This window comes from Dendrobium catenatum, unplaced genomic scaffold (assembly GCF_001605985.2).
Source record: "Dendrobium catenatum unplaced genomic scaffold, ASM160598v2 fragScaff_scaffold_1028, whole genome shotgun sequence".
Lineage (NCBI taxonomy): Eukaryota > Viridiplantae > Streptophyta > Magnoliopsida > Asparagales > Orchidaceae > Dendrobium > Dendrobium catenatum.
In genome coordinates, this window is record NW_021319490.1 from 739840 (window position 1) to 811928 (window position 72089).

Genomic DNA, 72089 nt, shown 5'->3' on the forward strand with positions numbered 1-72089 from the left:
CGTACCCAAGTTTTTTCGGACCTAGCCAAACAGATTCAGGGTAAGTTTTGGAAATGTCATTCTACAAGAAAACGAGCGACTGAAGGACGCGAACCAACAGCTATGGCATTATCGGTGTGAATCGGAGGGCCAAAAATAGACCCCAACCCAAAAATAATTCGAGGAGAAAACAGGTGCGGACGAAGCCCCGAAAATGAAATCCAGACAGGGACAATCGACGACTCCTCCGAAAGGTCAAGGAGAGGCGACCACTTAATCACTTTCATGAAACAACCAAAAATGAAATAGGAACGATGCGCAAAAACCCTCCCATTGTCTAGGTCATTCGAAAGCTTAATCATGACATTAGACTGGTCCAACAAAGTTACAGAGAAATCACCGGATAATTTTAGGTTGAAAAAGAACCTATGTATCGAATCCAAAGCCGACCGCTTAAGCGGAAATTTTCCCACCAAAGCAAACTCAAAAGGTTTTGCAAGATGCAAAAATTCATCATCCAAAAACCACAAAGCCGGCATACCCCGAATCATAGACACACGAAAATCCAGAAAACTTTTCAAAACATCAGAACCAGACAACACCTCTTTGAAGGATTTAGAATGCTTACCCTCAAGAAAGCCAGGATATGACCTTTTAAACGCCATGAGAACGAGAGAGCCAGAGGCGGAGACGAAGGCGGCTGGGGCAAAAGCCCTAGCTAGCAAAGCGGAAAAAACCCTAGCAGACGACTCGCCGGTGGAAGGAGAGATGAAATGATTTAGCTCAAGCTCTAGTGAGTGTTATATGATGGTTGAGAAATCTAGGTTTAAAAATTCAATTCTTTTATTATATTCGAGGGCGAGATAGAGGTGTAGTCACTTATTAGTCAACCAACTAAAAGTGGCAAGCTAACTAGCGTGCTTAGAGGTAAAGTGTAAGGTTTGATCCATATCAAACAAGTCAAGTAACGGGTTAACAACATACACATGTGTGCAATGTTCTAGACTAAATTTTTACTCAAAGTAATTTTAAGCAAATTATATAAAATTAATTTTTAATATTTTAATTTTTTTAAAGTAATTTTAAAATTTTATGAGAATTTTCAAAATTTGGAAATTTTAAAAAATCCAACATATTACAAATACAATGAAGTTCATTAAACTTAAAAGTTCATATTTTAAAATTAAAATTAAATATTTTAAAATATTTTTATACTTATATGTTAAGCTTAAGAATTTTAGATTTTCTTAATAAAATTATATCCTCAGCATATTTTCACTACAGGAAAAACAGCCAATACCAACGGTGTTTTCCGGCGGTTTATAAGGTTACATCGGCGGTTTTCAGTAATACCGGCGGCCTGCGAGTGGTTCGTGCGCCGCCGGAAAAATTGGCGTAGGAAAAAATTCACCGGCGGTCCAATTTTCAGGCGGGTTTCCAGCTGCGTACCCCGCCGGTTAATAGCCCTCTTTGTACCGGCGGTTTGCCAGTGCTTACGCCGCCGTTCATTGTACTGACGGCTCACCGGCAGTGCGTTCACCGACGGCTTGCCGGCGATTACGGCAGCCGGCGAGCGTCAGATAAACTGCCGGCACGCGTCGGTTCACCGCCGGTGCCATACCGGCGGTTTTGACAAAAATACCGGCAGTCATTTAAACCGTCCGATATCGTCGTTTCCGGCTGTTTTTCCTGTAGTGTTTATAATTAATAAGGATATCACTTCAATTATGAAAATTTTCCGAAATTAAAAAAAAAAATTTAGAGTATTTTGAATAAATTAAGATGATTTTTAAAATTGAAAATCTTACATAAAAAGTAAAATCATGCAATGAAATAGATTTTTTAAAAATTAATCCAAATTTTATAGAAACATTAACAGTAAGATTTTAGAGTTGAAAATATGGAAAAAAGTGCTTTTTAATGATAGGAAAAATTTGCCAAAGTATTAATTGATTCAAAATAATGTTTTTGAATAATCCCAAATTTTTATATAATTACTCGAGGTATTTTTTCCAATTTATTAATTAAAATATTTAAATTTTATTTACAAAGTATATTTAAATACCTCCAAATTTTTTAGCAAAATTGGCTATGTTAAATAACATGAAAGTGGCTTTCCAAAATTTTCCCATGGCAACATGCAATAATTAAGCATAAAAAATGATTTTTAAAGAATAGCGTTTAGGCTAAAAACCTTGAACTTGCAAACCAATCACCATCATGCCAAACAAAAATTTTTATAAGCTTGATTTACTGCTTTGAACTTACTCAAGAAATTTCATTTTTTTTTAATACTTTAAGTATTTAAAATAGTTAATTTTGAGAGTATTTAATATTAAATATTTTTAGATAAGAGAATATTTTTCACAAAAAGCTCATTTTAACAAATATTTTGATGAAAATTTCATTTAATTTGGATTTCTAGTTTGATTTAAGCAAAAAATTCAAATAACTTATTTTAACAAGCTGGGTAGATTTGGACTATTAGATCTACCTTAAGAAAGATGGAGGGTTGTTATTTCATACTTAACCTTAAGCTGAGCTAGAAGCCTAGAACTATGGCTTATATATAGCTTGTGAACTTCCAAAGCTTATAAATTATTATCTAGAGCTCAAACTTAGATGATTCAAAAAGAAAATTTTGAATTTTCAAGTTTTATAATATAGTATAAAGAAATTAAAGAGCTATGGACTCTTAATCTATCCGAAAACATAACATGATATGGGGATAAGATTTGATTTTCTCACCTTCGTGGCCAATTTTAGCTTGTAAGATTGATCCCTCAGCTTCGTAAGGTGATTTGGAGAAGTGCCATCCTTCTAATTTGCTTGAGGTGGTTAGAGTTGCTCCATGAACCAAATGACGCTCACACTTAAGAAAATGATTTACAAAGGAAAAAGAAAGATCAAAGATCGGACTAATTATTACTTTAGATGCCAAGGAACTTTCTTACATGTCGAGCATTGCATACTCTCAAATGTCTTCTCTACATCAGAAGTCAATCCTCTGTTGCCTTGGGTTCCACTACATAGTTAAACCTCAGAGGTTTCAACCTCAAAAATATATATAAATGCCTATCAGTATCATTAGATCTAGTAATAGACATCCCGCTCTAGGCCTCACCAATCAATTGTGTTACTAACCTAGCAAATTGAGAAATTATACCAAAACTGACAGCTCCCATTGCACTCGCCGCTAGCAAAGTTTTACTGGAATTCTACCTATCAATCATATATGGTTCTTGAGGAATCATCAAATACAAACACATAATGCACATAACTAAATGATATATTTACATAAAAACAAAACAAAATGAACACATGATACTACCAAAAACTCTCACACTTTAACTATAGATCAAGTCTATGGTTATGTTATAATCATTTCCATGAAACCATTATTTTGATACCAAAAATAGCCAACCTAATATAACCCACATACAGAATGGGTCATACCATGTTGGATCATGGCAGAACAGATTCTACAGGATCAAATTGAAGGGAATTATAGAAATATTAAATATTTTGACATAATGTAGAGCCACTAACACATCATTTAAAACATACAATTACTCTTCATCAAAATATTTTTCATTCATCTCAGAAATGTTTTTAATCAAAATACTTTTTATACAAACAGTGCATGGCACTGATAATATAGGACAAAACAAAAAAAAGTCATTACTTCACAAATCTAACCACACATACCTACCATACTCATATCTCATATCCTATAACCTTCCCTAATTAGCTTGCCTTCTCCCTTATCCTGAATTGAAATAGATATAGAAAGCATGTATGAACAACCACAACTCAGCATGCTATAATCAACCTACCTGAGTTTCCAAAAATGGTTGCCACCATTAATAAAGTAAAAATATTAAGGTAAAGAAAATTCATCCATATAGAGGCAGAATAAGATTGTTTAGAATACATAAATATTGATATAGTGGTAAAAATATATATATTTAATACATAAATTAAATTGTAGAATAATAGAGATACCGAACAGTAAAGAAATATAATAGTAAGCACTTCATATGCATATCTTGGAATAGATAGAACTTCCCTCAAACCCATATACCTTCCAGTATATATCAAAATTCATAATTCAAGTCCTTATGACTCCACACGCTATCATATTAGATAGCAAACTTTTATAACTCCCAAATATATAGCACCACAAATATTCAATGATTTTTGGCTCTTATGACTCCCAATAGATTGCTCATTCGGATTTACTCTAACTATCAAAATTCATCCAAATTCACAAATTTCAAGAATATAAACATAGAAATAATTGTATTTTTAATATAAAACATAATGTCAAAGTCATTGTAGGATTTCACAAGGTGTCTTACTAATAGTTAAACAAATAGAAATTTGGGGAAAACTCATATATAAAATTTAACATTTTCAAAAATATACCAAATTACGATACATTATTCATACCAACATTTTTAAGCTTTTCTTGTATAACGCTATTTATAAGTGTCAAAATATTTCTTTATATCATTAAATGGTGTATTTTCAAAACTAACAAGTGAAAATTTATAATTAAAATATTATAATGTATAGAATATTATCAATTACAACATAATAAAAGTTACATAATGAAAGTTTTTCCAATAAATATATATACCCATCTTTATGTGAAGATTTAAGTTAAAACATCAAGAAAATTCAAAAACTTTGAATTATTAAAAGCATATATAGGCAAAATGTTACCTATCTCGATTCAGATAATTTTGCGAACTGCCCCAATAAATAAAATTGATCTAAACCTTCCCAAAAAAGATTTTCTCTTCATGGATAACCTTCTCTCTCTCTCTCTCTCTCTCTCTCTCTCTCTCTCTCTCTCTCTCCAATTACAAAAGGGAGGAATTGGCTTGACAATTAAAAAAGTTGAGTTGATTTTAAAATTTATAAAATATATGATGCCAGTGCCATAGTGCTCCCTTTAAATTTTTAGCCAAATAGAGAGCATGATGCCTTAGTGCCCAAAACTACTGCTATATCGCCCTAATTAAATGACCAAACTGATAGAGAGCTTGACACCACAATACCACCCCCAATGTCATAATGATCCTAAAGAAAAATTTTAAAATTCAGACTTCATACACATTGAACCTTAGGACACACCCTAATTAAATAATCAGAATGGATTGTCTCTCTCTAAGAATTCTCCTCTCTCTAAATAAATGATTTGTGTAAGAAATGATTTTGGTTTTAATTGATTTAGTGGATTTGGATATTTATATAAAAATCTATCTCACAATGTCATGGCACTTAGACACCTAGGACTGCAACGTAACGCTCTCTTAAAATTCTAGAAAGACAATACACAATGCCACAATGCAGCCAACCAGCACCACTACATTGGCCAAAAACTCCTTTTTATCATTTTTATAATAGAAAATACAGAAAGCTAAGCATCAAAATGCTCCCCAACATAGCACTATTGCCCTCCCAAGAGAAATTTTATACATGTAGATATTAACACACAATACCCTCAAGACACGCTCCAAAATAGAGATGTTTCGTACAAAATCATATAGAGACTTTCAAAGAGAAGATAAATATAGATATACAAACACACAAGACTTATTAGATCATATCTATATTAGTTCAAAATACTATTGCAGTGGATATTACACAGTACCCTGTGGTTTTGGATTTATTATGGCTAGCCAATACTTACTTAGTAGAAATCAACCTATGTGGATCCTTTGAAAAATCACTATACTTATAAAGAGAACACTATAATTTAAGTTTAATCATATGATGATTTTATCAACCTCTTCAAAAAATGGGTCAGTAATAACTGATGTTCTCTTCATATCCACCATATACCTTATCAAGTTTGAGTCAAAATATATTATTAAATCAAAAGAAGTATTGTTCATAGGATATTAAATGCCTAATGTAGCTATACTTATTAAATGCTTCTAATATATAAACTTGCTATTGGGTTCTCTATCTAACCGTGTTTTCTGGCTCATGAGAGTAATCTTTCTTTTATAACCTTTTTTTATCAAATTTTTAACAGTTTCTTTATATAGTTGGTTGGCCAAACAAATATATCATTCTCTTGTTGTTTAACTTAGAAACTATGAAAATATGTCAACTTCCCCATCATACTCATCTTAAATCGATAGCTCATTATTTAACATAATCCTTTATATATAAATATATGTAGCTTGAAATAGCATGTCATTTTGATATATTTGAATAATTTAAATATCATATCCAAATATTTAAATAAATAATATCATATTTATGGTTTTCTTAATGAATTCATTTGTAATCGAATTGTGTTAAGTCTATCATACCATGTTCTATATGCTTGATTTAAACCATATAAGTTTTTTTTTTAACTTATAAACATGATATTGGATAGGTTGTTGAACATAACATCTTGTTTTATCATAACATTAAAAAAAAAAACCATTTTACATCTAAAATAGATTGAAGTCCTTGAAGAATGTAAATGCTATCAGTAAATGAATAGCTTCAAGTATTACTGTTAGTGCTAAATTTTTTTTAATATTCTAGTCCTTTATATTGATTAAAATCTTTTACAACTAACCTTACCTTATTTCTTATAATAATATTAGGATCATGTAGCTTATTCTTAAAGATCCTTTTGGTTCCTATCATACTTTGATCACAAGGTCTTGCCACAAAATCTTATGCATCATTTCTTGCAAATTGATTTAACTTTTAATGTATAATTACTATCCAAATCTTATATGATAGTGCATGATCTATATTAATTTGTTCTATTAAGGAGATGAATCATAAATGGTTTATCTTGTACCTAAGTATAGGTATAATCCTAAATTATGTAGATTGTTCTCCAATGCTCTGATACTAAGGATGACAAGATTCACACCTCTGCTCTCTGATTGTTGTCTATTTCTCCTTTTTATTCAATCCCAATTTTTCAATAATAAGTATGACCTCATCATATGTATCCATTCCTTTTGTTTGACTAGAGTTATTTGATTCATCAATAATAATATTTATAGACTCTTATACAACCAAAGTTCTTTTATTAAACTATCTTTTAATCCCAAATTTGTTTGACTATAGTTATTTTTAAAAATTGATAACTAATGCAAATTAATCTGATCTCCAAATTGGTGATTAAAGGAAATCATATGATATGATCTATATCAAACAACAATATTAGTTATAATCAATTTATATTAATATTTTAAATAATTTTTTAATTTTAGCTTAAACTTTTTATGTGTGTGTGCGTGTTATCTTCAAAATTTAAATGTAAAAACATATAATAAAGCTCAAAGTTTTTGAAGCTTAAGAATATTGATGGCTATGACTAAGCTTATCAAAGATGATAAGATCGTTGCACTTGTTAATTTCATAATACTTTGCCAACCCCAATGAGAGTTAGGAACTTTATCTTCAAATATGACACACAAAGTTATAACACAAAATATTTACAAGAGAGGATTCCAATAGATAATATTATAATCTATCTCTATTTTAACAACTACAATTGAATCAAATGAGTCACTTGTTGGAAAATTTCTCTAAGTGTGACGGGGAGAGTGATTGGCCCTTCCAACCTTACTAGTTAATTATGAAATTCATATCATGTTCATGAAATAGGCCAAACTTTCTCTCTGAATAAGCGAAGGATAAGGAATGTGGAGTATAAAAAAAATATCATTAGAACTTTTGTTAATAATTTGAATTAATAAATATGATTTCCTTAATAAAATAATAATGATTGCTTTTCCCAACATTGATGACAAGCATATCATGATAAAAATTTTGATTCCTTCTAAATTAGAATCATCAAATGGGAGAAAATTATCAATATGACGTTTCTTTGATGCAGGCTCTTTAGGGTTGTGAATTGAACTTAAGGAAAAGATAATGGTCTTCCCATGATTGTCTTATTTACCTCATTTTTGAATGAGGTTGAAAAAAATCTTCATGTGTTTAGCCTTAGCTCACAGTTTTCTTCCTTATTATAAGGCCTTCTCTATAGAATCATATAGGTGGATTTCAAATGACCTTGCATTGATTAGCTATAAAAAATATAAAATTCTATGGTACCCTATATCCAATATTAAACCCTTGAGTTGACCCTTATGTTACGTTAACCTAGTTTTCCTTAGGTGTGTACAAAACCCTTAGGAGTGTATACTAGACCCTCTTAAGGTAATCTAATAACCTTCTCAACCTTTTGTAAATTCACTTGTAATAGTTTGAAGCAAAATCCAAAGCTTAAAATCAAAATTAGTCCTAGGTGAGTAAAACTATTTAATTAAACTATCCATGGTTCACTTAAACTTGTAAAGTAGCTACCTAAGGACCCTAGTAGAGTCTCTAATTTCCGTAGGTAGGTAGTTGGCCCCATAAGATGAATTTTAGTCAATTCCAAAGCTTTAAAATCCTAAGCAAAACCAACTTATCCTAAGTCCTTTCACATATTTACCAAACCTTTCACATCTTTCTTAGGACCTACCCTACCTTATGTTCACTTGAAACAAACCTAACAAATCAAAATTAAAATACTTGAAACATGGCACAAACCTTCGTATGACTAAAAACTAGCTCCATAGGTTACCAAACCCATTTGGGTTAGCCCAAGTGAACCAAACCTTGAAAATTGAGCCGTATGGGCTTTCCAAACTGAGTTCAAGCTAACCAAACCCAACCCAAGATATCCCATTACCTTCCTTAGACTCTCTTTCACCCCATGTGCATTGCCTAGTTAGTATGCCAATTAGCACCATCTTAGGAGGCTCATATCTTGGTGACTAACAACACCATGTGGTCATTCTCTCCTTAACCATTTGCTTAGATTCCTCTAAGCTTTGAGAATGGCTATGAAACTTACATGGACAATACCTAATGGCTTCGACAGCTAGCATCACTAGTGATGGAACAAATTTCATCGAGATGCAAAATTATTCATATCATAAATAGAGTATTCTCACACAACTTAACTTCAGAGGCTAAGTTATAAATCCTAATTCTTAAAAAAAATGCACAGCCTATCTTACATTGCATAGAGACTTTGATATTATGATTTTAAATTGATTATATAGGTTTTGGTAGTAACCTTTTTAGGCAGAGTTGTATGTCTATTATAGTTATTTCTACTTTAACCCTTAGTGGGTTTGTAATTTGTAAGTCCTTTGAATTTCTTTAGACATAGGTTCGAGGTACTACTTGTATAGTATTTCTCACCTTCGTATTATTATATGAGGCTGTTACTTCCTCGTTTGCTACTTCATAAGTTCTCAACTCTTAAACATTTTCTCAATCTTGTGTTGATTAAATGTAAGCACCTAATTTTAATAAAAATATTAACTCAAATAGCAAAATTTAAATTAAAAAATTTAAAGCCCAATTAGATATTTGCTTTTGAGCTTCTCAAGATATAAAGCTTCATACTTTTCATCAATTGACTCTTAAATAAGACTATTTTAAATTTGAATCATTAACATATAATTCTAAAAAGAACATCCTTCTTTATACTCTGAAATCATAAAAACATTTATAATTATTTTAACTAAGGGTATGCTAGTAATGTCACATCTATTGGAATGTAATTAATCATAAAGGCTTTCTTTATGGGGAATCTATACTCCTGAATAAAATAAACTATCTTATCTACAATATATAAGAAAAAGTTTATGGGAACATAATCATTTCTCTGATTTTTTTTCTTTGAATTAATTATTGAGTATCGTTTCTATCTTTTGAGATGATATACTATTCTATATATCATATTTGATCATAAAAATAGAATTTTTAAATATTTTTCTTACGGGTCTCAGTATCCAACCATTTGATGATTTTCTTGCTATTATATTTATTATTGTCGACTCCAATAGGATTAATACTTATTGGAACATGATGATTCTAAATGAAACAATAAAGATAATCTTATTGAATTAATATCATAATTTCTTCTTTCAATTATCAGCATGATTTAAGGCATGTCCATTACTTTAATGGGAATGAATATACTCCTCTTGATTTTTAATTTTTGTCCTCAACAAATTAAGTTAGTTAACATTCTCCTAATCTTGGATGACTATTTTGGCATTAGAAGTGTTTAGTGGGGTATACTCTTTTCATTATCTATATTGATGTTGTTACTAAGAAGGCCGAGCTAGATAAAACTCTTTCTTTGTTATTCATGTTTTCATTGTTATAATTTTTAGGTAGTACCTTCTTGACTATTCATTTACTTGTTGGATGTTCACTCAAACTATTTCCAATATGTGTTGATAATGTCATTAGTAGTAAGTCATGTTTTCACCATACATATAAGATCATCATAAGAGTAAACAGTCTCCCACGTTAATGAGGAGTGAAAAGGTTTAGGGTGAAGACCTCTAAGGAAAAACACCTCACAATAGCTCAAGATACACTCCTAGAATATATTGGATTTTTGGAGCAAAATCTTTTCAATTACTCTTTTAAGGATTATTTTTTTATTTTAGAAAATCTACAAAAGATGGGAGGAATCTTTGTTTAGTTGACAATTGACAATAAATTGTTTAAAGAAAAGTCTAGTAGGATGGAAAAAGTTATGGATATTATTATCAAATATTTAATAAAATTACGTATAAGCTTGACCCTTAGGAGTAACATAGAAGATTCAATAGGGAAGTACATCACAAGCTTATTAAATGTGCATGATAATCTTATTATGATCGACATGCTCGTATGAATCATAAATCCCATCATAGGGATCAATACCATATAATTTGAACTCCACTAGGATGGAATGATGGAGACTTACCTCGATAAAATGTGAAAACACTTTAAAAAGTTTGGTGAGGAGTAATTTGTTTATATACCTCAAGGGAATTCTTTTAGAAGAAAGCATAATATCTCATCTTGCAAGACTTCACTATAGGTGTAGTTGAGCAAAGGTTGGACCAAGTCTATTATGAATGCTTGGGAATTATGAGCTGATTGGCCATCATAAAATAATGATTTGAACTACTTGTATCATGAAGATCTGAAATTGGCTATGTAAGAGGAGAAACATTAAGAGGAAATTTAACATGATGGTTAGGTGGCTTTACAACACTGATGTGGTGCTAATCACAAGTGTGACAAATTTCATCATATTGTGATGGAATTAATTGTCGAATATATTCTTATAAGACTTGAAATTTTTGAGCTTGTTGTTCTTCTATCTTATGAAGATAAATTGTAACCTCCACAATCTAGATTATATTATCCTATATTGAGAGATTGGTTGTCCGTCATTAAAGAAGTATTTGTAGAATAATGAGAATATTTTTCATAGATGAAGCCAAATTATTCTATTAAAAAAAATTGTTGTAGTAGAGTTAGAGTTTTACTTTCTAGCTTTACACAAAATTTCTTACACACACAATTATAAAAAAATATATGAGTCACCAAATTTTTTATGAGGAAAATCTAAAAAGGAAAAAATCATCAGGTTTGACCCAATTGAAATGAACGTCTATACCACCAATGTTACAAAAATATGCTTTTCCTCTTAATTGGAGAAGATGGGATTACGAAATCTATAATATAAGCTTGCCATCTTGAGAATGCGGTGGAGAATACTAGAAACATAGTTGAAGGATGATGACATTGATCAAACAATATTAGTTTGGCGATAGTGACATATAATATTAATTAGGCAATTATAATCAAATAATGATGGTTAGATAATAATGATCGAGTGATGGTGGTTAGATGACAATGGATGGATACTGATGGTTAGGCGATGATAGTTGATCGATAACATATGTGTGATAACAGTTGATATTTGATGTCAAATATCAAACAATGCTCTATAGTTCTTCAAGTGACCTTTTTTTTAACAGTTGTTCAAATGAACTGTTATTCTTCAAGTGTCCATATTCTCTTCTGTTTCCATTAAAGATCTGTTTCTTATGAAGAATGAGGATTAATTTATTTGAGAGTGACATTTTTGTTATTTTGGCCAAAGTCTCGAAACATAATAGAATGATCCATGTCGATTCATTTGCTTATTCCAACTGTTAAGAGCCACAATAACCTCAAAGTTTGATGATCTTAGGCTTGTTAGATTTCTCGCATCTTGACAATCATTTTGAATGTAAGCTCGCGACAATTGGAGATCACTTGTTTCTTCAATTAATGTTAAAAAAAAAACTGTGTTTTAAGTGTTTGATTTGAGCTCATTCAAACTCTCATTTGATCATTGCTGATGTCATTGGGGTTGTCTCGTTGGGATTTTCAGTTAAACTGCAAGGCTTTATTTGGAGGAGCTTTCTGATGGCAATTTTGTTTTGGAAAACAATCAATAATAAAAAAAAGAAAATAATGACCTATATTCATCCATTTCTGAATAAATCGTTCTCTCAACTGTTAAGAGCCTTAGCTTACAGTTTGATGATCTTAGGCTTGTAGGATTTCTTGCTTCTTGACACTCATTTTGAATGTAAGCTCTTGAAATTGGAGATAATTTGTTTCTTCTATTAATGTTACAAAAATTTTAATTAATGCTTGATTTGAGCTCATTCAAACTACAATTAGAACTTGTTGAGGTCATTGGGGTTGTCTCTTTATGATGTTCGGTTTAACTATAAGCTTTATTTGGGGGAGCTATTTGACTGTTTTTATGTTTCGAAAAGTAGTGAACAAAAAATATATGTTTAGATGACAGCTTTTACATTATTCTTTTAATTAAAAAAAATATTTAAAATTGTGGTTGAAAAATAAACTTTAAAAATATAAATAGAAAATATTGAATGCTCCAAATGAAGTCTAAATTTGTTATATTTGGAGTTCAAATGATGCTAAACTGAACCTGCCTCATTAGTAGATTTTTGGATGATATATAAAATTTGGATTCAACTTAATTTGAATAAATTTTGAAGAACTTATTACTTTATTGAACAATTCATAAATATAAGAAATTTTTTATCATTGAAGATATTTTGATTCAAAATGTAATTTGAGAGATATTGAATAAAATAAAATTGAAGGTATATATTTGTTTAAACAACCTCATTCATTAGCATTTCAAGGATAAAAATTCAAATCTCCTTTTTTTTTATTAAGGCTTCATTTGGGACTGCTTTCTTACTGCTTCTTAATGTAGTTTTGTAGTTACAAAATTTTAGGCTTCATTTAGGACAGCTTTTGTACTGAAGAAAGAAAGTCGTCCTAAATGAAGCCTGTTAGCATAAGATTAAAATTTTATTTGATCTAAATGGATATGTTTTTAGGCAAAGTGAATAAAATTATATAATCTTGATTAAAATTTTGTTTGAGATTATTTTATTATTTTTAAGTAATTTTTTAGCATTAATATGTAAAGCTTAAAATTTTTTGAGATTAAAAAATTGCTTCAACAATTATAAGAAAGTTGCTCAAAAGAAGCTTAAGATTGGAATTAGCTAAACTTATAATTCTTTTGGGACGATTTTTTTATTGCTTTCAAAAATAAATTTTTAATAATTAAAACTCTATTTTTGAAAAGCAATAAATTAAAACTCCCAAAGCAATAAAAAAAGCCGTCCAAAACGAGGCCCTCTTATGTAAGAGCACATTGTGCCCGTCACGGAGTCGCATTAGAGTGACGCCGTCGCCTGCAGGTGCTCGTTCTTGTAGGCTAAGCTTCGGTTCTTCAAGTGGTAACCCGCGTCCCTTCTCTTCCCAGATCGCATCCTCGGTGACCTAGGTTTTCTCCTTCTCCGCGACAATATCACACGAGAAGATGGTAAGCTCCATTCGCCTTCTTCGATTTCCAATTTCTGGGTGTTGTTCTATCAACTGATAATTCCCGTCAATTGGGGTCTTCTTTAAAGTATGGTCGATTTTTATAGCCAGTCATTCGCGTCATGCTCAGTCATGTTGGATTTAGGGCTAGGGTTGATCTGCCCTTTTGAGGAGCAAGGATGTGATTATTCTTGAAGATTCCTGATGAGAGTTTGTGTTTGGCGATTTTTGTCTCTTTTGGAATGGGTGCTAATTGTTTGTTAATTTGCAGGAAGAGAATTTGGAGGCCAAGGTAGATGCTCTATTGAATGTGGAGAAGCAGATGAGGCTGGCCGGTGATGTTGCCGGGACAAAGAAGGCAGTTATCGAGATCGTAGAGCTGTGCTACAAGGCTCGAGCATGGAAGACTCTCAATGATCAAATTGTACTCATCGCAAAGAGGAGGGGACAGCTTAAGCAGGTAGCAACTTTTGAAATATCTTGTTGTTTAATTTGTTTTGCCTCTGGGTTTGAATTGCTCTGAATCAGTTGTTCTTGATTAGTTTTTCATGCTAAATTGCTGGACTTTTATCTTGAGAAAACTAATAAAATAGATGGTCAGTAGAAATATTTTTGAGGTGTAAATTTAGGATAGTAGCTTCTCTGAGATTGGAAGCATCAAATTTGTTCTTTTTGAAGTTTCTTCCTAAAAGTATAAATTGCAATATTTCTTTGTAGAAATGTATTGGTTAATTTATGCAAAATTTTTGATGTTGTTATTTGCTAATTCCAGTAATTCTGATGCCCATAAGTGCCATTTGGTTTTATTGCAGGGCATACAACACTTTTTTATGATTAAGTAAAAGTTTTATGTCTGGTTTCATCATAATAAAAAAATGAAGCACTACAAATTACTCAATGCCCTTTCAAGTGTGGCTACAATCAGCTCTTGCTTATTAGTAAAGTGAGTCTCCAATAGTACTAAGAGTACAGGTGTTGTGTGATGCTTGAAGAAATGGTTGCAATATTTAAGAGTTGCTATTTTATGGGACCTACACTTTTTGAGGCATTGACAAGATATTATGTCTTTTGTTGAGCAAACCACCAGGGTTTTTTGAAATTTGTTAATTAGGCATATTGTCACCACCAACATAATAGTTATTTAGCCTGGAAAAAGTTGATATTGAAGGTTTTTTGCATTCAAGTTTTTTCTGTTACTTTTTAGGAAGTTGATATTATAAGCGTCTTAGGGTGAATGTAAGTTTTATTCTCTTCTTAGGATGCATTGCAACAATCCCATTCTTAGAATTTACCAGAAACTTTCTTTTGATGTGCTTTTGTAACAATTTTTATGTTGTTTGTGATTGATAAAAATGTCTTAGCGCTCTGCTAGATTTTTCCTTGTGCTTTTTGTTATTTTATTTGCACACGAGGACTCAAACTGGCACATCCTCTTGTTGTTTCCTCTTAGTAGTAGCCGCTGCTTCTCACGAATTATATTTGTACTTGTGCAATAAGAATAATAATTTGTTTGATAATGCATTGTTTTTCAAAGAAAACTGAAGCATTACGAATTTGATTTATATTGTAAGCACACAGTCCCTACGACATTCCACACACCGCCTCCACGGCTTCACAACCATAATGAACAAACTTGTTGAGCAACTCATGTGTCTTTCGGAGAGTAGAGACAAAATTCTTCCATAGAACAAAAACACAACATTATGAAATAAAGAGCAAGACTTCATTGATAAAAGTTCTTTGATGTTAGAGTAAATGCATCATAAATCGACAATTTCTCTAGATCAATGATTAATATGAAATTACCAGGCAAATATAGTGGTGTTTCTTAATGTGATATGATCTTTTAGGATGCTTATTGCTTGTTTATTATGCTCATGTTATTTTTGCACTTGGCTTACAGGCTGTAACTGCTATGGTACAACAAGCAATGCAATATATTGATGATACACCTGATATTGATACGCGCGTGGAGTTGATCAAGGCATTGAATAATGTCTCAGCTGGAAAGGTTCACCTAATATGATGCGTCTATTGATCATATTTATGTAGCTTAATTATGCCCCATTTAACTTAGTTATGCATGACATTGTTTGATCATTTATGTTAATGTTTCTTTGCACTTTGCAGATATATGTTGAGATAGAGAGGGCACGTTTGATAAAGAAACTTGCAAAGATAAAAGAGGAACAAGGCCTCATTGCTGAAGCTGCAGAGTTGATGCAAGAAATAGCAGTAAGATATGATTGTTTTTTTTAATATCGTTGTACTTTGAAGAGTTTATTCCAATTACTTAATCTTCTTTTCTAGTTTTTTATTTGTTGAATATATGATTCTTCAGGTGGAAACTTTTGGAGCAATGGCGAAAACTGAAAAAATAGCATTCATACTTGAGCAAGTATGACAGACTTCATCTTCGAACAGAGTACTTCATTGATATCTTTCTTTTTTTTCTTTCTAAAATAACTGTTGTAAAAAAAATGCAGGTGCGATTATGCCTAGATCGTGAGGATTATGTGCGCGCACAGATTTTATCAAGGAAAATTAGTCCTCGAGTTTTTGATGTAGATCCTTCCAAAGAAAAGAAAAAGCCCAAGGAAGGAGATAATATGGTTCAAGAGGCTCCTGGTGATATACCCTCGCTCCAAGAGTTGAAACGCATTTATTATGAGCTAATGATTCGGTATGCAATCCTTTTGTTCTCTGCATGGAATTATTATTCTTGTTGATGGAGGCTTTTCAATTGTTAAATTTATATTCCTTAGTGCTGCACGTGCATCATGAACTTTTATTGTTTTGGGCTTCAATCTTGCATACCATGGAGGGTTGTTTAGAATGGAAACCAATTTTGAGGTGTTTTCATAAGACTCTTTGGTTATAGGAAACATGCACTTGTTATTTGTGCAATGGATTTATGCATTCAAGCTGTGCAAAAATATTAACATAATTTTTATCATGTTTGTTGCATTCGTCGCATATGACTTAGTTGATAGTTTCATCTCAATAAAATAATAATGATATTATTTTCTTATCTTTTTTTCAATTGTCCGGGTGATTTCATTCACTATTCAAACAAAGCGGCAATTATTCTTTTAAAACTTTCCTAGCTCTTTTCTACAAGAACACCCAATCTCTTTTATCTGCATTCTATCATGAGCTTCTTTCATTGCAAATGCTTTCTAATCCTTTTCAAAAAGTCAGCATTTGAAGTTATGCCGTCATTCCACAAATGGACGAGTTTAGTTTCTCATCTTGTGCATTGCATTATTTGTCTAATTCATTTTTGTTCCTTTTTTCAACATGGCTAATCAATGTTCTTCTATAAATACTTATTCTTGCAGTATTTATTTCTTTCTTTTATGGATTTTTGTTCCTAGTTGCATATGTCAGACTTTTCAACTTATTTTGCATTTAAGAATAAAGCATCTTATTCTCCTTTATTCCACACTGCTTGAAGTAATGCATATCAAACATCTCAAATTTTTTAAAAGAATGTCCCAAAGAAAAACAATTGGCACTTAATAGACCATATTTATTATGGTTCGCACAAACACAGATGCTTCAATATGCTTAAGCAAGCATACCCCATATATATATATATATATATATATGTGGGATTATCAGGCTTTCTACAAATTGAAATGTTTTTTAAAATTAATATGAGAAACACATTTATGTGATTTTAATTCAATGAATAAAAGATTGATACGAGAAATATGATTTTAAGTGCAATTTTCTTAGGACTATTAGAGTTAAGATGTTTAAATTTCATTTATAGCACCAACTGACAAAAATCTGAAGGTATACTTGCATCAAAAATGTAAAAAGTGATTATTTAGATGAGTTTTATCATTAAATCTTATTTTTATTTTAGTTATTCTATCTAAAACATGGCAATATGATAGTTCCTATATGAACAAGAAATTTTCTTTAAGTAGTTTGAAAGTCTATTAAGTCTGACTTATCACTACATGATTTCACCTCTAAATCCATGGAATTTCAATCTACAAACAAGGAGTTTAGAAGTTTCAAGTTTGGAAATAATTTTAATGTGCTTCTGTTGATGTATTCCAACTACTGTCCTTGTTATTGTTGTTGTTGCCCATCACTATGCTCTCCTGCCATTCTCGGTTTATATTTTGCCCACTGGTTTCTCTTACTGCCCCAATTGTTTTCACTTTTGTGGTAGTTGTCGCCTTATGGTTGTTTACCCATTGGGTTATTGTCCAGCCTTGCCCGTTACACCATTGTGCCTTGCTCAGTACACCATTATGCTACTGTATGTCTCGTGATCTCCTTGATATAGCCCCACATCACCATTGTCCTGTTTTATAGGAATTTTTCTATTTCGGTGATTTCTTAATGCAAAATTTGAAGGAAAAATTGTTTATAATATTGGAATTCTTTTTGGATGTATGTAAACATGCTATTTTTAATTTCATTGCCATAGAATGTGTTTGCTATATTGGGTCATTTGAGGACTTGATAGTACCCTATGACATGTAGAAAATTATTGAACATTAAATGCTGATTAGAATCCTTTGTTGATAAGAAAGTATGTTTATCGTTCTTACATTAACTGTGACAAGTTTTTGCTAAAATTATGAACGTTTAACTTGTCGATTGTGAATTTTTTTGTATTTCATACTAAGTTGCATTAGAAACTCTCAACCCTTATCTGATTGCCAACAACAATATTATGTTTTTGTCCCACTAAGTGGGGTCGGTTACATAAATCTTTTTTTTCTATTGTGTTCTATCAACAGTCAAATTCTCATTTAAATCTAATAAAATATCATTTATAATACTTTCTAACTAAGTCTTTTTAGGTTTACTTCTATCTTTTTTATCATAGGTTGGATCTAATGCATCTACTTTCCCAATCAGGTCATTGGAAAGCTGATGCTTTATGTGACCAAACCATTCAAGGCGACTCTTTGTAATCATATCTACCACTAGAACTACTCCAACCTTTTCATGTATATACTCGTTTTGTATTTTATTTCTAAGTGTAACGCAACTCATTCACCTATGCATCATCATCTCCAGAACATTTAATTTTATGCTTCTTTTCTAATGCACAACATTTTGAGCCATAAAGCATTGCAAGTCTCACCACATTCTTATAAGATTTTCCCTTAAGTTTGATGGGTACTTTTCTATCACAAAATATGTCCGATGCATTTCTCCACTTTGACCATCCAACTTGAATTCTCTACTAATAATATCCCCACTCCGTTCACCATCACTTTGAGCAATTGACCCGATTATCTAAATCATGTACTCTTTTTAATGACTTGATCACTCAAGGTCACATTCCTCCCACTAGATCTATTACTACTAAAATTACACTCAATGTATTCGATTTTAGATCTACTCAAACGAAAACTTTTAAACTCTAAAATTGACCTCCATAATTCAAAGTTTCCTTAAACTCTCTATTGTTTTATCAACAAGAATAATATCATTAGCAAAAAGCATAAACCATGGTACATCCTCATGCAAATGTCTAGTAAGAACATCTATGACTAAAGCAAAAATATATAAGCTCAAAGTTGATCTTTGATGTAATCCAACTGAAATAGGTAAATACTTTGTCAAATCATCGTGTGTTTGAACACATGTCGCATCTCCTCTATACATATCCTTAATGACTTAAATATAAGCATTATTAACTTTTTTTTAGAACTTTCCAGTCTCTAGAGCACTTCTCTTGAAACTTTATCATATGTTTCTTCTAAATTAATAAATATCATATGTTTATCCTCCTTACTCTCTCCCTCTTAACAAATGTATAATTTCTATAATAAACCTACCCCTACCCGACATGAATCCAAATTGATTTTGAGAAACATTAGCATCACGTCGTAACCTATGCAAAATTACTCTCTCATAATTTTAATGTATGGCATAGTAACTTAATTCTCTATAATTCACACACTTTTATGTATAACCTTTATCCTTAAAAATACGAACCAACACATTCCTTCACTCATTTGACATATTTTTAGTCTTCAAAATAATATTAAAAAATTTAATAAGCTAATAAATTTCTTAATCTCCCAAGTGTTTTTACACCTTTATTGGAAATACCATCATGTCCTATTATTTTTTCACATTTTATTTCTTTAAAGCCTCTTCAAATTAAAATTTACTAATAAGATGATTAAAATAAAAATCTCTACTTTAATATATGGTGCTAAGGTCTCTAAAGTCAATTGTATTCTCACAATTTACACTGAAAAGTTTATTGAAATATCTCAACCATCAATGTTGAATATTCTTTTCTAAGAAAAGTACTTTTTTATCTTGCTCTTTAATATATTTCACTTGAGCTAGATACTTATTTCTCCTATGTTTTTGCTTGGCTAAATTATACATATATATTTTTTCCCTCCTTAGTATCTAATCTAATACATTGCATATTGTTTTCTTAGACTCCCTACGAGCCCTTATATATCTTTTCCATTTTTTTGTGCTTTTATTTCTAAACCAATTTTTATAATAAATTTTTTTATTTTTTATCTTTTGTTGCATATTTTGATTCCACCACAATTATTTTTACTATTAGAAGCTTTTCCATTTAATTCTCCAAACATATACGTTCCAAAATTCTTAATATCAAAATGATTACTTTTTCCACATAAATTTCGCTTCCTCATGAATAATCCAAATCTTAAGATTTTGAATCTTACTCTCAAAAATATATTTTTTGTATTCTTTAAATGCCTCATTCTAATTATAATGCAACAGTTTAATTTATTTTTATATTCCACCTCTCATCTTAAAGTTCAAAATTAATAAGTGATGTTTAGTACATAAATATTCATTTGGAATGACTTTACAATCTTTGCAGATTAAAAGATATATTTTCCTTATAAAAACTAGTCAATTTGAGTTTTACTATGTCCATTCTTATAAGTAGTAAGATGCTACTTTTTTTTTCTTAAATAAGATATTAGCAATTACAAATTATATGTTAGAGCAAAATCTAATATGATCATATCACCTGCATTAGTCACTTCGTACTTATATACACCATGAATGCTTTTAAGATCTTCTATCACTCAACTAACATGTGCATTTAAATCTACTCCAATAAAAACTCATTCTTTAAGAGGTATCATTTGTATGATTTCTTCAAGTCATTTCAAGATTTTAATTTTAAATACATATCCAAACCTACGTGAGAAATATAAGCACTTATAATATTAATAATCTTAGCATCAATAATGACCTTTAAAACTATAATTATATCTATAATTTTATTAATTTTTTCAATATTTTCCTTCAAACTATTATTTATAATCACACCACCATTTCTAGTACGACTCCTATTTGAATACCATAGTTTAAATCATAAACTATTAATTTTCTTAGCCTTTTCTTTAATCCATTTAGTTTTCTGAATACCTAGAATATTTATCTTTCTATAAATTATAATATCTATTAATTCTAATTTGCATGTAAGAGAACTTATCCTACTTCTAGTTTCTTGGACTAGCTTATTTATCCAAATCCGCCCATGATGTGGGAACCCTTTTTTATTTAATACTGATTCAACGTCGGTGCAGCGGCCCTTGTACACATTTCGCTATATTCAGGCCATACAAAGCGTCATTTCTAGGGAACACCCTAGCATCAACACAATAAATTTAAGAATTCATGTTATAATTGTTCGACAAATTTTATACTAGCTATCGACTACCTAACACAACTTCAAATTTTCTTATCTAGAACTTGGGACCCAGCAACGATAATGTTTTCATCACACTTTTTCAAACGACAACAAAAAACATCTAAATGACTTTGAGTAATACATTTAAAAGAGTATTTTAGAAATAAAAAAAAAAGGTTTGCTTATCACACCATATGTTGTTGGAATTTTTTTTTTGCATTTGAATATGAAACTCTGATATAGAAGATTTGGATAAATTGGAGAGAAGAATCATTTTAGATGTATTGGAGAGCAAAATTGGTATCCTTAACAACTTGTAAAAAATGCTTCAACCGCAAAAATGAGAGAATAAAAACCTTTTCTAAATGATAGATCCAAGATGTTAAAATAAAAATCCCATAAAAGCAAGCAGATAGATCCATGGATCAGTCAGTTTACTTTGCTATGGTTATGCTATTTAGAGATGCTTTTTTTATCTATCTAATTTGAGTATTTGTATATACATTTGGATTTATTGGATGAATCACTGTTTTTAGAAACTACAAGCTCTAAGGAGAAAGTTGATAGGATCAGTGAAGAATGAAGAAAGAAGATGTTGAATTACTCCAATACTTTAAAATGTGTGAATTTGGTAGAAATATTCATAGACCGCTAGAAGAGTCAATGGAGAAGAAATGGATGCTGCGGCCCAAGAATTTGGAGATGTGTCAATGAATCTGAGCAGTGGGATATTGGAAAGTATCTAACTGTTTAGTTTTGGAGCAGTTACTTTTCGATGACTCAGTAATTGTTTGCTTAGTATAATAAGGTTGAATGTATTTGATAGCCTCTCGAAATACGTTCAAGCACCTTCCAAATGGTAGTATAGATTTGTGGGGCAAGGTTGTAATAGTAACTATTCAAAATAATTTGATGATAGGTATTGTGGTCTGGTTTCTGTTACCATGTTCTACTTTTTCTTGGCTGCTATGTTGTAGTACAAATTGGAAAGCAAATATGTTAGGGAGGGAGTTCATTTGTTTCTTGGTATTTAACCAAAACTAGCAAGCATTTAATCCATATGACTAGTAGCTCGCTATGCTTTATGCTGGTTACAAGTATGTTTTTCCAATCCAATATGAGAATTTGATTTACAATATTAGAATTCCTTGGAGAGGTTAATGGCTTGAGAACCTGCATGCTCTAAGGAGCAAATTGGTATCGATCAATAAAGATTGAAGACATGATATATAATTAGGCTAAAACCTGAAATTGAGAGAGCTTGGTAGAAGTAATTATGGGACTAATAGAAGAATACCAACAAAGAATAAATGCATGGTAAATGAAAGGTGCAATAATGAGGGAAAAGAAAGGGGAGAGGCATGTGATAGAGTCCAAACTAAGGATAGAGATGTTGGAGAATCTATCCGGTTAGGTTTGGAGCAGTTATTTTTTGATTAATGAGAAAAAAGAACAAAATAGCCCTCTGACTCTTTATTGAAGGATCAAAATGATCCTCATCTATACTGAAGGGTCATTTTGATCCCTCAAATCTTTTAAAAAGAATCAAAATAGTCTCATGGTGGGTCTATTTTGATTCCTTTTAAAAAATTTGAGAGATCAAAATGGGCCTTAAATATAGTTGGGGGCTATTTTGGTCTTTGATAAAGAGTCAAGCGACCAATTTGGTTATTTTCTCTTTTGATTAATCAATAGTCTCTTGGTTCAGATAATGACATTGAATGCTTTGGGTATCCGCTTCACAGAATTTGAAGGGCATGGTAATATAAATTTAAATAATAGCATATATTTATGGAGCAAAGGCATACCAGTAACTTTTCAATTTGATGTTACTTTTTGTAATGTCTTCAATAACTACGTTTTCCACAGTCTGAACTGCTAATAACAGAAAGCAAATGTGTTAGCTTGTTCGTTTGTTTCTTGATTGTTAACATAGATTTAGGACTAAGGTTTGATATGATGTATTTCATCTGTCATGGGATTTCTCAAAAGCTTAATGTGATTTGGATGAGACAGTGAAAGGAACCTCACAATTTTTTTTTTCACTTCAAAGTTATCTGAATAGATAATATTTAAAAAAAAATTATTAATAAAATGAATACAATTGGCTTCATAGCATTCATTATCAATGATATTATACTTATTTGTTAAAAATTTTTGCTATAGAAAGTGTGCAAGGTTACGCCTTGTAGGTGTTACAATTAGTTTTGGCCTTTCCTGTTGGATCCTTATACAAGAAATGATAATTGTTTTCTTTAGGATTTAGCCAACATACTTTGTTTTTCTTTATTTGATTTATTCTCTTTTTTATTTGTGCATGTTGTTTTTTTCATAATTCTAGTGATGGAGATAAGTTGGAACCTAGGGCATTCTAGTATGTTATGTTCCTTACATAATTATTTCCATCAATTTATCAAAGAAATAAATCTTTATTCAAGATTAACTCTTTTAATTTGATATTTTGATGAGTGAAATATGAAATAATTGTTTTTTACTTTTGATTTATTTACATCCTCTTTGTAAGCCTTAATACACACAGTAAGTGCTGCTATACATCCCGGTATGTGAATTTGCATCTAGTTGGATGAGTTGATCTTTGTTTCTCGTTAAATTGAAATATGGAATTTTAGCTTGTCTAGAGACCTAAACCAAGTTATGATATTTGGTTGCCTCTTTCTTATTATTCTTACGCCAAACCCATAGTTAGAAATTATTTATATTTTCCTTGTACTTCCCTCTTTAATATGCTGCATTTTGCAAACCTCTCTATTTTAGTTTGTTCTTGGTGTACAAGAACTGAGAAAAATTTAAATTACATTAGCTTTTATCTGTTAAAAGCTGTAAGATGGGAGGAGATTTTATTTTAAGCATATTTGCAACGGTGAATTTCTTGGTAAAGTTTGTTAGATATAGATCAACATTATAATAGGAAAACATTTTATATTTGGAGACTTGTATATGTTTACTTGGTTGTTTCCATTTTACTTGATACCTAATTATAAATCCAAGGGATCTTTATTCAATATGACACATGAAAATCTTTTCTTCGTCAACATGGTATCAAAGAGAACGAAAATCCGAAACCATATGTGCCACACCCTCCTCTTATTCCCCTTCTACTCCTATTGCCGCTCTTAATCCTGGCCTACTCCATGCTTGTGTATGTCGATTCCTCATTCGTGATCCTGTGCATTGTTACCCCTCCCAATTCCACCTTTGTGTTTACTTGACAGATCACACTTACCTTTGGCACCCTCATTCATGCTCGCATTGCTCTTGTCAATTGCATTTATGCTCTCACATTCTTGCGATTCCACAAATGCCGCTCAGTCATACTCTCTTGCAATTTACACTAGCTGCCTCCATGCAATCCCACCCGCAGTACTTGCATTTGACCCCACACTCTTACCCACGCTTGCCCACAACCTAGCTCACCCACACGTACCTTTGCTTGCAATTGCACCTCTTGTTAAAGCTAGTGTTCACAATGACACTTTTCAGTGCTTGCATATGTGCCTACTACTCTCTACCGCAGCCATCTATTGTGCTTATTAACACTCACTTGCTTTTAGGGCACGTTCGCTTTCTAATTCCTTGTTCTCAATTATTTGAATCAAATATGAAATTCTTTGATTCTCTTTCTTATGCTTCAATGGTTTCGGTATTTCTTCTCTTTTCTTATTTGTTTGAATAGCTCATCAACCATTAGTGCTGTTCTAAAATTTAATGGAACTAATTGTTTCTTATGGTTGAGGGCTTTTTGAGTCTTGGTCGGCTCTTATGATAAATTCAATCTCGCTGTATCTCCTTTGCATAGTATTAACACTATCAAGTTTTCCAAATGGCAAACATCTGGTTACAATGCTTTTAGATGGTTGCTTAATGAATCTTCAATTGCCTCATTGTAATGTTTCAAAACTCAAGCAAGAAGATGTTGGGCTTCGTTCCACTTGCTTTTTTGAAAGAAATATCTATTTTGTTTTTTACTCTTTTTAAGATTTTTTCTCTCCAACAATATAATATGTAGATCCAAGAATTATATGACACACTATGAGATAAATGTGATGAGTTACTTGAGTTACGCCCTTTGACTACTAACACGATTCATTGGCAGGAAAAAATAACAAGAATTTTTGATTGCTGAATTTATCTCCGGTCTGAATCTTTCACTGTAGGGTGTGTAATCTCATTTAATGGTTGACTAAATATTTCCAAACATTTTGGCCCCTCTCTTATGACTTTTTGGTGTCATCGAGCTCTCCATTTTATGCGCTTCAATTTATAATCAATCAGCTTTGGCTGCTGTCTCCACGGTTGATAATGGGAGTCGTGGACATGAACACCATACTAGTGCTCGCTGTGGATGTGGCTGTGATGCTTTTTCTTTCCATCCTCATTGCAATCACGAATTATCCTTTGGAATGTTGTTGGGAGAAATTTGGTTACCATTACTTAGAATTCTTATATAATCGACCCATCTATGCCTACTCATAGTGCTTTGTTCTCTGGCTTAGTTGCTATTTCCCAGGAAGATTATTACTATTTTTTTTTTGCAATCTTGCATATCTTGTTGCATATCTTGTATTCACTGTAGTTGTCTTTGTTGATATGGCACTGTAGTTGTCTTTGTTGATATGGCACGGGTTTTAGATTTCGGTCGATCTTTTCATATAATAGGTGACTGTCAACTATTCTTATCCTTACATGCTATCTCTATTGCCTATCATTGTAATTTTGATTCTTCCTCTCATTTTTTGAAAAGGCATTATGTATCCTTCTTAATCATTATCTTCTTCAAATGTTTTGTATGTTGCATAATTTTTATTAATTTACTATCTATTAATTGTTTTAAAAATAGTCATCATTGTTCACTAGATTTCAGCCCGTCATTTTTTTCTTAAGAGTATTAACTCAAACATGACGACTGGTGGTATTGAAATCGATGAAGTCCGTTACTTTTGCTTGGCCTTTTGCTCTTTCTTGCACCATCCATATCCATGGCAATATGATTGGCCACAACCTCCCAGCAGACTTCATGTTTATCTTTTCCTCCTCATCTCTTTGAAAGTTTGATTATTTTACATGTAACATTGTCGTGTGTCCTTTCCTTCTTCCATTAGCCATCAAAATCTTGTTTTTGAGCTAGTCCACTTGAACATTTTGGGCTCCTAGTTCTATTTCCACTCACCTAAGATTTTGATATTTTTGCCACGTTAATTAATGCTTTTTTGTTTGGGAAACTTGAGTTTATTTACTCAAATATTAACCAGGGGTGATTCATATATTTCAAATTTCCTTATGTAGAAATAATGTTTTCAATTTTGCACATTAGATAAAATCTTACATGGTGATAATATTTTGGAATTTATATAATATTAATATCACGACTCGGCCCGGATGCTCGATCTAACGAGGCGGGTACGAAAAGTCGGACGATAAAATTCATTAAACATAATACTACATCAATTCATGATAAAGAGCCACTAAAAACACAAAATATAATTTACCTGTTGTCATTTGCACCTCGTCATCTGTAAACATGTTCTTCTCTTTCAGCCATTATTTCTTTAGGAACTTATCTGAAACATTTAAACTCGTGGTTTGAGTTTACTTAGTAAACTCAGTGGATAATTCTCATCTTCACTTAATAAACATGAAAATCACTAAGATAAAATAAAGTTCAACATTTACATTAGTGTACCTTTGCTTCACTTTATGCATTTACTTTCATGAATTTCATTTAAACATTTCTCAATCATATATATATCATCATATAACATTATATTCATTCATAACATTTCTTTTAATCTATATTCATTTTCCCTTTTTAAATTCATACAGGAGCACCGTCTAAATGTACTCAAAGGTACAACCATTTCCATTTCGTTTATCCATTTCCATTACCTTTTTCCTTTTTTACGTGCACGGGTACGTTGCTTCCCCAGCCAGTACCATACGAGGGTGAACTTCTGTATACTTTACATGCATAACCTTTTCCTTTTTTTTGTTTCATTTGATACTATGTCATTTTCCTTTAATGTTTATGTATTAGTATTCTTAGATGTATAGATATGCATTTCAATTATTTTCCATTTCCTTTGCATATATTTTCTTTCACATATATTGATAAATTTCCACATGCTTATAATATTTCATTCGTTTCATCCATACAATTTCGATTTTGATATTAATGCATGTATTAGAATTTACATTGTCTCATTTATAACTATCTTCAAATGGAATAGCATGTATAAAATACAATCAATTATATGAATATAATTTGAATTTTGAAATGAAAATAACTAGTAAAAATTTTCACAAGCTTAATTACCCACTTTGAACTTTTCAGGCCTTCGGCGTAGGATACAGCCTCGAACCTCTCTCCAAATCTCTAATATCAATCAATAAAGTTTTCATGAACTTGTTTTGTCAAAATAAAACTCAAGAATAGTTTTATAATAGAAATTACTTACAATGGGATTTCCAAAATTTCCCAAAATCTTTCTTCCTCTTCCAAAACTCTCTCTCCTTGATTTCAATTCCTTCTTTTCCTTCAAGGAATAATGTTTGCTTTAAAAGAATTAAAAGAAGGGTTTATACAAAATTTTGGGAAGAAAAATACCACAAACTTCTTCCTTCTTTCTCTTCGGTCATTCCTCTCGTTCGTTGCAAATTCTCCCAAAATAACACTCCTTTAATGGTAGAAATGAAAAGGAATGATCAATTCTTATCCTCCAACGCGATCGACTGCTAAAAATGGCGAAAGAAAAACTCGAAATCCCTCCTTCGCACGTTCGGTCGTCCGCCCGCTCTCTGTTCGTCGTTCCGTTCGCGAATAGCGACCCTTCCTGGGTCGCGATTCTAATAATAGGCGGGTGGCCGGTTCGGTTGAACCGGACCCCAACCGGTTCATAACAATTAATTTCATGATTTACATTTTCATAGTGATATTATTTATCAAACTTTTTGTCCATATGCATCTCAACATCATATTGTTGTTGCTAGATGCAAAAATCATGATCTACTTGATGTTACTGGGAGTTCAATGTTTTATCTGAATGTTACTTTGGAATATTTGCAATCTTAGGTTGCTAAGAAGATTATGCCTTTTGTTTCAGTCTTAGATATCTTATCTAGCTTGTCATGCTATCTCCTTTGTATTCATTGCAGTTGTCTTTGTTGATATGCACGGGCTTTAGATTTCAGTGCATATTTTCAAATAATAGGTTCTTGCCAATTTTTTTTAATCTTCATACGTGTCATCTCTACTTCCTATCATTGTAATTGTCGGTTCTCCATTTCTCATTTTTTTTTAAAAGCATTGTGTATCTTTCATAATCATTATATCTTTTAGATGTTTTGTACATCACATAAAGTTAATCAATTTATTGTCCATTCATTGTGATGGATTGAACGATTTGATTGGGAGGGAATAAAAAAGTTTCCTAATCAAGAGGGAGCTGTTTAAGAAGGTTCTTAATCAAAGGGGAATTATTTAGGAATGCTTGAATTACAATTGGGAGAGAATTATTAAAGCAAAAGATCTAATTTGAATTCAAAATCTAAAAGGGAATTATTTAGGGAAAAGGAGGAGGAATTAAAGGGAGATTGATTAGGAAAGTTTTAATTACAATTGAGAGGGAATTAATTAGGGAAATAAATCTAATTTGAATTCAAATCTGAAAGGGAATTATTTAGGGAAAGGGGACTGATTTGGGATGGAATTATGGGAGCCTATTTAAGGTAAATAATAGGGTGATTTCAAATTATGTTTTAGGAATTTGTTGAATTTAGTTTATTCTTAGGTTATTTGGGCTCTAGTTGATGGTTAGGGATTTAGGAGAGCTGGATTGATGCAAGCAAGAAATTAAGAAAACCCCTAATTTTTGCTTGCAAATGAAAACACTTCCTAGGAAATAAAAATGACACAAAATACTCAAAAGAGACACCTTATATATCATAAAAAGACAACTTTTATAACATAAAAACGACGCTTACACACTTAAAATAAAAACCTAAACTTGCATTTCATTTGTGAAGAAGAAGGATACAAATGACGTCGAACTTGCGGAGAGAAGAAAGAGGTAAGAAGTCCAAGACGAAGGAGGAGAAGCTCGCAAGCTTTCCTAGAAGAAGAGGAAGGGATGTAACAAGCTCGCAAGCTTTTCCAAAGAAGGAAGAAAAAACTCTCAGGTTTTGTTCCAAAAATTCTTCATAATCTCCCTCTTTTCTATTACAAAACATCTAATATATATAGGGGAAAAGGAGTAGCCAAACAGCCACCATAAAACCATTAATTAAGCTAATTAAAATAGGGGAATTTGGAAGGCTAACAGCTGTCCAGAAACAGCCCAAAAATAGCTCCCAAACAGCTAAAATTAATTCCATAACAGCAGCCAAAAGGCAGCACATGAACCGGGTAGAGGAGTCACAGGAAAGCAGCCAGGGAACAAATCGAAAAGGCACAAAGGGGACTGGAACCAGCAGCCAGCAAAGGGAGAAGAACCATCCACGGAAACATCACCAAGGGAGGAACCGAGGAGACACAAAGAAGGGGAAGCGGTAAGGTTCCAAACTCCATATAATGAGCTTTCAAGTGCAATAACTCCTCATATTAATGAGCTAACATTAGTTCAAGCATTAATGAGCTAGAACCAAGTAGATCCCAAATTATTAGCTCAAAACCAATGCAGTCAAAGCCCAACCCGAGAGCAGCCAAGGCCCAAACCGAGAGGCAGCAAGCAGCCCAAAGAACAGAAGGACCCAAAATGTTTGACCCCCCCTTGCCTACATCACGGATCTTCCTTTCCAATTGAAGATTCAACTGTATCTTGCTATTTTCTTTCATATATATCTTATAATAAAAATCATTTTGGTGTGTTTTTCTTTCTAATTTCTTATTTTCGTTCGCTGATTTCTAGGAAATTGCACCCACTTCCTATCACAGTCTTTAAAAACCATCATTATTCAACAACTTTCAATCCCTCATTATTTTTAAAAGAATATTAGCTCAAGGAAGATGATTGCTGGTATTGAAATGGGTGAAGTTCAGTACATAATAATTGCTTGGCCTTCTAGTCTTTCTTCACCAAGTTTCCATATCCATGACAATGTCGTTGGACACCATCTCCTAGCAGGTCTTCATATTATGTTTTTCTTCATCATCTCTCTCTAAGTTTGACTATTATGCATGGAACATTGTCGTGTGTCTTTTCCTTCTTCCATTAGCCATCAAAATCTTGCTTTTGAGCTTGTCCACTCAGAATTTTAGCTCCTAGTACTATTCTTACTCACCTAGGATTTTGTTATTTTGCTACATTAATTGATAATTTTTTGTTTGGAAAACATGAGTTTATTTACTCAAATATCAATCATGGGTGATTAATATATTTCAAATTCCTTATGAAGAAATATAGTTTTCAATTCTGTAAATTAGATAAAACCTTTCATAGTGATAATGTTTTGGACTTTATGCAATCTTTATTTCATGATTTACATTTTCATAGTGTTATTTTTTATCATACCTTTTTTCCATATGCATCTCAACAGAATGCTGTTATTGCCTGCAAAAATCATGATCTACTTGATTTTACTGGGACTTCAATGTTTTATATGAATGTTACTATGGAATATTTATAATCTTAGTTTCACGAGTTTGTTTTGATAGTTGCATTACTAATCAAACCTCTTGTTCCCATGCCTCTCAATATAATGTTGTTACTTAATGCAAAAATTGTCATCTTCTTGATGCTGCTTGGAGTTTAATGTTCCATATGAATTTCTTGCTACTATTGGCCTGCTATTGATAACCTTGTTCACTCTCTCAATGATCTTTAACCAATTTCTCATTTTTATCCTAACAAAGCTTAAGTTTTTGGTTACAACTTAGATATTTGATTGTCTATTTTGTCATGCTTTTATTTTGCACAACATGATTTCTCATTGTAGCATTTGACATATCTTTCTTGTGTAATATCAATCTCAAAAAAGCCATAAATATTATGATTCTCCTAGCCGATGTATTACTTTTTCATGGGACCACACTTTTCTTTTCTACATTTCCTTTGGAGTCATATTCATTGCCTATTCCTTTTCCTATTGAAGCTCATATATCTGCTTGAATGCAACTAAAGGTTTACTCTTGATGATATCGAGCACCTTCCACAATGCCATCTCCTTGCACATTATTAGAATCGACTACGAATCCACCTACTAATGAAGTATTTAATCTTCATTTATCATTTTCCATACAATCATTCCATTCAATTTTATGCCGTTTGATCAACTTTCTTCTTTCTTTCATATGCTTGCCTTGCCCCTACCATATGTAGCTATTCCAAGCACATATTAGGAAGTTCTACTGAATCCTTTGTGGAAACATGTTATGACTGTTAAGATGCATGCCTTACGAAGTTGTCATATATGCAATTTGGTCCCCCTTATGGGGTTAAACCAATTATTTTTTGATGGATGGTCATTGTCTAATTTCACTTTGATAGTTCAATTGATCGATATCGTTTATCGTTGAAACAGAGCCCATATGCATGTTTTGAAAAATTCTTTTGAGTTCTTGTCGAGATTGTTTTTCACATTCGCACTACAAATAATTCCATTTTCGTCAAGCATACACCAACAGGCTCCATGATGTTGATAGTTTGTATTGATATTCTTTTACTCACTGGGAGTGACAAAAAGAGAATCTTTGAGGTTGAACACTATCTACAAAAATGTTGTGACTAAAGATTTAGAATGCTCCAAAGTATTTTTTTGAAGTAGAATTTACCTACTACAGAAAGAGGTATTTTCGGAAAAAAACCCCACTGATGTCCTCAAAGAGATCTTATAATTTGTAAACCTACTGATACTCTTACACATACTCAATCTAGTTCTGATAATGAGCAATCCTTTAATGACCTATCTCAATATAAAATATTAGTTGGAAAATTGTTCTAGTTAATTGCAACTAGACAAACATATCCTTTGTTGTTGTTGTGAGCCAACATATTCAAAATCTCAAGTAAAAACATTGGGAGGTTGTTCAATGCATACTTATCGTATAGAAGGGTAACTTTATATCAAGTCTGAGTATTTTAATGTGCAAGTAGTTTTTCATGTTGATTATGTTGGCTCCATTGAAAATAATAATTCAACTTTTGGATTTTGTGATTGAATTGGAGGAAATTTGATCACTTAGAAAATTATGAGACAAATTGTTATGACCAGATTCAATGTTGAGACTAAATATAGAGCTATGACTTATTTGGCATGTGAAATGATATTGGTAACAATTTTGTTAAGATAGTTTGATTTCCCTACTTCATAGTCTATGATTTTGTACTTTTTTTTGCAATTGTGCAACTATTTGCATCGCTAACAGCTTTGTGTTCCATGAATGGATAAACCATATTGAGCTTGATTGTCTTTTTTTGTGATGCTATATGCTCTAGAAGATTGTCACTTATCAAGTCTCCAGTTCAATTCAAGTGGCTAATATTTTTATGATGCTTTGGGTTCTTTTTCTCATGATTTTATAACAAGATGAAGCTAATTGATATATATGCTCCAACCTGGGGAGTGTTAAACATAGAGAAACATTTTAATTGAAAAACACTTTATATTTGGAGAGTGGTGTTTGTTTTATTTGCATGTTCCCTATACCGTTGTGCTCATTCCCATATTACAGATAGGAGGGATCTCTGAAAAAGAAGACAAACTATAAATGTCATCATCACCATCCTAATATAGTCAAATTGTACTAGCATAGCTGCAAAAGTAGCTTATAGCGATATACCTACTTACGAATTTCATATAAGCATGTGCCAGTTTTATGTTTGTTCAACATGTATGGGTAGACTGACTTTGTTGGACATGTGTGAACACATTATGGATGTACCCTGCCTTTTCAGTGTTATAGATACCATATGCTTAATGCTCTTTGTTCTTGTAATGATACTAATGTTGAAATGTCTTAGAATATCTGTATGTGCAATGATGTTTTGTTTATCAAAATAAGGATTGTTTTATCTATACGCAAAAAATAGTTTTAACACCTCATATAACACTAAAAAATGATGAATAGAGAATGATGATTCATAAACTATCCCAAAACAGTTGAGATTATGCAAATGATGATTATGATTACTCTTCTTCATATTGTCTGTGGAACTTCATTTCTCTTTCTTGTTTTAAAAGACCATCTTTGGTGAAGAATCTTCATCATAAGAGGAAAAGTTTAAGTTAACGATCCACATTATGTTGAAGACAAAATATAGTATTATAAATACACTTAAAGTTGACCTCCTTAATCTCCAAAACTGGAAAATGCTATTGGATGCCTTATAATGTTAGATATGTAATCGTGGATTCAGTGCATTTCAATAACTGATTTATTTTCTCTGATTACTCTTACTGCAATAGAGATTTTTCTTTGATTTTCTAATTTAAGGCACTACTATTTATTTGGTACAGATACCATTCACACAGCAATGATTATCTGGAAATTTCTCGTTGTTATAAGGCAATATATGGAATTGGATCGGTTCAGGAGAATCAATCGCAATGGATACCAGTAATTTCCTCTTCTTATTTGGCATTTGATATATTTTGACTTTGAAGCCATTTATAATGATTTTTTTTCCTACTTAAAGGTGCTAAGAAAAATTTGCTGGTATCTTGTATTATCACCACATGATCCAATGCAATCTAGCCTTCTCAATGCTACTTTAGATGATAAAAATCTTTCAGAGATTCCTCATTTCCGGTGAGTTATGTTTATTTTAGGTTCTTATTCTTACCTTTCTCTCTTGGCTTTAAATTTCATTCCTGAAGTCTGACTGTTTTTGTGTGCTTCTCTTCTTGAATGTTCTGTTTAGTTTGTTATTAAAGCAACTTGTGACAATGGAAGTGATCCAGTGGACGAGCCTTTGGAATATGTATAAAGATGAGTTTGAGAGTGAAAATAACTTGCTCGGGGGACCTTTGGTCCCAAAGGCGGCGGAGGATTTAAAATTGAGAATTATTGAACATGTAATGTTATTCGCTTGAACTGCCATATTTCCTTTGGCCTTCATTTTACCTTTATTGATCAACATAATAAACTATATACCATATTTTTGTTTCTGCAGAATATCTTAGTTGTGTCAAAGTATTATTCAAGGATCACCTTGAAAAGGCTTTCTGATCTGCTGTGCCTCAGTTTACAGGTTTGTTCCATTACCTTCTTTAGTTACGAATGATCATCAGCTTGTCCTTTCAATTGAAATGACATATTGTTCATTCTAAATCATGCCATGGTAATGTTTTTACTCCTAGGCTTTAATTTTTTGGTTCATCCTTGCGGGTTTTCTTAGTTGCGAGCTCCGCCCATGGGATTTGAAGGTTCTAATTAGCTGAATAATGACCCAATGTGTATCACGGCATGATAAGTGATTGGATACCAAGATATTCGTCTTTTCTTTTGCCATACTTCTATGATGCATAGACACGGACACAGCGACATATACGAAACGACACGGGTACGAGATGCATCAATTATTGAAAATATAGGACATGGACACGGGTTGGACAAGGTATTATAATTTTAATATTTATAAAATAGTGTATAAAAATTGAATAAGTATAATATTAAAAATAATATTGAAATAATAAGTCATTTAATTAGAATTTGTGCTTAAAATGATTAATATTAGGATGCCGAGAGTCGAGCCGTGTTTCAGGCATAGAGAGAGGATACGACAATATTGTCAAGAGTTGGGTGTCGATGTTATGCAGTAAGTATCGGAAGTCGATGTCAAGAGGGTGTTTGTTGTCGATGTTGAGAGGGTGTTGATAATTGATGTTAAGACAATGTCAGACAAATATGAGCTATCAAGGTGTGGGTGTAGAAATTGCTAGCATCAAGCATCAAATGACTATGAAGTTCAGACTTTGATTTCGAGATGATTTTGAAATGTCGATGTTATAATGACATCAGACATCTATGTTTAGATGACAACCAAAGTCGTGATCCACCAAAGGGAAATGAAAATGAAAATATTCGATGAATGGGGTATTGAGTGCGGGCGATTGATTTGGTGTTGTGGATAAGAAATAATAAATTTAGTTTTATATTTAAATAAATAAAAAATTTAAATACAAGAAATTATATTTAAAAATTTTTATAAAATATTTAAGACACATGTCGGACACACCTGTCCAATTTATATTTAATACTTTTTAACCGGACACGTTTTCAGTATGTCTGACATGTGTCTGAGTCGTGTCAGATGAGTGTCATGTTAAATACGTGTCAGTCACTGCACGGCTCTTTTAGGAGAAGTGTTGGTGCATCATAGCCTTACACTTTTTTTGAAGCAAAACAAGTATTATTATTGCCAATGGAAGGAGTACAAGATGAAGTAATCGCAAAATATTACTAGATGGATTAAAAAAAAAAACCTCCAATAAGGTCATTATGTGGCGAATGATAGGACAACGAAAAGAGGAGACCCAAGAGTTCTCATTAAAATGTTAACTTGAAGCCTGAGATATGTTGGAGAGTATGAAATACTTTATTGCTTTTCTTTCCCATCACATGTAATTTGAAACATTTTATCCACAAGCTTCTCAGCGCAAGAAATGCTAATATTAGAAGAAACAAAATGAGTCTGGATCACCCATATCCTTAGTAAAACTGCTGCAAGAATATCATTAGGAGAAGAAACTGTGTGTGTGGGCATTATTAATTATAAGAGTATATGTGGGACCTGTTATAATTATTTGTCTAGCAGCCTGGGAAGGCTCTTATTCCAAAAAATAATCTAAATTTGATTCCAAGCTTTTGTTATAGATCACATTAGAAGTAGTTGAATTGCCACCATAGCATTAGAAGAAATGTTTATTTGATGAAAGATCTCCAGTAAGGAAGAATACTATTAACTCAACAATACTGGTAACAATAGACGTGGAGCCAATCTTTTTTAATTTTCTTAGAAATGAAATCCAATTTTGCTAATGCCCTAGTCAATCATGGTCTCGATAGTTTGGCAGTTGTAAAACTCATCTGAGGCAGTTTACAAAAAAATGGGCCAATATAGTACAAAATGGATAAGTTGGAAGTAGTGAATTCATAAATATTAGAAAAACTCAAATTACAGCAACAATACGTTCCACAGAACCCTCAAAATGAGATGTCCATTTAAGCATATGCTTTCGGAATCCATCAATATATTATGTTACATGAGAAGAGCCTTGATTAATCAAATTCTTGGTATAATTTAATAAGAATATGACAGAGTTAATTTCCAACATATAATCTCCAATCCAACGTAGATCGATCATGAATTTGCAAACATTCTACATACTCAGCTCCTAGAAAACTTACCGACAAGGGAGAAAAATTATTTAGGCCAACTTGAACATCTTCTCGTTAGATAATGTGAGAGCTGGCTTATTTTGAAAGGAGGATTGAAGCTTGTGATAAATGTTTTTAGACCCTTGTTGGAAATATGTGGGCAAAAAAATAAAAAAGTTAAGCAAAGGATCAAGACCCCTAAGAACCTCAACAAAAAATCGAGGAGCGCATAAGGGAGATTCTACAGTTGGAGAAGCCTTAGGACAAGCATCACCTTTTGATCGTAGCTGAGGTGCAATTGATGAATTTGATGGAATGAATGCTTAGGAAATATCCAAAGTGATAGGGAGCAAGGTGGCATGTCACTAAAGGTAGAAGTAGAGAAAAAAAAGATAAGAGGAAATTTTGACCAACACTACAATGGCATTGAGACCGAAGGTGGCATAAAAGTTCTCTTTAAAGGTGGCATCCTGTTCACCATTGAGACCGTAGGTGGCATGAAAAGTTTGACCATACTCTTGAAACTAAGGCATCAAATTCAAAAAAGATGCAAAGCAGCCTAAGCAAGAAGGTGAGAAGAAGCAAGCGGGGATAAAGAATGCAACACCAACTTTCCCTAAAGCAGTAACTACTTCTAAACAAAGTAGAGTTGTGCCTCACCTGGGCAGTGACACTGATGAAAATGATGTCATCCCTGCCAAATCTAAGAGGACCTGCCAGTCTTTAGTCAAGGGGAAGAAGGAGGAACATTTAGATTTTGATTATGACTATGAGTCTACCTATACGTGCAAAGTATTATGTATTTTCTTAAGGAGAATGAGTGACTTGTCGATCTCAAAAAGCATACTCGTGATCATGCCTCTTCCACCGCTTCACTTCAAATAAATTATCCCTCGCAAAGTGCATAACGTCTAAGAGCTCCAGATGTTTTACACACCTCCGAGTAAAAATACCATGCCAGAAGTTTGTTCTACAAATCTGGAGAGCATTAAGAAAAAAATTCGACTTGCTTATCGAGCTCATTGATTATGGAGAGATAATTCCTATGAGGATGCCTAGGTATTATCCCAGAAGAATTCAAAGGCTGATGCGATAACAAGGGGTTTACGTCGGTGTCACTAAATAATTAACTCGTCTCCTTTTAAAGTTATGAGAAAAACCTTCTCATATCACGAAAAAAGGACGCCCTCATAAAAAGAGGCCTTGGATTGATTGTACGAAAGTATCCACGAAAGGAGTTTTGTTGTGCTATAGCAAGTGGGGAAGTTGAATCCAATGACAGTAGCAAGGAAGCTATGAAGTTAATCTGCAAGATGACCGACCCGTAGAAGCTAAACCGGCACCAGAAGAGCTCGAAGATGGTGGACAGGATGCCATGATGGATGAGTTAAAGGAAGTTAACTTAGGGACTAAAAAAGATCCTCGCCCGATCTTCATCAGTGTCCTTCTCTCCGAAGACCAAGTTGAAGAGATAACAAAACTTTTCTCTGAATTCAGAGATTACTTTGCCTGGACATATGACAAAATGCATGGCTTGTCCCCTGATGTGGTGGTTCATAGATTAGCTATTAAACCGGATGCAGTGCCTGTTAAACATGCTCCAAGATGGATGAGATTGAATATTGAAGTTAAAGAGATTACATAGATGAAGAAGCATCACAGTACATGCTTCATTAGTGAAGAAAAGTATGTCAATTGGATCACCAACATTGTTCTTGTCAAGAAGAAGAATGATCAGATTCGTGTCTGCATTGACTTTCGGGATCTCAACAAGGCGTGTCCAAAAGACGAATTTTTGGTCCCAGTGTTAGAGTTGTTAGTTGATAACTCCTCCAACTGTGATATGTTCTCATTTATGAATGGATCATCGGGGTATAATCAGATCAAGATGATGTCTGAAGATGAGAAGCATACATCGTTCAAAGCGCTTATTAGCATATTCTGATACATGGTAATGCCCCTCGGCCTGAAGAATACTGGTGATACCTAGCAGCTGGCGATGACGCTCATCTTTTACGGGTTAAGTTATAAAAAGATTGAATGTTATGTGGATGATCTTGTCCTTAAGAGCATGGACCGAAATTACCACCCCAGTGATTTGAGAACGGTGTTTAAGAGAATTAGAAAATTCGATCTGAAGATGAATCCTCTCAAATGTGCTTTCGGGGTCTCCTTAGGAAGATTTCTGGGTTACGTTGTTTGTTGTCAATGATTGAAATCGACCTCAATAAAATCAAGGCGATTATGGAGATGCTGCCGCCAAAGAAACTTTGACAACTTTGCTCATTGCAAGGATAATTGGCTTTCATTCGATGATTAATATCGAATCCGTTGGGTAGGTACTAGCCGTTCTCAAAGTTGATAGAGAATGTCAGGAGGCTTTTTACAATATCAAGAGGTACTTGTTAAACCTGCCCATTCTCGTAGCGCCATTTCTAAGAAAGCCTCTTATCCTATATGCAGCTGCATTGGAAGAGTCTCTCGGAGTACTACTAGCCTAGCATGATGAAGACGGCTAGGATAATGAACTCTACTACATTAGTTGGAGATTGATTGTAGCAGAGATACGTTGCTCCAATTGAGAAGCTGACGAGGACATCGATAAGAGGTTCAAACATGTGTATCGCCGGAAGAATCGCAGATTGACGGCCATGATTCAGAGTTTATATTTTTAAATATATTTATGCATTTTATTTTATTTGAGTATCCCTATTGTACCCCTATTATGAGTTGAGTCATGTTGTAGCCCTGAGGGTAATTTAGTCTTTGTTTCTTCTTTTATGTTGAGACTTATATATGGGTCATTGCTATTGTAATGAGGATGATGATTGATTGATAAAATTTTGTGTTTCTTCATCTTCTTCTTGTGAGAGCACTAGAGAGAAAGAGAGAGAGCTCAAGGTGAACACGTGCAAGACCCACCAGTCGTTGGAAGCGTCCTCGACTCGTTTTTTTTTTTCAATTTATCTTCTTGTTTCTTTCCCCTTTCTTCATACCACCCGCCACCTCTCTGAGCTCCCACCGCCGGCCACCCTTTCCCCCACCAAAATCAACCTGAAATTTCCCTTTTCCCAAGGCCACCATCCACTACTTCACCAAGTCGATCCCTTCCCCATTGATTCCACCACCATCTCCACCCGAGCTCAAGCCCACAGCCAGCCACTTTCTTCCCATCCCTTGAATGAGGATTTAATGTCTCATTATTACTTTCCTATAGAGCATGAAGGATTTGGGGAAATTATTTTAGATCATTTGAAATTCAAAATTTGATTTTAAATAGTTTCCTAAAATAGAAATCTATATTAGGAAAGTCTTGAATGCCATTCAATTTTAAATTTCAAATTAGATTTGATGACATTATTCTCTCCCTAAATTATAGTGGCCAATTTGGAAGTTGCTTTAATCTCTCTCCCCCAATCCCCTCTCCCTCTATATGCTGCCGGCCATGCTAGGGAGGAAGCCCAATTAATGCTAATTCAATGCATTAATTACAATTGATTTGAAGTTTAAATTTTCATAACCCCTCTCTCTCTCTCTCTTTATGTCGCCGGCCATGCATGGGATGGATTTCCATTAATGCTACTTTGTTGCATTGATTACAATTGATTTGAAATTCAAATCCCAATTAGCTTCCCTCCAAATTTACTCAGATCTGAAATTAATTTCAGATTTTGAGTAAATCTCTCTAACATCTCCTTCGAACCTAATCTCTCACAAATCTTAGCCGACTGCACCCATCGATTCCTTTACGCTCTTTCCCCCCCTAACCTCCATGGTGTATGGCCGATCCTGAGATCGACCACGGATTCATATTTGACGATCAAGGGAGGACGGACATACTCGGATCTCCGTTCTTTGACGTCACCTTCGACAACGACGAAACGGTTGAAGACCACATCGACCGTATCTTGTTCCAACCGACGTTATCAATTGAAGAACATCTTCCACAAGGACGTTGGGTCATCGTCGGTCATCCGCCACCTCCACCAACTCCGGCTACCTTCCCGTGGACAAAGACCTCCGGCACCTTCCTCGTGGTGATCTTGATTCTAGTGTGGAAAATCTTCTCTCGCTAAAGCCTAGTGTAGCCGAGTGATCGATCCCCGAGGTGAAACTCTCATTATTAAATCGTGGATTGTTGATTAAGAGCTCTTAGCATTGCTACTATCTTTGTTTATCTACGAGATTTGGTTAATCTACATGTACTCCTTCGCCTAAGCAAGTGGAAAATTAAGATTCTTTAACGAATTTGCTTGTTATTACAATAAGTTATTGATTTGGATTACATTGCCAATTACTCTTAAAATTCTTAATGAGCTCCTGTGCAATTGGTTTCACATCATATTGGTATCAAAGCATGGTTAGCATGCATTACATGTGCTAGATGCATCCTAGGAGCCTAATTTAACTTGTCCTTAGTTGTTTGCATGCATAATATCATCTGGATAATTTTATTTTCTGTTTTCCATTTGCTATCCAGAAAATTCTGCATTAGTTTCTTCATTTTACATAAGCATATCTCATTGTTTAAGTGCTGCCATCCTCACCGTAACATCCTTAATTGTCTATGTCACTTAGACAATTTACTCAACCTGCTGTCCGCTAATTTTCTGCACCTAGTAGTAGCCTTTGGGTGAGTTTTAGGTAGTGTTCACTTGCTGTCCACACTCTAGAATCCATCCAAATCACTTAGATAACTTAGTCCATAATAGTTTGCTGTCCTGATCATCTCGACATCATTTAGAAGTGTAAAGACATTTTATCCTAGTGTCTAGTTGCTGTCCTCACCTCTTTTTTCCCACCCTAGTATTCCCTAACACTTAGCCATGGATCCAGAACACATTCAAGCGACCTTAGACCTAATTGTGGGCCAACTCGGAACTGTTACACAGCAGATTAGGAACACCCAAACAGACTTAGCCGAATTTTGACGCCAAACAGGTGAGAGGCTTGACAACATTGAGAAGATAGGAAACCCAGCAATCTACACCCCCTCTAGACCCCACTTTCCTTATGGCGATGACAACCGTGCTGAATACGGACCTCCTAGAGACCACTACCGACCCAATCACCGACACAATCACGAACCAGTAGAACGTGACACACCTTGGAAAGATAACGATACCCAACTTCTTAAGAATATTAAGATAGATGCCCCGTCTTTCGATGGTACATTAGATCCCCAAGTTTTCCTCGATTGGCTGCAAAGGGATGGATAGTTATTTCTAGTGGTACAATATTTCAGAAGAGAGGAAGGTTCGATTTGCTGAGATGAAGTTGACTGGTAGAGCTAACCAGTATTGGGCTAACCTAGAACACATGCGAGAAACCCGAGGAGAGTACCCTGTGACTGATTGGGGAACAATGAAGCAAGAATTGAAACGGAAGTACCTCCCTCCGTCCTACTACCCTAGACTTTTGGATTGTTGGAATATGTTGACCCAAGGAAGCAAACCCGTAAAAGAATACATTGCGGCCTTTGATGATTTCATGATACGCTGTAACAGGGAAGAAACCACCACTCATGCACAACTTTTGTCGATGTTTAGAGCTGGACTAAGAGAAGACCTGCGGAATGAACTGTTTGCAAGAGGAGTGAACACGTTTGAAGCTGCCTGTAGTCTCGTGTTAGATCTAGAAGAATCTAGGAGTCACACCTCTAGAAACCCCGACCCTCGTCCTAACCCGTTCAAGTCTTCTTCTAGTAGAATCATGGAATCTTGATCGGGTCTATCATCATTCCATCCACCATATGCTTTAAGTGCATGGTGGTGAATTTCTAATTTTAAATGTTAAGTTTTTAAATACTTAAATGTGCTGCTATTATACGCTAGATACTATGTATTTGTGTATAGTATGTATCCATTCGATGACTAGCCTTAATCGAATGTTCTCTCTCATTACTGAGAGGGGTAATTAACTATAGGGGCTTGCGACTATGAGAAACCTGAACTCATATCATAAAGTCCTCACAAAACGAGGGCGAAATCTCTGGGTAATGTCTTGTTCAAAAACCAATTTGCCTCATAACTTAAAAGTTAAAACTCTCCATGACGGCCCAAAGAAAGAAAGGGTCTGTAGAGAGGCCGAGGCACGAATTTTTGGTGCCCACAATTATCCACTATATGCTCATACTGATCTTACTTTGGATCAATAAGCTTTGAATTATCTTGATCTAGCAAGTCTTTGTGAACACAAAATTGTGGTCTCCTTTGGATAATTGTAACAACTTCTAGCAGTACTGGACGGTTTATTGGTAGTGAATTTTGAACTTGAGCAAACTAGAGGAAATAACAAGTGTGGTGGATGCTCTTTAGGGAGGCCTAGCATATCTTCAAGTTTTAGTGCTTATGGTGGTTTTCCTCTGAACTTTCCAAGAACAAAAAGGTGAATGACTAATCTAAGATTAGGATGAAGGAATTTGATGTAGCTTGAATCAATTTACTAATTATATTCAATATAATCAAGCATCTAATAAGTTTTTCAAACTTGTTAATGTATGTATAATTGTCTTGGCTACCTTGTTTAATATTCAAGAGATATTCTAATATTTATGATAGATAGGATTTTTTTTTTGAAGGAGACTCATTATTTCTTGGAGGTTCACCCATAATAATTGTTATTGGTGATTATGTTATGATGACATTAAGCAAAATTTTTAAGCTTCATCATTGTAAAGCGAACACATCATAAATCAACCATGAAAAATATTCTTAGTTTGTAAATATACTCATGGTACAAACTTATTTATATTCTATGAAGCGCAAGCTTGGACACGTCATGGATACGATGACACATCACAATTGCAAAATGTACGACTAGACACACCATGGACACGATATTATATTTAATAAATTATTAATATAAAAATATATAATTTTAATTAATTTAGATTGAATGCATCACAAAATGAAGTATAATATCATAAAAGAAACTTTAATTTGATAAATGAAAAACAAATGTTATAATAATAAAAGAAATGCTTTATCTAGTGATAGAACACAAACAATGAGAAAATCTTAGGGTAAAGTAGAAAATGATATTAAAAAATTTAATGATGAACTTTTTAGAACACAAACAACGAGAAAACCTCACTTATGGTTGAATCCTAAATTTACTCAATCTTTGGTTCAACACAATCTTTTAGTAAAAGAGTAAAAATCTAAATATTTAATACTAAAAAATAACTCATGGGATTGGAAGTCAAAGATAAAGCAACCAACCTTGCTTATTTGAAGTAGTGCATACACGAGGCGTAGCGGCAAGTCATACATTGATGTCTAAGTTGTGCACGTGTAGGTAAGTTAATGCTTATTGAAGTTGAAGACAAGCCTCACTAAAAGTTGTTGAAGTCAAAGTATTGCATCGAAATTGAAGTCAAAGTCTTGTGCATGCAGGTAATTCGAATCCCATTGAAGTTGAAGATAATCTTCTCTCGAATCCTGTTAAAGTTGAAGTCAAGTGTCGAAGTGAGCGATGTCACAACTATAGTTGCTTGACTTGCTGGACCAAGGCACGGGATAAAAATTCTCTCTGTCTCTTGCTTTCACTATCATAGAAGGAAAAACGAATGTGATAAATTTACGCAATATAATTTTTATTTTTACTTAAATCCTATTTTTGGCCATGTTTCTGATGTAGAACGATGTATGGGGTTTTGAGTCCTATGGGTCTTGAAGAGCAATTCATGAGGTCTAAACAACAGCTTTTGACAATTGCTAAGTGGGAACAACCATCAATCTTGGTCTAGAATCCTTGTACAGAGGTTAGGGATCCTCCCAAGTGGCTGGACAACAAGTTGTATTGCTCAAAAAATCCGAACAACATCCATAAGAGGGCATTGGACAGCAGCAGGAGGGTTCTGGCAGCGGCACAGTGATTTTCCTTTGCTAGAATTTCCAGGGCAGCAGCAGTTTTGACCTTGGACAGGACCTGGACAGCAACCAAATAACAGTAGCAGAAAATTTGGACGTGTGGAAGGCTCTGGACAGTAGGTCCACAAGCTTCCAATCCTGGACAACAACTCAGTTAGGGGAAAACAAATTTTTGCTGATCCGTTGAAGGGAAGGAAGTGGAGTAGGGATCACGAGCTTTCCTTAAGACTCTCTCCTCCCCTGAATTAATTCAGAAATTGATTTAATTGGGGTGAGGGAAGGAGATGATTTGGATTTAATTCCAAGGGAGAGTCCTGAATTTTTGGAAAGAAATAAAGGTTGGGCCTTGGGAATTTCGGCCAGGAGAGAGAGAGAGGAGGGTGAGATGTCTAGGTGCAATGAATGTGGGAGAATTGGAATTAATTGAATAATCAATCTCATATTTGTGATTGATTACTAATTAAAGGGGCTTTCCAAATTTATGTGATTTTGTTTAGGAAGGTGTTAGAATTTCAAATTCATTTTGAATTTGAATTCAAATTCTTTCCTAAAATACAAGTGGCTAAATATGGAATGTATTAATGGGGAATTTTAAATCCAATCCAATTAGAGATTAATGTGGATTTGATTTGAAAACTTTCCAAAAATAGAGTTCTAAATTTGGAAAGATTTCAAAATTCAAATTTGATTGAACAATCAAGGTTTTTCCAAAGGAGGTTTGGTGGAAAAGGTAAGTAGGGAGGAAGGTTTGGAATGTTGGAGGCAAAGGGGATTGGGATATGACCGGTGGCTAGGTTAGGGCTTGATGGGAGTTGGCGGTTTGGGAGGGGAGGATGGATTGCCGAGTGGAAAGGAGGGTGGATTGGCTAGGGAAGTGAATTGGTGAGGGGAGGCCGGTAGTTGGGGTGACCCGTGGGAGGAGATGGATGAAGATGACGACTAGGAGCAATAAGAAGCGACAAAAACAAAGAAACAAATATAAAAGATACAACCGCGAGCCCGGACACATCCTGCGGCTGACGGGTACTACGTTGCCCTTCTCCAAGGGACTTCACGCCACGAGCTCAGACCCATCCTGCGGCTGGTAGAAACTCTGATTTCCTCCCATAGGAATCTCACCCAAGTCCTCTCTAAAGAACACAAGTGCAAATAAAATTTTATTTCTTAATAACTCATCATTGATCTAATACAAGAGCAAGAGCCTCTATATATAGGCTTTAAAAGAAATTAAAAGACAACTTTGCCCATTGGGCTTACATAAGACAAGACTCTTAAATATTGGTAAAAACGACAAATGCAAAACTAAATCAAAATACAATTAATAAACAAAAAAAATGAGTGATCTAAGCTGTCGATTTACGTCTCTTCCTTTGATTAACGCCCACCGTCGGATGTCCGCATCAGTTTCCCTCTTTGTACATGTCATGGTGTCTTGCCCTATGTTTAATGCATAATCATTTCCAAAGTGAATTTTACTTATAAATGTTGTGGACATAGTTTTGGACCTATTAAACACATGTCGGGGCATGTTGGATCCGTACATATGTCCGACATGAACACGAAGGACATTTAGAAGTGTCAGTGCTTTATAGTTTATAGCATGAAGACCATTGAAGGTAGGCACCTCAATCCTTTGTGATCTTTTGATATCTGCCTTTGTTTTCATGCCCGCTACTCGAGAGGTCTATTTATATATATTTTTTTCACTTTTAATAGATAGAAAGCTTTCTTAAGGAGGCTCGTCCATCTGGCTATTTCATTGGTGAGTGTGTTATAGTAATATTTGGCAAAGTTTTTAAGCTTCATCTTCCTAAAGCTATCACATCATAAATTAGGCATGGAAACATTTTATTTTAGAAAGCTGATTCGACCAAGGAGATTATTTATATCTTGAAAGTAAGGTATCCATGCTAATCCTTTTAGAATGACTATTTTTTTCTGCAGCAAGATGACTGAACTATGGTGGGTTGGCCTATGTGGGGCTACTCATAGACTATTCATCTTGAATGCCAACATCATGATCATCATGGTGAATACTATGCTTTCATTTAGATGGCTACGATAAGCACTATGATTGTGATTTGGAGACTAGAAAAAGATAATGTGGAACATGATCCATGTTGACCTATACACTAAAAGCGCAAAAAAGGGGAAATAAGCGACTTAAGTGATGGTCGACATGCGCGACGCGTCACTTAAGTGATCAAACGGACTGTAATCATCAAACAAACTACACTGTTGCGATCAGAGCGTCGAATTTGACCTAGAGGTAGCCCCTCGTGATCAATTCAGATGAATGCTATCAAAATCGGCGACCAATACCCAAAATTAACGTGTGAGCCTGGCCAAATGATGCCTGATCGTGAAACAGATTTCGCCGTTCCATTTAGAATATCGACAATACACAAAATTGACTATAATTTTGCTTAACAAAATTCACATGGGAAAATCGATAAGAAATCTGAAGTGGTGTCATGCTAAACAAGGCATTTATGCTATTTTAATGTTACTTTTTCCTAGTTCTGCCATTTTAAAATAGTGATAATAATAATAATAATAATAATTACATTAAAATAAAAAAAAGTATGCTCGTACCTGCTCTGTTCGGCACCAATGCCGACACCACTCAAATCATATAATCTCTGCTCAAATCCTGCGATCAAATGATCAGAACGATGCCTGCCCCTTCGTTAAAAGGATGATGAAGTAGAACTTCATGTTTTTTCTTCGATTTCAAGAACACTTAGTCATTCAAAACACCTACTTCGATCCCTTCCCACAACCCTCAATCTAACTTCAATCGAGCCACATGCCATCTCCAATCAAAGTTTTCGTTCGATCCTCATGTCGAAGCCGCCCGTCAACCCGAAACGCATCAAACCTCTCGATCTCGTATCCAACGCCAAAACCGACCGATCTCCAGGACAACCACTCCCGTTAGCAAGCACTTCCAATCCACCCTCTCCCGTCTTTCCTCTAAGCCAAACTCATGGCCCTCTTCCTTATTCGAAGCCTTCACCTGCACTGGTAGCTAAGGTCGACCGACCTCGACCCAGTTATATCTGAACCTACGCCTCTGCTTTCGCCGAACACCTCACGTAGAATCATAGTTTAAAATTGCGCAATGAGAGGCGCGCCTCTGCGCAATTTGGACCAAAAACGGCTTGAGGCCTACCAATTTTGGCCTTTGCTGAGGCGTACGCCTCAAGCTGAGTGAGACGCGCCTCAATTGCGCTATTGTGCAATTTTGCTTGAGGCGTGCACCTCATAGAGAGGGTCCCACTCACTTAAATATGAAAATAACCTCCCTTATACCGGTCCATACAAATCGCAAGCATCCCGAACCCGATCCCGCAAGCTGCCGTTCCCGATCCTGCAAGCTCCCGAAGCCGGATCTCCCGCATGTCTCCGGCACCTCTCCCGCCGGCGCCGCCGCTCGTCGGTGAGCCCTTATTTCCGGCCGCCCCTCTACATCCTTTCTTGATTAGTTCTTAGAGTTTTTTTAAAGTTTAGGGTATAAATATGATGAAGATATGACATTCAAAGATACAATTGGAGAAGAAGATTCCCTTGAAGAACCATTTAGTGATGGGATATGATTAGATTTTATATGTTCTTTTTTAATTGTACTTTGGGAGTTTTGATAGACTAATATTTTGTGGTTTTGTACTTTGAGTCATGATTTTATTGCATCTATTGTCTTTCTACTAATTTCACTTGTCATTTATATGTTTTTATTATATGATAGAAACTTGCTATTATTTAACTGTTAAAACCCTTAAATTCTCATTTACGCAATTGTTCGTTCGTGAGACTTACGCCTCACACCGCCTCGCCTCACGGACAAAAAACGCCTCGAGGCTTACGCCTCGCCTCACGGACAAAAAACGCCTCTAGGCTTATTTACGCAATTTTAAACCTTGCGTAGAATCCAACCCAACTGATTGAGCAAACCCGTGCTCGACTCCTGCGACGCCACCGCTCAATCCGGCCTCGTGCTTTACTTGATCCGCCTCCAACACTAGCCTCTTGATCTCACCTTCTTCAATCCAACATCAATTGACCAACCATCTAAGGCCGAACCCAGCAAATCCGACGCTTGTTGAACTGCACGACTACGACTCGAACCCTCAGCTGCCTGATTACTCTACCAATCGATCTCCCCCAAGGCAGATTTCTCGAATCCGAGTCGACCCCGCCCTTGGATGTTCGATCTGCTCTACATGAGCCCCCAATCAAACAACCCGCCTCCCTCTTCCTCTATCCTTCCAACCTACAACTGCTCCTTCACATCAAATAACTCCACCTCCAATAACACTTTCCCTCTTTCATATTAAGCTAAATCTGATCTAATAACAGTCCACTCCCAAAGCACAATAATCCTCACTATACCTTTCCTCCACACCAAACAGAACCAATAATCCTCACTATACCTTTCCTCCACACCAAACAGAAAACATCACTGCCTCTTTAAACGTGGAATATTTACTCTTTTCCTCTCCCCAATCCTCCCAATATCATTAATATCATTATTAATATTATTGTTATAGTTAAAAAAAAAAAGAGAAAAAGAAAGAAAAAAGAAGAGAAAAATTTCAGTGTCTCGATCATTGTGCATTTTTGTCATCGCTGTCGTCTCTTCAATACCGCCATCATCACCTCTCACTCGTCACCTCTCACGGAAGGTATAATGTTCTTTCTTAACTCAAAAAAATCTCAAAACTCTGCTCAGGGCGCTCGCGGTGCATTGGAAAATCACATATACACATTTTTTTTAGTGTGGTGGGAAGAAACCCTCTGCGAAGCTTGTGGCGAGGCGGATAGGTCATATACACACTTTTCTTAGCGTGGAGGAGACACTCCTAAGTACTCGTGTATGTGCAGTCATGTTTGCGGGGAAAATACTTTGCATTTCAAACATGTATCTTAAAGACTCATATATGCTTTTCTTAGCGTGGTGGGATTAAAAAAAAAACTACGACCACGATGTCGCCCGATAACTTCCACACGATTTTTTCAGCGTGGTGGCCCAACTCCCCAAAATTCCTCTAAACAGGGGAGACATGGGGCGGCTATAGAATTTTCCAGTGAAACATAGGAATTGATTTATGTAGAATCACAGGGGACAACACTTGAACAACAGAACTTGTGAATTAATACGTCGGAAACCGAACATTAAATCGATAAATGCGTGATCAAGCTGGAAATACAAATAATGAACGATAATCCTATTTATTTAATTGAACATCAATGAGTAAATAAAGGGCAATGATGAGCAAATTCTCAGTGTATATGATAGCTTGCCCATAAATGATGAAATGAAAGTAACATGTCATATTCAATTAGCTAAACTACAGGTGAGGACCAATAACTTGCATTGAGTATGAACTCGTTTTGGCAGAGAATTTGTAATTAATAGGATAATTCACCTATGGGCATGAGCATGGACTTATAATGCACACAACACTCCATCTACAAGCAACATCAGCAGAGTTTAGTGAATGCAAACACCTGCGATACTAGAAGACTCGTGATGTACACAATGTTTCATCCACAAGCAACAGTAGATAAATCATCATTTACACCACAACCTGCCCACAATCAATGCTAGTTAACTTGCGGATGAACACATTCAATCACAAACAATAGAACTAGTAGTCACCTTACAAACACATCCAAGAAGACTAAAATGAATACAATAGTATATTCATGGGAGACATGTAACAAATGCAACAACCTCCTAGTGTCCAGGATTAATTTACAAGTGAGCACACATATTCTCCTGCAAATAATAATGCTCCCTACAAACACCAACAAGTAGCAATGATAGATGTGCTACAAGTGTGGTAGATCTCCTATGAATATGGAAGCACACTCATTTTATCGGAGCTGAAAGTGTCGTTGATCAAGCACAACTAAGCCTTCAATTGATAATTTTAGAGATTATGATAGTTACAGTTGGGATAAAGAAGGGCAGCTCGATATAAAAAGGAAGGTCCTAACTATGGCACTAAACATGCAAGATCGAATGATTCGATAGGGTCAAAGAATGATCAGTTGAAAATGTCTTGGTGGGAGAACGACCAAAGGTGATTTGGATGGAAGTATCATTGAGACTCATATTCTGTCATTCCTTCAGAAATATCGAGGCCTCTGAAAAAATGCAGTATTATTTGAATGGAGAACAAATATCTGAAGATTAAGCTTCACAACCTAATATCCTACTCTTGCATCATATATACGTAGGATGGGCTTCTCAAGTATGTTATCCTGGTAAGGAAGTTGTGAATACGAGGGCTGAACTTTCTTGTTCCTCCAAGATTAAATATTGCAACTGCGGGTTGAAGGGAGTCGCTCTTGCTTGTTATGCCAAGGGTTGTAGAAGAAGCTTCTAAGTTCCATTTATATATCAAATATCAGAATGTCATTGGGATATTGAAAATTATCTTGTGCTTTGTCCTGCTCATGCTTCAAGGAGACCATCTTGTGATGAACCAAAGACATGGAAGTCTAATAGTACATCAATCAAGCCTTTAATTTCATCAGATTATGATACCTCATTGTTGAACCTACAGAGGATTGCAATCTCTCAAAATTTGATAGGGTATTACAAGAGAAGCTGCAGACGACTGAAGCATTAGCTTTGGAAGCAGAAATTGTTGTACACCATACATTATTCCTTAATGTTATTGCCGTCAATGATCTTCAAATGTTGTATGAAAAATCATGACAGAATTCTATACACCACCGGATCCGCAACATTCATAAAGAGAACATAAGACATTTACAAGCTCATAAATAGAAATTGTGCATTTTCCAAACGATCACTACTTGTACAACTAGTTATATTCAAATATTGCAAAAACACACCCTCATGCATTAAAGTGCGCATTGACACATTCATAATATGTATATGGATTTTGCAAAGCTCTGAAAGACATGTAAAATATGCACATTGCAATACACAGGGGTACACTATGCAAGTGCATCATTCAATATGCAAAGCCACATTGTGGTGGCACATTGTATTAACATGCAAAATACGTCGTGCATATACATGTTGCAACATAGGAAATGCATTACACAAGCACGCTATCCAACATGCAAAATATGCTGCGAAGCAGTATGCTAACATGCAAACACATCAGACACTAAAGGAAAGCACTGAATTGTCATGCTAATGCATTGTGCAAGCAACACTAACATGCAAAAACATCAGGCACTACATGCAAACACTGAATCATCATGCTAATGTATTGTGTAAGCCAAAAAATGATGCATTAATATATTATACATACATATCATACGCTATACCCCACCACTTGATATGCAACATTTGTACAAGCAGACATAAGACCTCTACAGGCTTCTAAATAGAATATTACGCACACTCAAATGATAATTATTTGCACAGTCGATTAGTATCAAAGACCTTAAAATGCCCTCCTACATGTATTTGCAATAAACAGAGGGTTTCATTCAAGCATGTCATTCAGTATTGCATTTAATGCAAAAATATCACACATCAACCGATTAGTATCGAAGACTTTAAAATGCCCTCTCACATGCATTTGCAATAAGCAAAGGGTTTCATTCAAGCACCTTATTCATCATTGCATTTATATGCAAAAATATTACACTACACAACTAAACAGTGTGCAAATGCAAAATGCATCATACATGCATACATGCAAATATGTTGTATACACCTATTGCATTGCATACATATAACCGCTACACAAATACGTTATGTGAAATGTAGGTAAAATCATATAATCGCATGGGCCCCAACTAAGGTGATGTATGCATACACGTGACGTCTGAGGATGCTGTGCGGGTCAAGAAATGAACTTAAGTTCGAGCTCGATCCATTTATGTGAATAGATAGGAGACGAAGCGGTTCAAACCGTTAAACAAATGTACGGTCATGACGTCGACCGGGATATTTATTTTATACGTTCATATTAGGCCTTCAAGGTCCATTGTAAGAAAAATTCACTAATAAAGACATAAAGCCGATGACGAACTCGATCCTTTGTTAGCAAGTAAATGGAGTCGACACGGTTCAATATATAAAATGAAATTGTCCGTAAACATCCTGATGATAGCCGTGTTGACAATAATTCTCAACTGGATGAGACCCCAAACATTCAAAATACCTTCAAATTCTCATGAAATACATTCAATAATACAAATATTTAAAATCAAAATAAAATACCAAAATACTTAAAGTAAAAATATCCATCCTCCCTTCACAGTAGTTTGCTGAGGTGAATAAATATGAAAATCACTTCAGCTCACAAAGAGTGAATATCTGGTCGAGAATATCACTATGATTCATTATAAAACCGCCTCTTGCCAGTAAGGACGTGACATGTGTCATTTAACTAGTGATTTCGTTGCCAAGTAGCACCACAAGTAAATAGTTATGACCGGGACCCTTTGACTGGTGGGTTTGCTGCCACACCACTAAATTGCGGTCATAGTCAGAGCCCGTATGTTCCCCAACTATGCTAAATGTTTGAGTAATGAATCAATAGGATATGACCGATAGGGCACAAAGCTCTCTGTTAGCTAAGGTTGCTTAAAATTTGTCCCCTTAAATTACTCTTAGAAAAAGCAACCAATGGTTGCCAACATGGATCTTTCTATTAGGTTGGGTTAACTACCTCCTCTGACTAAGTAGGCCAATGATCATGATGGCCCGAGACAACGTAAATATGGGATCTTGAACGGGTCTATTATAATTCCCATTCACTATCCGCTTTAAGTGCAAAGTGTTGAGTTTCTAATACTAAATATTAAATTTCCACATACCAAATCATGCTGTTACTCTATGCTAGATACTATGTATCTATTTGACGACTAGCCTTAATCGAAAATTCTCTCTAAGTATGGAGAGGGGTAATTAACTATAGGGGTTTGCACTTATAGGAAACTTGAACTCAGATCATAAAGTCATCGCAAAATGAGGACGAAATCTCTGGGTAATGTCTTATTCAAAACCCAATTTGCCTTTTAAAATTTTACCCCAAATCTTAAATGTTAAAATTCTCCTTGACGACCCAAAGAAAAGAGAAAGGGGTTGCGGAGAAGCCGGGGTGCAAATTTTCGGAGCCCACAATCCACATGAAGTGTGGTGGCATTTGTAGACTTAGTTGATCGATGCAAGCATATGATAACAAGTACTCTTATAAATCCTCTTTGGATTCTTTTAGATTTCTAGGATCAGCCCTTGGGTGGTCTGTGTTAATATGATGATGCAAATTGTATGCATGATTTATTGGAAGAGGTTATCTAGAAGGTGTAAACAACGTTGGAAACTTATTCCCCAAAAATCCTAATATTAAATTGTGATGCAATCGTATGTCATGGTAATATCAGTGCAAACAACTTTCTCTCATATAAATTACATTGGTTTTATAGGTTAATGCTAAGAAATTGGCTTAGGTTGAGATTTCTGAAAATTCACTAAAATTGGTGTTCATGCACTAGGCAGTTAATATTTGCTAAAGATATAAATTGACTTCCAGCACTCAACGTAGATTGTTGAACAATCCGTAAAACACATTACACTTTATAAGAATGTGACCTCCAAAAGTTAATTTTCTGTCGTTTGGCACAATTGGTAGGCGCTTTTGGTTAGCAGGAGTGTTATGTCTTTGTTTTAAGATAGGTGTAATTCTCAGTTTTGGAAGAGATACTTGTGGTTTTAAGATGGGTTCAAGCAGTTTAAAGTTTATTAGGAAATTTGTGTTCAGATAGGATGGGGTTTCTTTGGATAGTTATTTTAGGGAAGGAGTTAGGAGTAGAGGTTAAAAATTGGTAAAAGGTTGTTGTAATGCTTACTAAATTAAGTGGAGTTTTAAGGAATGCTTTATAATCAAGTTTGTCTAGGACATAGGGTTTTTGTGAGCTTTGTAGCAGGTTAGTGAAACATGACGATGGAGGGTGGTTGGAGGGTATATTCTTGGTGAAGATAGGTGTACTTCTCTCATAATCTAGTCCCCCTCTCAAGCACTCTTTTCTCCACTCTTCCACTCACTTTATCAACTTCACAACGTTTTTTTTTTTATTTTTTTTATCAACTTCATAATGTTATTTCATCTATTAAACCCTCAAATGGGATGGATAAAAGAGGGAAAAAAATCTGAAAAAGCCTTGTTGAAAACTTGTCATGACACACAAGGAACAAGGGGGTTTTCTACTTCATCCTCTCCCCCCTCATTTCGCTCTCTTATATTCATCTCTCATAATCAAGTTCGTCTACTAGTCACACTTTTTCTACTCTTCCACTCACATCTCCATCCTTGCAATATGTTGAAAAAGAGGAGGAAAAAAAAAAATGCAACAAAGCCTTGCCAAGGCTCATAAGGTAAGGGTGCTCCCTACTGAAACCTCATATCTATGTTTTCGTTCTTGTCATTGCCTTGCCTCAAGCATCTCATGTGCCATCCATGCATGCCTTTTGTGGAGTCATGTGGTGGTTCCCCTCATTTTTAATTTTGCTAACATCTACAAATGATTTTAACAAAAATGTGCGTCTTATTTGTGGGTGGGGAGCATGTTTTAATTTAGGTGCTTCGAACACCACTCCACATACTTTTCTTGGCATGTTGAAACGCTTATGTTTTGTTATGATGCTGAGTGCACTTGCCCATACATGCATTTCTTGATGTGTTGGGCTGGCTTTGTACACTTCTTGCTAACCTCTTCGCTAGGGTGATTCAGAAGTATTGCTTAATATTTTTATGAAATTTGGGGTTGGACAAATTTGTGTAATGGGTGAGTTGTGTTAAGTGTTGCCAAGATGCATGCTTGTCGACATGGATATGTTGAAAAGTGAACAAATTATCAAACAAAACACCAAAAATGCATGTGAATAAAAAAAAATCGGAACAAAATAAACATAATGAAAACTAGGTTATGCGAACTTGTTTTTAGTTATCACTGCCGTCGACAAGTAGTTGAATAGGATTGAGCACAGGCAATGTTAGGTTGGGTGAGGCTCCCTTTGACTCCTCCCTCCAAACACAAAATTGAAGTTTGGACGTTAAAAAATGAATCCAAAATCTCCTAATGTGTAGCGCTGTATGCTCACTGATTTGGACTGAGATTTTCAGAATGAGGCACATTCTTTTTTCTGAAATAATCAAAATATACAAAGGAGATGGAGAAGAGATCCTAGAAAGTACAAAATAATGCATGCATATCAAAAGATGATAAAGAAAAATCCTATAAAAAATGAAAAAAATATGAGAAGTAACAAAAAAAAAGAAAGAAAATACGAACTAGTTTGGAAAATTTTAAATAAACTCTAAAAATGATATTTAATGCCGGAAACTTTCCTAAGTCAATTTAGTAATGCAATCCTGATGATCTTTAATGTCAAGGATAAATAAGGTAGACACCAAAATTCTAGAAAATATACAAAATTGGTTATGCATACGAAGTTTAAGTTTAACGAAGGATCTGCTCGCTCGGACTTTATCCTTGCTCTATTAAAGGCTGAGTTGACTTGGCATGTCAGTTCACAACTACATTATATACAACCTTCTCGGATCTAGTCTAATCGATTTTTTCATCAAAAGTCCCATACTATTCTAGCTGGGCACTTGATAGAGCAATGCAAGTTTAGCTCATAGGTGGTCTTCAGTCATTCAATTGGCATCAATGGCCACCAATACTAAGAAAAATCCTAATGATAACTGATATCATGGATGATCCAGTGTAATTCTTTTCTACCTCAATTTTTTTGCTATATACTTATCTTTCTTAAAGCATTAGACAAATATGGGCCTCATACTTCTATTCTATATTCTGACTAATAATATTAGCTTTTGAAACAAATCTCCCAATCAACTAAAGTGTAAATCCTGCTCTAACTGTTTTATGTGAATCAAAAGTCAAACGTTTTCCTTATTAACATGTGACGAAATTTGGAAGCAAGGTGGTGACCTAAAATGAATGTGATTTCTATGGACAATTATGAAAATTCGTCAACATATAGCCCATATTAAAAGGACAAATACTCAAACAACTCCATCTATAAGAAGAACGCGTTCAAACTTAAAAATGCTCTATTAGGCTCCCTTTCATTGTTGAAGGTAAGTGATCATTATAGGCTATTACAGGAGGGTATCTACATTCCCAACGTTGAATGAGCTATAACAGGAGGGGTTCTGCATTCCCAACGTTGAGCTCTATATATGCCAAGCCCCCCCTCTCTCTATCTACACATAGAGAGAGAGAGAGAGACCAATTGACACTCAGAGCAACCATCCTTTCGCCCTTTTCCTTAAGATTTGCATGAGTGATAAATTCAAAGTTCAACAAAAGACAGAAGACCCAATGACATGGGTGTGTCCAAGCAATCACATTGAGGAAATTTATATTAGCAAGGACATGACAAGTATTGACGGGCTTAATTATCATGCTTAAAGCATGTCATTGAGCTATGGTAATTGGACGAAGGGCATGTTATTGAATGTCTTGAATCGATGCTTCCCCAATGGTTAAACTTAGGATATGTGACTTGTATGATGCACTTAATAGGGTATAAGGATCTCTTTTAGTTGAGTTTTACCATAAAATTGGTCTCTTAGACTAGTTTTCCACCCTTTGATGAAACAATGCATGGTTATTGACGAAGATCCTCTGATATTGGCTAATCCCAATTGTTTAACTAAATATATTAAGCTCTATGATTTTCTCAATATTATAAACCTATGAGAACTCTTTGAGCCTTACGAGCAAATGTCTATTTCCAGACCATTGCAGTAGCTTGGATCATGCGGAAGTCATGATGGTTAATCTTCACATTGCTTGAAGATACGGGTGTCAATTTCGGGTCACAAGTCGGGTCGGGTCAAATCCGGAATTGACCCGTCACTATTCGGGTCAACCTGAATCTGACCCGGTTTTTGAAACGGGTCAACCTGAATCTGACCCGGTTTTTGAAACGGGTCAATTTGCTAAACCCAAACCCGATCCGTTTCGGGTCCGGGTTGACACTAACCTAGAATTTTCGGGTCGTGTCAAATATTGACACCCCTACTTGAAGATTAGCTTTTATAAAATAATTATGTACCTAGTGAGAGAGATAATTAATCAGGGGAGCTTGGTTCTATGAAATATGTAGTAAGTGCATTATCTCAATTGAATCATCCTCTAAGAAGTATTCCTTTTTCAGGCACCTCCCTCGCTTTTGTGTGTGAACTGTGAAGAAGAGAAGTATCATTAATTTTGGAATGTCTCCTTATTTTACTTGATTTTCCACAGGAAGCCGAGAAGCATCTATCTGAAATGGTGGTAGCAAGCTCGCTTATAGCCAAGATAGACAGGCCAATGGGAATTGTATCTTTTCAGACAGCCAAAGACAGCAATGAAGTTCTAAATTCATGGGCTTTGAACCTGGAGAAATTACTCGACCTTGTGGAGAAGAGCTGCCACCAAATCCATAAAGAAACCATGGTTCACAAAGCTGTTCTCAAGGCTTGACACCCTGAATTTTAATTTCAAGCTTTCCATAACTTAAAAAAGAAATATTCTATATTTTTATAGTTGGCCGTATCCCTCAGATTTTCTTTCTTTTTGGTATTTAAGCACGGCTTGATTTTTGGTGGTTTATTTTTAATTCTGTTCATGCAAATTTACTTCATGCTGTTAAGGATGCCTTTCACTACAAACACCCTTCTTCTAATTATTGTATTTGTTACAATTATTTAAGATAAGGCCTTATGAATTCTAACCTGTAGCATATTATGATGGCTGATGGGCACTGATATTTTGTCTGGTGAAATTTAAGTGAAAATACTTTCATTTGAAAGTGTAAAATGTAAGTGAAAATAACACCAAACAATCATATCAATATTTATTAAATTGACCTTTATCCTACCACTCATATTCCCATGACAGCCATATATAATTGAGGTCCTTTGAAGCATACTAAGAGAAAAGAAGTACTTATAATAAAATGTTGTGTTGAGCATTTTATTAGTGAGGTTCTAATATGTTGGTACATTATATTTTCCAAATATAATGATTTTTTCGTTTCTCATGAATTGTAAAAGAGAGAGAATCATGCCTGCGCAGGTTGATGGCTAGGGGCGTAAGGGAGTCAAGTCGAGTTGGGAGCTGAACTCGATGAGCTAATGAGTCAAATTTTTAGTTAGTCCTAACGTGGCTCTTAAACGTGTGAGTTGGTTCGTTTAAAAAATGTTAATATAAAATTTATTTAAAATATATTAAAATTTAATATTTTAAGTATAAAATTATAAAAGATATTTAAAAATAATATCACAATTTCTTGTATTATGTAATTTCTATATCATCTTTCTTATAATTTCTCACTCTTTTAACTATTTTATTATAATAATTTGTTAAATCATAATCATTCTCTCTCTTTAATATTAAACAAGTCGGTTTGTGAGTCGGCTCGAAGTTATAGAATAAAGCTCGAACTTGAATTCAATTAATTAATAAAAGCTCAAAGCTCAAGCTAGAGGTTACTCGAATCGTTTGTACCAGTAATAATGACACTTAGAGAGAATAGATTTTGACAATAATATAGGCTCAATAGATTTCAACAATAACATAGGGTTGACAACAAAAGTAGCGATCAGTGTGTTAACCATTATATTGAAACACATAAAAAGAGGCAAAATTTTGCAATTTTAGCGATGCGTGCGTTGGCGTGGTGCATCACTTGAAGGATCAAATTATCTTTGATAGTTAAATATATACTGTGTTGTTGCAATCAGAAGATCGAATTCATCTAAATGAGATCTACTCGCAGTCGAACCAGACGAGACCAATCAAAATCCACAACCGCCAGCCCAGCTGATGTCGTGCTTCCCACGATCTGCGCTCTCTGAGTTATGGCCTTGTCGTTAAAGCCAGAACGAAATAAGACGAATTAGTTCTGTTTTCCCGTCAACCTGTATTCGCACAAGAGAGCCCGATCCCATCAGCCGCAAGTGACGACTCTCTTTTCCTCCAGCCGATTGAATCGAACAACCTGCTACCCTGTCTCCCGTCAATTGAAGCCCCGATTTAGCTTTCGACCTTCATAGCCGACCGAAACACCGGCCTCCTTCCTTCATCGTCTGAACCTCATACAGGCGGCTCAGATCTCAGCTTCCTGGCTGAACTTGCTCGATCTCACGACGAGCTGAAGCCGCAGATTCACAGGTATTGTGCAGATCCCGACGCCAAGCTTTGTCCGACCCATCCAGCTGCAAACTCACGGTAGCCTCCGAATCCCTTCCGTCTCATGACATCCAATCTGAAGACCTCCTTTGCTGTGGCTGATATCTTTGCTCGATCCAAATTTTTCCTAAACCCGGGAAGACGCTGAGGTGCTGTTGAAATTCAAAGTAAAGATGCACATATATATTGAATAAATAGCATGGAACCTGATTCACTCTAAGTAACAGGGAACAAAACATGCATATAGAACAACAAGGAACTGGACCTTAAAATTTAAAATGCTCGCGTTAAATGATAATTCAATTCATTTAAACAAATATAAGTGAACGAGCAGGGGACTTGTGTTAAATAGGACTCTAAGCAATGATCAGGAGTATGTGTACTCCGCTGGCAAGAGAATATAACAACCTCCTACAAATGATGCAAAACAAACATATAGACTCTTAGCAAGTAAAAGAGATTTGCAGGTGATGAGTGCAATGACCTGATAAGTAGGATGTGAATACAACACTGCCCTATAGTCAGCATCCATTCAACGTTAAGCAAATGCATTGATCCCTCACAAGCAAGGATTAGATGACTAATATGCGACATTCATATCAGTAGTACCATGCAAGCAGGAGGGACAAGTGTGCACTGAAAAACGACTTGCCAGGCAACATGTACAAATATGATTTAACGATAAATGTAACTCGCCAGTCAACATGCATGGAGAAATCAACGACAAATGCAGCACAATCAGAGTTAATTTTAACATGCAGTCAAATGTATCGATCTCCTATGAACATTGGGAAATTAGTGTGCAGGGTATATATAATAACTCGCTAGCCAATATACATAAAGAGAATGGAGGTGAATGCGTCTTGACCGGCAGTCAATAATAGTGTGTGGTGGTGTGCAAATAAGCTGACTAAATTTTTTTGACAAATGATGATATTTCTTGTAGACGCACACAGGCAACATGCAACAAACACAAAGGTGTGCATATAGTTAGTGACATCAAGCTTCCGGTGAATACATTTGAACCTTGCAAGCAAAGACGGATGATTGGCGACATATACAAATACCTACGATCTACTATAGGAATCTTGCCACACATGCTACGTGTTATTCACGGGCAAATACATACGGATTGTAGTAGATAAAAGCACCAACAAGTAGAGGTGATATATGTGTTGCAAATATGGTAGATCCCTGACAAGCAAAGGTGATCAACATGTAACGAATATAATAATCTCCCTACGACTGATGATAGCTGTCTTGTAGATATATATGGTAGTTCCTATAAACATTGGAAGATATGCAAGCAAATGCAACAAACTTGGCAGACAACATATTGGAAGAAACCAATGATGAATAGAGCTTGGCCGGCATCTCACAATGACATAAAATGAGTGCTACAATACCCCTACAATCAACATCAACTAGCTAGCAAATGAAAGCTGTAGGCCCATACAAACATTCATAAGCATTGATGATAGTAAATATGTTGTAGAGTAAAGAGAAGGTCCGCTGATGTGTTACTGGCAGAAGGCCCTAATTGTGACACTAAGCATGTAAAGTCAAATAATTTTGTAGAGTCAAAGAATGAGCAGTTGAAGAAATGTCTCATTCTATCATCTCTTAAGAAATACTGAGGCTTCTAGAGAAATTATGCATTATTTGAATGATTATATGGAGATCAAGCCTCGCAACCTAATGCCCTACATGTGCATCATAAATGCATGGAACAAGCTCCTCGAGCACATTATCCTGGTGAGAATATCATGAAATTAAAGCCAAACTTTCACGTTCTTCTAAAGTTAAATGTTGCAGTTGTGAACTGCTCCTGGTTGCTATGTCAAAGACTATAGGAGAAGTTTCCTTATTCCATGTACATATCAGATACTATAATTTTGTTGGGATACTTAAAACAATATTAGATACTAGACTACCTTGTGATGTAACGAAGATAAGGAAATCTAATAGCACATTAGTCGAGCCTTGGGTCTCATCAGATTTCAATATCTCATCTATCATAAAATGACCTTATGCAACGTGGATGTTCTCGTATGGTCTAAATAAAGGTTAGATGATTCGTGGATATAATCTCTCGAATAATGAGAGATGGCGCTAGCATCAAAATAATGAAGTATCTCATGACTATTCTAGAAGCAACTATATAATTCATATGTAGATAAAAAGAGAGAATCAGTAGTAAAAAATACATGCCACTAAATTGCAAAGTTGCGCCACTGGATCTGCAATACTCGTACAAGAAGACAAAATATGTATTCATATGCATCCTATAATATACATGCACATATGGCATTCAAAGGATATCATTCTAGTATATTTTAACATTGTAATCACAATTCAAATTGACCTCTTACGTGCATTTATAGGATGCAGAGGTTTTCATTCAAGTATGTCAATTGACATTATAATTATATTTTAAAGTGACCACCTACATACATTTGTAGAATGATGAGGGTTTTATTCAAACATATCATTCAATATTGAATTTACATGCAGATATATTGTACATACATAACAGAGTGTGCTCTTACTTGTATTTGGTAGATGTAGAGGATTTCATTCAAGTAATATCATGCAATATTTTATGTACATGAAATAATGCTACACACTTCTACTATATAGTGTGCAAATGCAAAATGCAAAGTGCATAGGCCAATATATGTGATACATGCATATGTAACACATACACCCATTACATACATATAACAATCATATAATGCAAAATGCATGTAACAACCAATATCTATATGGGCCCTGACGAGCATGTCATAGGTACACACATGATGGCTGAGGATGCTGCATGGGTTTAGAAATAAATTTAGATATAAACCCGATCCTTTGCTAGTAAATTGATAGAGTCAACATGGTTTAATCAACAAAAATGTAACAACCCATAACAACCCGATGAGGATCGTGTTGGCAGAAAATCTCAACCAAAGGAGACCAAAAATATTTATAATGTCTCCTAAATGCCCACAAAAATTCAAAATTTTAAAAGTCACCTAGGACTAAGATATTTAAAATTAAAATTAATCATCAAATGCTTAAAACCAAAATATCCATCCACCTTCCGCAACAATTTGCCGAGGTGAACAAATCTGAAAATGTTTTCAGCTCACAAAAAGCTAATGCTTGGTTGAGAATATCAATAGGATTCCTTCTCAAAACATCTATAATTAGTAAGGACGTGGCACGTGTCCTATAACTGATGGTTTCCCTGCCAAATGGCACCACACCAATGATTTTGCCGTTAAATGACACAACAAATAAACGATTAGTATGCCAGACTCTTTAACTGGGTGATTTTGCTGCAAAATGGCACAATTATATTATGATCATAGTCAGAGCCCGTATGTTCTCTAATGACGTTAAAACATTAAACAATGAATCAATATGATATAATCAATATGACACAAAGCCCTATGTCAGTTAAGGTGGATTCAAATTTGTCCCTTAGATAACTATTCACCCCAAATTAATAAGGTACCATTGGACGAAACAACCCGTGGCTGTCGATAAGGATCCTTCTGTCAGGTTGGGTCAACTACCACGATGGCCCGGGACTACGGAACAATGGGAACTTGATCGGGCTTATCACTACCCCCCACCATCTGCTTTAAGTATGATGTGGTGAAATTTCTAATTATAAATATTAAATTGTCAAATACCTAAACCATGCTGCTACTATACGTCAAATACTTTGTATCTATTTGACAACTACCCTTAATCGAAAGTTCTTTCTCGTTATCGAGAGGGGTAATTAACTGTAGGGGCTTGCGCATATAAGAAACAAAAAATTCAGGTCATAAAGTCATCGCAAAATGACAGCAAAATCTCTGGGTAGTTTCTTATTTCAAACGCAATCTGGCTTCTGAAAATTTGCCCTGGAACTTAAGCATTAAAACTCTCCTCGACTACCCGAACAAAAAAGAAAAAAAAAGGGGAGATTTGCGGAGAGGCCAAGGTGCAAATTTTCAGAGCCCACACAATGTTGCAAGAGTTAAGACATAATAATAAGTTCGATAAGAAATACATATATAGATTGTGTAGAGTAACTAACCTATAAGAAAATGTAGATGGAAAGAGATTCAAAATACACTCTGCAAAGTCGTAGCATCAATAGGAAAACAAAACTACATAACAACAAGAAAAGAAGTGAAGTATGTGATTTTAAAATGGATTTGCTGATGCTGAGTTTAATCCGAGCCCTTTATGTTTGATCAGATGGTTAATAGCTAAAAATAAAACTTTTAAGGGGTTGAGGTTTTAAAACTAGCATGGCAAGTCACAAAAGCCATCAAAACAATTGGCAAAATAGAAGTTAATGTGAAAATTTAGCCATACTAAGTTAGATATAAATTTCTAATTAAATTTTTATAAAAATATTTGATATTGATCCAATTTCGACTCTTATCGAGTCGATCCACTTACAACTCAAAATTGGATTGAATTTGTATTCGATCCAACTATTTGGTTCATGGCTCATGTCACTTGCTTCTAGCTAAGCCCGATTCGAGCCAAAATTCGTACATATTTTCGAGTGATTTATAATCTTCGAGCCAAACTCTCAACCTTATTTAAACCAAATACCTTACAAAATTAGAACGTAATTGGTATAATATGAAACTTCCCTAGGAAATTATATGTATTTTCTCATTGAGATTTGAGGAATTTTAGAAATATTTTTATAATAGCTATGTTTCTATGTGTAAATTTTATTATTGTTGTATTTTTAATGCAGAAAAAGAAACAAATCATCTGCCATTTGAGACAGATTCTCCTAAAAAAAAATCATATAAGATTTTATATGAAAGATGCCACACTTCCCCAAATGTATTTGCATTTGAATTGATATTATGTAAATTGTTTATGCAGAATTTGTTAAATTTTTTTTTTAATCCAGAAATTTAAGAACCACCTATTTGTACTTTAAGAAGAAGAAAATAATTAAAATAATATTTATTTTTAAAATATTCCAACATACTATATTTAGAAGGAAATGTCTATTAAGTAGACATGCTATGTTCATAATTTAATGAATATAACATCATTTTGTTAATAAAAAATTCTGTTCGTTTACAAGCTAAATAAAAAATTAACACTATAATAAAGAAATTAGGCCAATATTATTTTTAAATGCATATTTCAATTATTTCTTTCCAGAATAAAAATTACTTATTAATCTTTCAACTCTTTGAAATATCGCCTTTCCCATCATTGTGGTTTCACTTGACTCATGATTCTCGTATCTTTCATCTGTCAATTATTTATTCGTCGAAGAAGAAGTCTTCGACGTGTTTTCGATGAATGTCGTGTTCTAAATGTATCGAATATTACAAATTTTGATATTATAAAATGTCAGTATAAAGAACACAAAGTATGTGTATCAATCCCCCTTTGTATTCCTGCATTCTGCCTTCCTCATTCAAAACTGCATGAAAAACTCACAATAACCCAAAAAGCAAATTTTATGCACACTCATCTCTTCACTATACCTTACTCCAAATATACATAAAATAAATCTTCAAAATTTTTGCTCAAGAATTCTAGCACTTAATCAAATCCAAATCAACTAAAAGAAGAAAAAAAAAACTAAGTAAAATAAAATTACTACTCTTCATGGACATCTCATGTTTCTTCCAGGTCCGCCATAGTAAAAATAATTTCCCCACACACTACTGAATCCTCCTTGTATATCATAGCAGCTTGGGTGGTCGGCGAGCAGCCGGAGTCCGGCGACCGGAATAAGACTATTATCCCAATCAACAATCTGTAGATTTCTGAAGTAAGAAGCTCTTCCAAAGCCTTGTTGAGCAAAATGGCCACTGCCCATTTCAGTTGAAGTGTGGAAACCAGAGGGCTGAGTGTTCACTATCTCACCACCAAATTGAACCATGCTTGCATGATCTGCAAGGTGGCTGAATAGAACTGATGGCCAGTAGCCAACAAGCTGGCCTGAGCCAAATTCCAGCCACCAGTTGCCCTGATTTGGGTCCTGTAGAGTTATAGAGCTGTTTAAAATAAATCAAAATTTGATATTTTTGGGCTGCAGCCTTGGCTTGTAATCAAATTTTAGTATGAGCTAATTTGATTTACTTAACTTAATTCAAGCCATTTACCTACATAGCACTGAAAATTTAACATTTAATTACATATTTAATATATAAACTTCACTATTTATAATCTTCCCTTTAACGGGAAGGGTTCGTGGTGGTTCCCATTGCCGCCGGTGAACTCGGGTGTGATGCCCTTAGGTTTTTCCTAGTCCTCCATTTTATCATCTCTTCCTTTCATCCTCCCTCACCCCTTTCTCTCTGGCAATGGAGGGCCACCACCGTCCACTGGTTTCCGATGATGGGATTAACGACGTGTAAAAGAAAGGAGAAGGGCAACGAGATTGTAACATAGATGGTGCGAATGTGGGCCGTTATGTGAGTAAATAGTGAAGTTTAGGTTTTGAATATATAAATAGATGAATTTTGAGTGCTATGTATGCATATATATAGCTCAATTGATAAAACTTTTGAAATTATTGCAAGATTTTATAAAAAAAAACAATGTAATGAAGGTTAATTACCTTCCAAACAAGAATGCTTATGTCAAATTGGCCCCCATCAAAACTTGATGTAGGTTGAATTGCTGCTCCAATTGCTATCCTGTTATTAGTCTGGATGAAGCCTGAGCACAAGAGATTGTAGCATCCTGTAGCTTGGTATGCATCCGTCTAAACATCAGAGAAACATTTATCAAAAACCATATAAATATTTCATATTTACATCCATATTCATTATTTAAAAATTTTCACTGTATACTTACTGTCCAGTAAGTAAAGAACCTAGGATAATCATCTCCATATAATTCTGGACTAACCTGAAATGAATTTTCAGCATCATTTGTATGCTGCAATGAAAATTTTTCTAACAAAAATGGCATAATTTGATTGTTTTGAACCTGCCATCCTGCTTCTATAGTATTGAGATCTTCTCCGAATGATCCGGAGATCACCCAGATTTGAGATAAGCTGAATTCTGAAGAGCTTTTAACCTTTGGAGTCCATACATTTAAGCTGGCTTTTGCTCCATAGTACTGATCTCCAGAAACATATCCAACTGCATGCTGTACAGTTTTGGAAAAATAATTTGTTGGAATCTTATAGTAAAGAAGATATATTGATTCACAGATAGTGCTGCAACTTAGGTTTCGTTTGGGACAGCTTTCTTACTATTTTCTAAAGCAGTATTCTAAAACAAAAATTGGTTGAAAGCAGGAAAAAAGCAATGATCAAAAGCTGTCCCAAACGAAACCTTACTCGTTACAGAAATTTATAAAAAATAACAAAAAAGTTGTAGCTAAACAGTTATATTTAATATAAAACATTGAAAAAGCAGCTGTAAGTGGATTCTAAGAGTTTGTTTGGGACGACTGTCGTTTTTTATAAAGTTGATTATGAAGTTGCTGTGTGGAAAGTAACTTGGCTACTTTGGTTGCAAAAAATAACTTTTCACTTCAATTTTTTTGCAAAATAGTAGCTAAACAAAATTGTAGCCTAAGTCTTATGAACTGTTGTGACAAAAGAAAATCCTTATTTTATGTCTCCTATGGAATAGCTTATATCCAAGAATTTTTATTTCAGTATTATATGTCATGCATGATAGAGAGGATTTCCTGTATAAGCTTTCATGGGATTCTATAAATTTTTTTTTTTAAAAAATTTATATTAACTAATTTCCTTGAAGTTTGATGTGAAGTTCAACCATATTTGATTTTGTCTGATTGAATGATACTCTTAGTAGTTCTACCAAACAAGCAAAAGAGTGTGATGGAATTTTGTCATGAATTGCAGGTCCCATAATTTCAGATAAGTTCAGAAAGAATTATTATGGAACCAAACTTTAAGAACTTGATTGCTTCTATTATAAATTGAATTTTCTTAGTATTTAACATAACTAAAAATATCAAATAAAAATAAAAACTTTTAGTTGAAACAGAGCATGACTCTTCAAAGATTTGATCAAAGTTTATGTCTTTCATTCCAACAGCAAATCTTAAAACCATCAAAAAATAAATTTTTTTTTTTTGCAAAATTTGATGAATTAATGAAAAATGAAGTTCTCAATTGAAAAAATCGAATCAAAGAATAAATCTTTTTATATTATAGTGTAAAAACCTCATGTCCACTGCTCTCTGAATTTCTCCTGAATCTGGAAACTGTCTTCCTCCCAAACTTCAGAACAGAACTTGCCCTCAATAAATCTTCTTCTGTAGTTCTTCGAATTGGAATTGTTTCTTCTGGGCAGAGCTCCCCTGTATTCCTCCATAACTGGAAGCTCTCTTCCATCAAATTTGTATTCCTGTGATGATCCCTTGGCCTTTCGGGTGGATCCTACAAACAAAACACTCTCAATTCCTCACCTTTATGTATAAAAATTCAATCTTTCTAGAAGAAAAACAAACTTACCAATGGCTTCTGGCCTTGCAGAAGAGGGTGATCAAATGCTGGCTGTAAATGAGATGGCACGCAGTCTATAATATCACCATCAGGACTCTGCAAATTAAACAGTAAAGCTCGGTCTATTGAGAAAAAAGAAGAAGAAAAAGAAGAAGAAGAAGAATTAGGCTTACCTGAATTGTTTTCACTGAAGGCTTATTAAGCCTTCTTAGACGAGCTTTTATCTTCCTATACTTTCTAAGCTGAAGTGTCGTTGTATTCACCTCAAGAGAAGAGAAAGCACTAGTCATAGAACAGAGGAGGAGGAGACTAAGATAGATAGCAATTACAGAAGAAGGATTCCAGCGACAAGAAGCCATTTTTTCTGGAATTTTGAGCTGCTCATTTCTTTGCTTGTCTTCTTCTTCTTCTTCTTGACTGTATCATAGGATCTCACTTGTGCTACACTGAACTCAAAGTCACATTTCAGAAGTTCAGAAACCAAAGAATGGCCAAAACTCCATCTCTCGCTCTCTATTTATTTTGCGTTCTCCTGTCTCCTGGTCAGCTCAAAATAACATTTTCATTGACTCTGACAAGAATTGATATCAAGAAGTGAATTTTAGAAAATTATATAGGGAATGTCTATTATTATTATTTTTAATTTGGATTAAAGTTTTTCCTTTTGTAATGAAATCATGGGTTTTATTGGTAGAAGAGGAAAGGAAGGATTGCAGGCCATAGAATGCAGGTTAGTATGACTACATCTTTATCTTTTTCTTCTCGTTTTTTTCATTTTTTGTGTAGGGCATGATGTGAGCATGCCCTTGTGTTCTACTATTATTCCTTTCTTTGGCCTTTAGATCAAGTATTTTATTTGATTCTGTCTCTCATACTCACTCTCTCTCTCTCTCTCTCCCTCTCTCACAAGTAGCTTCTTTTTTTCTGCTTACTTTCACAATCCCCAATAAATTCTAATTATCAAACTGTTTAATGGTGTGTTTTTAGTTTTTTTTTTTTTGGGACATTTAGGCCATTTAAGGCAAACTCTCACACACAACGCATACAGATAGACTCGAACCTTGGACCTCTTAGTTGGAAGCCTAAGCTCTCAACCTATAGGCCAAGGAGAGTTGTGTTGTGTTTTTAGTTTGGTTAATGAGATATTCAAAAATATAATTTTTATATTTTTCAAAAGTAGAAAAAGAATTCTTTTTTAAATTGCAAAATTAAATATATTAGTAGCGGACCCGGACCCGGACCTGTCCCAATTTTTAAAATGGGTCACATTTTTGAACCAAAACCTGACCCGTCTCACAAACGGGTTGACCCAAACCTGAAATTTTCCAAGTCAGATCCTATATATCTGAATGATTTATCATCAGACTTACATTGCTATATGGGAGGGATAGAGAGGATCAGTTGTATTGGGTCTGCGAGGACAAGATGGGAGAGAGTGTGCATTGTGCATTGGATGACATGACGCATCCGGATTGACCTCCATATGCATCCGGACGCTGCACGTAATAATTTTTCAATGAGGGGATAAATTGGTCTAATTTTAAAAATAATTTTGAAATATCAATTTTATTTTCCTTTTTCTTTTTAAATCAACAATGTACTTGTAAGTAAGATTCTCTAGCTAAAGGAGTGTAATAATTATTTTTATTTAAATATAAATAATAGCACTTAATCAACCTTATTTGCATACCACGAGGAAAAAAAGGTAACTAATTTATGCACTCCCACATATTCTCTCACTAGAAACTGTCTTAGGGTTGTAAGTGATGAATGTTTGAGTTTATAGTGAAAATTAGGGATGTCAATTTTTGACACGACCCGAACCCGACCCGGAAAAATCCGAGTTCGGGTCAACCCGAACCCGAAACGGGTCGGGTTCAAGTTGAACAAATCAACCCGTTTTAAAAATCGGGTCGGGTTCGGGTTGACACAGTAACCCAAAATTGACCCGAAAGTGACACGAAAACTCATATTTGACCCGAAAATCCGAGATTGACCCGTTTGACCCGATTTTGACCTGATTTTAACCTGATTTTGACTCGAAAATTAGCAATTTTAGGTCAACTTCTGGTCATTCGTGTCGGGTCGGGTTGACCCGGACCCGAATCGGGTCGGGTTCGGGTCCGGAAACCTGACCCGTTTTTAAAAACGGGTCGGGTTCGTGTTGACCAGAACAGTGCAGGGTCAGTTTCGGGTTCGACCCGAACCCGACCCGCCGACCCGAATTGACACCCCTAGTGAAAATTCTTTCTCCATATATTTAGGGTTTACTTTTGGCTTTTATATTAAGTTCATGGCTTAAACAAACCCCAATTATATTTGCAAAAAGCTCAATATGATTCATATTAGTCTTTTCTCAAATTAAGCAACTTAATTTATTTGAAATAAAGAAATTGATTGTAAATCATGATGCAAATCATACAATGCAATTAGTTCAAAATTTAAATTAATATGATTAAGAAAAAGATGTTCTATCATTATGATTAGATAATCATATTGATCATACAGTGTGATTAATTTATATTTTAAATATGTTAATTACTAAAATTTGGTCATGTTGTAACTATAACCAAACAAAATAGATGGTAGAGTATGATATTAAAATCAATTGCTACTAATTACTGTTATTATAAAACTTTGCAAAATTTCTAATACATAAATCGAAATCAAGCATGATCATCAAAATAATTTAAGCTATAGCTCACGGGGTTAACAATTTTAGAATCTAAAAGATGTAGTTAATTCAATCTTAGTTTTTCTTAAAATAAGCTTCGTGCTTTGTTTTATCTTATAAGCACTGTATTTATGTGAATCAAACTATTCAATATTCTTATTTAGTTTGTTATAGTTTAACAAAAAAAGGGGTTTGGTTCTTCTATTATTGGCTTGTAACTATACTTAGGGACTTATTAAATTTCAATGATTAAATTTACTTTGAATGTTTGGAATTAAATCTATTATTTCTGTCAAATATCGTCCCAGCCATCCTAATCGTCTCTTGGCTCTTGATCATATGGCCATAATGGGGATCTGTGGGAGGCTCACCCGGATTATGTTGATCTCCTTTCATATTCGGGTGGTTGATTTAGGAAGGATTATATTAGGATAATTATATATTATTCTGTAATTTTTTGTTTCTTTTTTAAAATCTCCTGCATAGATCTATAAATAGGGATAGTTTTGTATAACTCAAATTCTCTAAATTTAATATGGTATCAAAGCCTTCATTGCTTAGGCTAGAATTTTGAGTTTTTTTTTATTTTTTTTTTATTTTTTACTGCAGGACAAAGGGATCGGGTTCCCATCTTGTTCGTTCCTACATACGTCCAACCGAGAGGAGGTACACTGCTTCATCCTGAGGTCTCGACATTCGATCAAGAGAGATGAATGTCTCATGCTTCTTGTTCAGAGTAGTCGAGCGAGAACCCCACGATCTCTATGTTTGATCGAGAGAGATGAACATATCATGAACCCATCTCGAGTGCATACAATCGAACGAGATGAGAGAGGCATGTGGCCAAAAGATTATATGCTTGTGTCTAGGGCAGAACAAAGCTAGATCATGCGTCCCTAAAGCTTGCCAAACGTGGTAGCCTCCTCTCACATGCGTATGGGGCAGAACCGAGAGGAACTAAGCAAGAGGTTGTGTCTTAACGAGAGTGTGTGTTTGGGCTGAGTGGGTGCATTCATCTGGAAAACTTTCGCATAGTTCCTATGGCCCCTAGAATTTCTCTCATCCTCCGCATATGTTCCTCTAGGCATGCACACCTCCACAAGTTCCCACCACCAACCTTCATTGCTTGA

At 34.5% G+C, this 72089-nt stretch overlaps 2 protein-coding genes across 3 annotated transcripts; one reads left to right on the forward strand and one right to left on the reverse strand.

Annotated features, from left to right (window-relative positions):
- Positions 1-13530: 13530 nt before the first annotated feature.
- On the forward strand, positions 13531-58367 carry LOC110115682 (26S proteasome non-ATPase regulatory subunit 12 homolog A). Of its 2 annotated transcripts, none has more exons than XM_028698006.1 (11): positions 13531-13726; positions 13997-14185; positions 15629-15736; positions 15856-15960; positions 16067-16123; positions 16212-16408; positions 33872-33971; positions 34051-34163; positions 34276-34429; positions 34528-34605; positions 44132-44248. In XM_028698006.1, exons 1-11 carry the CDS (start codon positions 13724-13726, stop codon positions 44231-44233), a joined length of 1206 nt encoding a protein of 401 aa, XP_028553839.1. In that variant the 5' UTR covers positions 13531-13723; the 3' UTR covers positions 44234-44248. The 2 variants fall into 2 exon arrangements, with proteins under 2 accessions (XP_028553839.1, XP_020704680.1); XM_020849021.2 differs by lacking the exon at positions 44132-44248 and adding an exon at positions 57890-58367 and having other exon boundaries at positions 13533-13726.
- Positions 58368-65216: 6849 nt separating this feature from the next.
- On the reverse strand, positions 65217-68995 carry LOC110115923. Its single transcript, XM_020849363.2, has 7 exons — positions 68459-68995; positions 68295-68381; positions 68004-68219; positions 66788-66952; positions 66653-66706; positions 66414-66560; positions 65217-65831 (listed from the first exon to the last, which is right to left on the reverse strand). Exons 1-7 carry the CDS (start codon positions 68642-68644, stop codon positions 65454-65456), a joined length of 1233 nt encoding a protein of 410 aa, XP_020705022.1. The 5' UTR covers positions 68645-68995; the 3' UTR covers positions 65217-65453.
- Positions 68996-72089: the final 3094 nt, after the last annotated feature.

Excerpts from the sequence above, each read along its gene's own strand:
- LOC110115682 (XM_020849021.2), top strand. Across the intron at positions 15,961-16,066 it reads AGTTGATGCAAGAAATAGCA|GTGGAAACTTTTGGAGCAAT; the intron begins GTAAGATATGAT and ends ATGATTCTTCAG. Across the intron at positions 33,972-34,050 it reads ATCAATCGCAATGGATACCA|GTGCTAAGAAAAATTTGCTG; the intron begins GTAATTTCCTCT and ends TCCTACTTAAAG.
- LOC110115923 (XM_020849363.2), bottom strand. The coding sequence starts at position 68,644 with ATGGCTTCTTGTCGCTGGAATCCTTCTTCTGTAATTGCTATCTATCTT. Across the intron at positions 66,707-66,787 it reads CTATAGAAGCAGGATGGCAG|GTTAGTCCAGAATTATATGG; the intron begins GTTCAAAACAAT and ends AATTCATTTCAG. Across the intron at positions 65,832-66,413 it reads TAAGCATTCTTGTTTGGAAG|GACCCAAATCAGGGCAACTG; the intron begins GTAATTAACCTT and ends ATAACTCTACAG.